The sequence below is a fragment of the Myotis daubentonii genome, chromosome 5 (genome assembly GCF_963259705.1).
Source record: "Myotis daubentonii chromosome 5, mMyoDau2.1, whole genome shotgun sequence".
Taxonomy (NCBI): domain Eukaryota; kingdom Metazoa; phylum Chordata; class Mammalia; order Chiroptera; family Vespertilionidae; genus Myotis; species Myotis daubentonii.
The window spans coordinates 45,687,061-45,759,149 of NC_081844.1; the positions used below are offsets into that span (position 1 = coordinate 45,687,061).

Sequence of the window (72,089 nt, forward strand, 5' to 3'; positions counted from 1 at the left end):
GCCATGTTCTCTCCAGCGAAGCTCTTCCATCTCCAGGTCCCGCATAGGTTCTATCTTCTGAATTCTGTCTGAAGTTCTGAGTCTTTCTGTCTTGTTACAACTGTATTTATACCAGTTGATTCAATCCTATCAATCTCTATTACAAAGGTTAGGGCGTTTCTTATCTCCATTCCAGGGAGAAAAGATTATGTAGTTTAAGCATGATTGTTCGTAGTTAAAGGGATTAATTACCCGCCTGGCACTTAGTTGAGGGGTTTTATTCCCTCCCTAACTTCAGGGGAAAATCCCTACCTGGGGATTCAACCTCGGAGAGGTGACCTTGGTTAAAACACAGCGCCAAGAAGGTGAGCAAACATATTAAGAACTGTATGCCATATATGCCAGGTCCCTTGAAACAGCAAGGATGGACCGGCTCCCGGCACATACTATACTATATGATATTTGCTCTTTGTTTTTCCTCTAATGTATTCTTTTCTGGGATTAACTATAAGGTCTATGATCTTCTGATTAAATTGGAAAAGAAGGTCCTGAAATTTCACTGAGGAATCTTTGAGAACCTGAATGGCACATGTGGTTTTATGCATCACCATGATTATCAGCCATGAATATAAATACCTTTATCCTGTGATTATGATTATTTAGTCTTTATTTAAAGTTTCTGAAATTGTCTAAAAACAAATCTGAACATGGTATGCCATTTCAGACAATATCAGCTTGCTGCCATTCAACCACTGAACTCAATCAAGAATTGATGGTTTTTCATATTTAATTAGAGTTTTAGCTGAGAGTAAATTGTAGTCAATTATTGACTATAGCTTTGTAGAATAATATCAAATTATGCTACTAAAGATTTTCTTCTTTGAAGTAGCTTCAAATTTGAAGTTACAGTATGCCCATACACATAAATTCAAATGCACCTGTTTATGAGAATATCTCTGAGGAAAGCAAACATGCTTTGACTGGATGGTTCAAGTTATCTTGATGCTACTGTACAAAGATTTCCCATGGGACTCCAATATAATTGTTACCTGAACATTTCATGAGGCTTGGATTGATCAGGTTGTTCCAGAACATAATGATTGCTCAAATTATTTTAGTTTTGTTCAATAAATAAATAGTGAATTATCATGTTACTAGAGGCCTGGTGCATGATATCTGTGCACAGGGCGGGGGGTCCCCTCAGCCCAGCCTGCATCCTCTCCAATCCAGGACCCCTTGGGGGATGTCTGACTGCTGGTTTAGGCCCGATCCCTGATCGCTCCCAACTGCAAACCACCCCCCCCCCCGCCAGCCTAGTCACCCCTAACTGCCCCCCCACCAGCCTGGTTGCCCCACGCAGCCTGCTTATTCAGTCGTTTGGTCACTCCTCATTATTCCCCTGCCGGCCTGGTTGTAGGCAACCATATTGTGAGTGCATGAGGGTTAATTTACATATTATCTCTTTATTAAATAGGATTATTGAACATCTTTCATAAATATCTCACTTTATAAGCAATATATCCTATCTAATAAAGAGGGAGTATGCAAATTGACCATCACACTGTTACAAAGATGGCAGCACCCATAGCCACAAGATGGCAGACCCCAGTCCCCTCAGCCCTGCTGGAGTCCCATAGTCCTTTCAGCCAAACTGGGGGGGTGACAGGTGCATGGTGCAGTTGGACCCATCCTCAGCCCCCCAGCAGCCCAGGGTTGGCCTGAGGTGCAGGCAAGCCTTAGATGTCGTCTGCCCAGCCACCCAGGTGGGCCCAAGGTACAGACAAGCCTTGGATGTCAGCTGCCAAGTCGGCTGCCCAGCCGACGCCCAAGGCACAAGCAAGCCTCAGTTGTTGCCTACCCAGCTGCCCAGGATGGGCCTGAGGTGCAGGCACGCCTCAGATGGCAGCTGCCCAGCCACTCAGGGCCTCCCGAGGCTCAGGTAACCAGGGCCAGCCAAGGCTTGCACTGCTGTCAGTGGCAGCAATAGAGGTGTGATGGGGGTGTTGCCTTCCCCTGATCACTGGGTCACCTCCCGCCCCTGAAGGCTCCTGGACTGTGTGAGAGGGCAGGCTGGGCTGAGGGACCACCCACCTCCAGTGCATGAATTTTCATGCACCAGGCCTCTAGTATATATATATTCTCTCTCTCTCTCTAATTAATTAAATGCAAAAAAGTACACTTAATTACCAAAAAGGGAGTAAATTACATTGGAAAACTAATGCAAAGGAAATCACTAATGGCTCTAGCACAAATAAGTCTTTTCTTCAGTGTGGCTGTAGTACAAGAGAGAGAGAGAGAAAGAGGAATGTGCCAGTTTTTAGTTATAACAGTTGATGCTGAATCTCTGAACTGAGGTTCAATATTTCAACAAAATATTATAACCTGGTACAAACAAAAATCATTTTTATTTTTTCCCTTTTTCCTTACTCTCCTATAGGGCCCTGGTAACTTTCCAGATTAAAAAAGAATCAAATCATCCATCATTGGTATTCTATAAATAATTTTTATAATGATTGAAGTAGCAGGAGCCAAATTATATGTGCTTTCTTGCCAAAAATGCAGTTAGCTATGAAAGCAGTGCCTAGAATACATAAGGTAAAGAAGTGTTCTTGTCAGCTTTCAAAGGCAACCATCCATTTAATTACATAAGGGTGACAGACTTCTAGTTGAGTCAACAGGCACACTGCATGAGAACAAACTTCAATTATTTATCCAGAGCTGTGTTTATATTAAATTGGGAAAAGTTGAGCCTTAGGAAAACTGTAGACAAGGAAAGGATTTTTGGTTAAACTTCCTCTTTGGAGAATAGCAAATGTTATTTGTGTTAGTTCTGGCAAATATAACCAAGTTTTGATGTTAGCGCTGATGTGCTCAAGAAAAGATACTATATACCAAAGAATACGCTCTTCACAGCATTGGAAATGGTCACAGAGTGATGATAGTCCCCTCTTTATGTTCATGTGCAATTAAAACATTTCTTCATTTCTGAGTTGCAAGTGATAATTTTTTTTATTTAAGACCCTTTTTCATTAAAAATAAGGAACTGTATTTTGATAGATGAATAGTTTTACTATTACATTAGTTATATAATGTGTGCAAAATCTTAAAAAAGAGAGAAAAAGATACTAGAGAAAATTTGTATTTCAAATACGTAAGAATTATTACAAAGACCCATTTCAAATGATTTCTGTTTTCCTAATTAATTATTTTCCTTGTTTTAGAGACATAAAAAAATCACAATTACAGAACATGTTGGATAGACTCTCATTTCTTCATTTCTCCCCCACCCTCTTGTACTACAGCCACACTGAAGAAAAGACTTATTTGTGCTAGAGCCATTAGTGATTTCCTTTGCATTAGTTTTCCAATGTAATTTACTCCCCTTTTGGTAATTAAGTGTACTTTTTTGCATTTAATTAATTAAAAATTATAAATAATGCCAAAATAAATTCAATTTTATTTTATCAAACTAGAAACTCTAATCTCAGTTTATTATTAAAGTACAGACCTAAGAAAACCCATTAAGTGAAGAACTAAAAATATTCTGTTCCCTTTTTCCTTTTTAAATTAAAAATGCATTTATATATTGCCTGAGATCAGATAAAAGACAAACCCTACCACACCTTCTTTCACTGTTGTTCTCCCCATATATATTTAGGTGACGTTATACTATTCCAACTCCCCATAGAATTGCTCACCTTCAGACCAAGTGTATTGCACTTTGCATGCTTCCTGTAGTAATTTAAAATAAATTTTGCTCATTATTTCTTATCCAGAACATTCAGGTCAGATATCTTAGCTGGAGCAAAGAACTAAAGCCTCTCTACACATAATTCAGGTAATTATATTGAATAATACAGATAGTTTAGGCAAAAATTCATGAGTATCTTTGAAAATGGTCTTAATTCTCAGACTTATTTGGCCTTAACGACATGAGGTAGGAGTTATCATTAAACTGTGTGAAAGAAGTGACTAATTTCTTGCAGTACAGACATACATAATTTGGGGAGGAGTGAAACAGACAAAAATTGCTACTGTTCCAGCAAACATTACAATGAGACATCCCAATAGTATAAAAGGGAGGATAGTCTAAAGCACAGAAGATATTCTTTAGAAATTATCATAAATTTTTGTGCCAAGAGCTCTAAGATAGAAGCATGATTACTAAGAATGGTACAAAATTGAGAACAAATATAAAGTAAATAGACTAATTATAAAATGAATGATGATTAAATAACTCAATAATCAAAAATCTTGCTTTCATATTTTTAAAGATATTTACCAATATACTAAAAAATTGTGTTTTAAATGTGGCTAGCAACGGTGTCTAAACAATAACAATATTGTAATTTTACTACTTCTCAATTCAAAATATTCTATCATATATTGTCTTAATTACAAATTCTGGACTTTGACATTATATCATTTGACTAGGGTAATACTGACACTGGCTATGTAGTCTCAGGTAATTCATCCTGTTGAACCCCAATTATTTTAATAGTAAAATAGAAATAATTTTTAGGACTTTACTCTGCTCTTCATTTTATACATGGACACTTTTCAGTGCTTTATATAGCTTAACCTTTGTACTAAGAGCCAGAGCCAACACCCTGGCTATTAAAGACCATTTTACTACGAGATGAGGCAGGCCTTATCTATCTAGAATATATACAATTAAATGTATTAATATACACAAATAAGCCATATTAATAAGAATTGGGAAAGACACTGGTTAGACCTTTGAATCAAGCATTTTCTTTGAAGAAAACATTGAATTGAGTTAATTAGCTATACTTAAAATTATGGATGAAACTTTTCACATAATCAATATTTTTATTGATATCAGAGAGGAAGGGAGAGAGAGAGATAGAAACATCAGTGATGAGAGAGAATCATTGATTGGCTGCCTCCTGCACTCCCCCTATTGGGGGTTGGGCCCACAACCCAGGCATATGCTCTTGACTGGAATCGAACCTGGGACCCTTCAGTCGGCAGGCTGATGCTCTATCTATACACTGATCCAAATCGGCTAGGGCATATCACAGTAGTATTCACGAGTTGTTTTAAGAATGTGCAGGAGCTGAAGAAAATCAGAAATATCAGCTAGGAGATTTTTATAGTAATTCAGCAGAGTTTTAAACCTAGCTATTTCTATTGAATTTGGAAAAGATGTGAGGAGAAATATTGCAAAGATAAAATTGATGGAGTTTGTTCAGTACTTTTATGTGAATAATGGGTCTTGGGTGATAAATTGGGTGCTCATTTAAATAGTGTCAAATGTTTCTAGAGATTGATGAGTGCACAGATACAAAATAGGTCACTGAGTTTCGTGATTCTAAATCATTAGTGTCTGATGTAAAAGCAGTTTCAGTACAGTGAGTAATGAAGAACAAAATATTGAAAGGGAACTAGGTGAAATGAGTGAGAATAGATTATAAATAAATGAATGTAAAAAGATGCAGCTTGATAGGTCATATTTGAAGGAAAGAAATGATGGGAAGGTTTCTTGGGGCATGGGGTATTTGATTCCTAATTTTGTAAATTTCTTACTAATAAATATTTGTCATCAGGGATTTATAATAATATTCAAAGCTAATATTGTTATAAGACAATGACTGTGATTTTAAAACATATACATAGAACAAATATTTACTTTTTTTTCTTAATATTGTCTCTATATTTTACCAATTTAGTAGATTTTCAGTCAGGTAGAAAATCCCTGCCTTCTTACCCAAAACTATTTGACCATCTGGCGTTTGTTTGCCATTTTGTTAGGGAGACAGGAGGGTGATAACAATGAGGAATAAATATGTAATAAGTTAAACTCTGCATTTAATTTAAAAATTCTGGCATGTGGTTGATCTTTTCATATCAAGTGGAAATGCTAGAAAAATGAGATAGATTTGATATTTATCCTCACCTGTTTTGCGTGACCTTCAGGTAGGTTAATCCTTAAGTGAAGAGCCTTAAAAAAGTTAAGACAGGATTTGAATTTTTGGTTGAGTTTAGGGAAGAGATAAATAATTCTTACATCTTATTTCAGAATATACTCTCAACAGTCACTGTATTTTTTACAAAATTTTTTAAGGTTACATTTTTCTATATACATATAGGTATTTGATAAATTGTTATTCACAAAGAGATGGGATTCAGTTGAGATGTAAGTCCAGAGTGATTTACAAACTGAAAGACTAAGCATTTTGACCCCCACTCTGATCCGGGACGCCCTTCAGGGCAAACCAGCAGGCCCCCGCCCACGCACCAGGCCTCTATCCTATATAATAAAAGGGTAATATGCAAACTGACCCTAACAGCAGACCGACTGGGAATGACTGGTCACTATGACACACACTGACCACCAGGGGGCAGACGCTCAATGCAGGAACTGCCCCTAGTGGTCAGTGCGCTCCCACAGGGGGAGCTCTGCTCAGCCACAAGCCAGGCTGATGGTGCCAGTATAGCAGCGGTGGTGGGAGCCTCTCCCACCTCCTCAGCAGAGCTAAGGATGTCTGACTGCAGCTTAGACCTGCTCCCTGCTGGCAAGTGGACATCCCCCGAGGGCTCCCGGGCTGCCAGAGGGATGTCTGACTGCCAGCTTAGGCCCAATCCCCCGGGGAGCAGGCCTAAGCCAGCAGGTGGTCATCCCCAGAGGGGTCCCAAACTGTGATAGGGCACAGGCCAGGCTGAGGGACCTCCCCACCCAACCCCCCCCCCCAAGTGCACAAATTTTTGTGCACCGGGCCTCTAGTAATAATAATAATATGAAATGATATGAAAAAATAACCAATAAAGTCACAAAACATAATAGAGAACTGAAATGCATAAATATGTCACAATATATATTTATGTACTGTATATGAAACCCCTAGACCATAAGAAATGCACAAAAATTCACTTTTAACTCATTCTCAAATTGCCCCCCTTAAAAACCAAATTGTCCCTGTGTGGCTTGTGCCCACCTTGGGAGCCATTGCTCTAGAGCAGCTGTGGGCAAACTACGGCCCGCGGGCCACATCCAGCCCGTTCGGCTGTTCTATCTGGCCCGCGGAGCCGAAAGAGTGGAGGGTTCTCTTGCTCTCCCCTCCGCTCCTTCACCAGCAGCAGTGTTAACATGTATTAGTTCACACAGACACTCCATCCATGCTTTTGTTCCGGCCCTCCGGTCCAGTTTAAGAACCCATTGTGGCCCTCAAGTCAAAAAGTTTGCCCACCCCTGCAATAATCATACTTTATCTGTCTCATCTCTAAGTTATGTCTTAACAGAGTAAAAAAGGAGAACACCCTGAAAGAAGCAGGTGTTCATACAGTGAGTTTGTCTGATCTTTTATTCTATTTCCTTTAAATTTTAAATAAAACTTTTTCTTTAATGATATATACACTTTTTATCCTATTTTCAATATACAGGCCAAAACCTGTTGACACAATGAAACAAAGCTACTATTAGTACATAGGGTTTAAGAAAATTTAATATGATTTCTCTTTTCATCTATGTAATTTTTATTTCTTAGATATGGACACATAAGTTAAAGTTATGAGTCTCCTAGAAAACAAAAATGGAACCTAAAAATGGTCACTAATAGCAAAAACTACTGATGATGAAAGCTTTCTTTTCCCGAACCATTGACTTAATTATTTCCCATGAGGAAGTGGTTAATAAAAACAGGCAAACAGATCAATTTTTTTGCCACAAATATGTCACTACATCCTTATGTCTCTGTTACCTAAAACAGCACTGTGTTGATTCATTTTCCCCTGGAGTCAGTGTGACCATTTCCTTTAAACATTTTCTAAAATGCTTGTACAAATGGAATTTTGTCCAGCATGGCATTTGGATTTGTATTATTCTTGGCATGATTTACCATGAACTTAACTTCATGTTTATATGTACACCCATCTCTAACTTACAGAAAAACAAAACACAGCCGTGTAACTCCTAGTAAGAAATAGCTGTGCTAGAATTTGAAGATACCCAAATGTTTCATCAAACACCCTCAGTGATAATTTTGGTCAAATGGGAAGATAACAAAAGGAATGGATTTTAAGGAAATAAAGATGGTGTCAATAGAAGTTGGATTATATAATTTCAAATATGAAGGATGTTTCATTGTCAGATTGGTTAGTTTCAATTCGAATCATATTTGTACTAATATGTACTAATTGTACTAATATGTACTGGCATTTCAAAAATCAAAGAAGCATAAAACCCAGTAATGTATGGAGAAATCTAGAAAACATAGGATATTATACGTTTCTCCCCCCCAAAATATCAAGTGCTTTCTGTTCTAGTTATCAAGTTCAAACTGAGCATTCCAAAACCGGCATAAAACTGTGACCCCAGTACATAAACAGTACCAAAAGGACTGCTGTCTCTCCCTATTTCTCCTTGGTGTTAAGGTGACATTCTTCTGAATGTGTCTGTAATGGCAGGATGTTCAGAATGCTACAATTCTAAGCACGTCTTATTTTTTAGAGCAGAAAAAGTATCTCAACTTTAAGTCTGAGCTATAGGTACCTGCAGACACGGGGAATGGAGGGGGCCCAGCACCAAAATCCAATCCCATCCACAAAAGTACAGTTTCACTTTTAGCAGATGATTTTGTGAAACACGATACAAATGCTCTAAAGGTAATAGAGAACAATAAATGCCCCTGAGTTACTATGTCCCTCTTTTAAATAGATCAGAGGGGACATTTGCTGAACTAGGGAACAAAATTTGCTACAGAGATAAGGGAAAGAAATAAAAAATACAATGTGTTTGTGTGGTAGGATATGACCTATAGACTAATAGAAGAGTGGGTTCAGAAACAGATTGGGGTACAAAGAGAAGCTTGACATACAATAAAACCTAACATCTCTAGGGAAAAAAGATAAAATATTAATAGATGGTTTAGAAAATTATGTCACTACATAAAGAAAAATAAATTATGTCCCTATCTTTTTCCTATGCAAGGGTGACCTCCACATGGTTGAAAGATATCGGTAGTACACATAAAACTCTAAATCTAAGGAATGTAATTAAAAGTAGTGAGGAAAATATCTTTGTGACATTGGGAAAGGGGAAAACATTTGATCAAAATAAAAATATGTAAGAAAATTGACCTAATATTAAAAAAGAGCAGCATATATAAAGTATATAGATGAGCAATGAGGAGACAGAAGGCCATGGATTCACACCATTAGATGAATATGGCCTCAATGAGACCACTACAAAGTTTCGCAAATATTGAGTAAAGCTTAAATTCTACTCAGCCCCTTCATTTTCATAGCTATCGAGTATAAATATGCACATATTTAAAGTGGACGATTTGAGCCCTAGCTGGTTTGGCTCAGTGGATAGAGCGTCGGCCTGTGGACTGAAGGGTCCTGGGTTCAGTTCCGGTCAGGGGCACGTACCTTGGTTGCAGGCACATCCCCAGAAGGGGGTGTTCAGGAGGCAGCTGAGCAATGTTTCTCTCTCATCTATGTTTCTAACTTTCTATCCCTCTCCCTTTTTCTCTGTAAAAAATCAATAAAATATATTTTAAAAAGAATAAAGTGTACTATTTGAACCTAGGTAAAATTTAACTGCACTTATTTTTTTCCTTCCCCATTGTAGTAATGAAATGGGGCCCCTCTTGTTTCTAAGACTAAATCTCTTAGTTGTGTTGTGGCTCTCATCCCTTCATGCTTTCTCAGAAATATAGCAACACTCCATTAATTATTGTTTCCCACATTTAATGTGAGACCTCTCTGTCTCTAAATTTATCTGCAGAGAAACTGACTCTCATCACTATACAAATGTAATTTTATTCATTTCCATGATGTCAATACATTATTTTTAAATTTCAAAAAATTTTATTGATTAATTATAGAGTATTTTAATTCTAAAAAGAGGTCTATAAAAGAAACTTCAACTATCATTTTAAAAGACATTCTCATTGACTCTTTCTAATGTGTCAAATATTGTGTCTAAGAAACAATAAACACATTGTTTCTTAAACTAAAATGTTTAAGAAGATTATGAACAAAAAAAACTTGTTTTCAAGAAGATTTAAACTAAGGTATTCTGCAATACCTTAAAGAATCCATTTTCCCCTCAAAACATTTTCCAAGGCCCAGGTCCAGTTCTAGAAAAAATATTTTTGAAATATTCTTTAAAACGTATTTTGAGAAAACTGTGCTAAAGCAACTTGAATATATTTGAAAACAAGCAGAAAATAAAACTATGTGACATATGTTTGTTTGAACAGTTTGCTACCTAAAATTTGATATAATGATATGCTTTATGGGTTACACACTTAGTTTCCTTTATAATAATTTGCTTCTGTTCTTTCTCTTAGTTTATTGTGGAGAAATGCCTTTCTTTTCAAAGTTCAGATGGTTTTAGCTCTATTATTTTTAGACAAAAAATGAGCAAAGCTATTGAAATCGTTCTTTGGCAGTATGATATGGTGCAGATACAACATAAAAACAGCACTTTGGCTGGCTTACTGGCTTCATAGTTTGAAAATTCCTATTAAGTTTAAGTAAAATATTTTGCTAGTAAAGAGGAATGGTTTATCCATCGATGAAGCAGGTATGACACCCTTTCTCTCAGAATCTGAATAAAGCATGTATTCGCTATGAAGTAAACCTAAAGCATTTGGTACTTAGACATTTTTAGTGCATTCTGATTTGATTTATTGATACATTGAACAGAGAAGTAAACAGGGAAGCACAGCTCTTCAGTTAAATATTAAAATGAATCAATTATGTTTACACTAAGGACAAAAGTTTCTGCCTGTTCCTTTAGGTGGGACAAGCAGAGACACTGGGGGGGGGGGGGGGTGTTTGGGGAGAAAGGGATGAGCAGGGCAGCCGTGGCAGTGCTCTTGTTTGTCCCCTTTGTTCTTTGAATATGCTTTGAACACTTGAGAATTTACAATGTGCGTTTCCGTTTACAACCTCCAGGAGAGAATGAACATGTGCTTGATGAGGATCTACTTTGTTTTCCAACAGAAAGATATGAAAGCCACACATAAGAGAGCATGATGATTCCTACTTAAGCCACATTGTGGCTTTCACAAAGGACGTCTGATTGCTCAGTGCAGGAATAAATCATAAAGGGAGGCTCTTTGGCATTCTAATTATCCCAGGAGTAATTACTTTGTGTTAAATTTAGGACAGTTGATCTCCTGCAGCAGAAACGAGGACATGCCCAGCACTCATGGGCAACTGTAGGCACTTTGGCAGAGCACATACATATTTCCTTAAGTCTACACGATGGAATGATATATTCATAGCTACTTAGAATTGAAACGGTTTATGTATTTGTGCTTCAGTGAATGAAATCATTCATCCACTCAACAAATGTTATTGAGATTTTGTATATTTCAAGGAAGAACTCTTTCTGTATTATTTTTATTCACACTAATATAAGTAGATTGTCATGAAACAATGTGGAGTAGTTAGGTAAAGGATATTGGATGTAGAAATTGATGATGGCAAATATAAGATACCTGAAAAAAAATCTAGATTTAAAGATATATTATTGGCACAAAAAACTAAAGTATTATCATTATATTAATAAAATATATTAATAATGCAAATTATATCATAAAAAACTTAAATACTAAGATACTTAAAGCCTGGATACTGTAGAAAAAATCAGCCGGAGCACAGTTAGTTAGACATAAGCATTAGTGCAGAAGGCTGTGGCATGAGAACAGCCCTGAGAGAGTGTTGTAACTTGGGAGAGAGAGGCCAGGGATGTTATGGAGTATTAGCCAAAATAGTTAGCTGAACTTCAGTTGCTTTGGGAATATTTGTTCAAACATGGTTTATTAAAATGCTCAGCAGGCTTAACAACCATTGATTGGCTATTTGGGTTTAGCAAGAAGGACAAGGAGGAACCCTTGGGGGAGATGAGATCATATATGAGCACAGTAGAACATTTTCAGTTATTCAGATTTTCTGTTATTAATAATATTTTATACTATATATGTATGCATTTATATGCCATATCTATAGCCATGTTTATATCAGCTTCTTACCTTCTATTTCCATCTACATTTTTATCTCTACCTTGACCTCAAACTTCATTCTTTCTCTACATCTTCCTCCTCCCCCACATCCGTCCCCTTTCTCACATCCATCTTCAACATCTCAAACTCCCTCTAAATTAGTGAGGATACCAATCCAACTAATATTTGAAGTCAGGATTTGGTACTATGTGAGTGGAGAATGGGATATCACATGAAAAAACCCTCAAATAAGAACCTTCTATTTATAAATGTGCCACATTACTTACTTTGAAAAACATGACAGATTTTGATTTAAAATATGCAGTTTCTTCCAGTTATAAAATAAACAACTCATGGGATGGAATGTGCAGTATAGTGACTATAGTTAATTACACTGTTCTGTGCATTTTAAAGGTACCAGAGAGTAGATCTTAAAAGTTCTCAGCACAAGAAATTTGTAAATATGGGGGGGGGGTGATAAATGTTAATTAGATGCCTTGTGGGGACCATTTCACAATACATACAAATATTGAATCATTATCTTGTGTACCTGAAAGTAACATAATGCTGCATGCCAATTACATCTCAATAAAGAAAGGGAAAAAAATAAGACAAAATATGTAGTTCTTTTCATGAATTCTATGTAATAATTTGTTTTCCTTGACATCTCTGAAGCTCTAAATAAAATGTGTTAACTGTCATAATGAACCCATCACAGAGGACTGGAGCACCAATCTCCTTCCTTCTTATAATTTGCTTTATAGCAGGTTATTTTACAAGTGTAAAACTTAAACCATTTTTTTGGTAAAAAATCTAATGAAACCCATTAGAATTTGGGGTTTGATTAGAATTTTCCAGGTAAGGAAGAAGATAAGGTTCACTCAATTTTTTCAGTTAAATACTAACTAAAAAGTATTCTTCTGGAGGAAGTAACTAAGTAAATCAGTAAATGAGAGAGGTTATTTTGGATATCAGTGAGTATACTTTCCTACCACTGACAAGTGGCGCAAGGAAGATTTGTGTACAATCTCTCTGACTCCCAAGCTCCAGATATGAATTTTGTCCTCCATCTCTCCTCCCAAAGAGTTAACATTTATCTCCCCATGCCTGAGAGATGATTAGTGTTCCTTACACTGGTTTTTACCAGTTTGCTTTGTTTGATTGATTCAGCTGTTTCCAATGGTAAGAAATCATATTCTAACAGTTAAATCTATGTTAAGGTAATGTAGCTTCAGAGGGCTATTCATCTGTTTTTACATCAAATAAATATGTTGGATAAACTCCTAGAGACTTGCAGAAAAGATTGAACCTTCCTGAAGAACCTCCTTAATCATGTATCTGAAGCTTTGGTACTGACTTACCTTGTTCTGCTCTGTCCTCAGTGCATTTTAGTGGTCTATTTGTGTGAAGAAAGCCGACAGTATTTTTACCAACACACCACATGCATGTTAGGTTGCCTAAAATACTTTATACTTGCCTAAACAGGTTGACTCATTCTCTTCAGACTCAGGTCTAGTGTAATATATTTTTAAAAGAAGGACTAAAAGAAAAGAGGTACTTTTTTTTAACGTTTTATAGTATGAAGAAGAGAGCTTCATTTTTAAAAGCATAATTACGTTATGGGCATCATAGATTTGTTTAGGAGAGCAATAGGCTTGCTATTTGCTTCCTATGGAAAATGTATTTTCAAATCATCTTACAAAATGGAATTTTGAGCTACTAAATATGAAACTCTGGATCAAGCATGTTGTCATTACTTTTAAAATTCCTGTGGTTCTCATGGTTAGCCCTTGGCTTCCACAGTTATGGAAACTCTGAAGTCCTTCTAATTTTGGAAAATATGGCTAGGATATTTTAGTCTAGTTGTACTAAGCAAGATTCTTGTCTTTATCAAAGCTTAAGCCCAAAATATGCTTCTGCCATTTTGAAAAAAGTGGCAGAGACAAGAGCTTAGAACCCAGTGGAAGAAATAAATTTAAGTATAAATAGATTTTGCACTATATGTATTAGGGAAGAAACAGTTTACTGGCTGGTATTTTAGCTACTTACATATTTAAATGGAAAACTATGATTAGGGACTAACCCTTTTCCATAGAGCAGTATATGCAATATTCTTCAAGGAATTGAGGTTAGGAAACTTCCCAGGCACATCTCATATTTGATCCAGAGCCCAGCTTAAATGATAATTTGCAGCAAATGCAATTATCATATCCCACCCTGTAATGAGATACATTGAGATTACAGATCCTATTAAGACCTATTGGGATTAGGGCTGGGATATGAGGTAGATTGCAAAAATGACAACCGATCATTCCAATCTTTATAAACCCCACTGGGGTGTGACATTGGCCTTGCTGTCATCAAAAGACAAAGTTTATTACTTTACCCCTTGAATCTGGGCTTGGCCACATGACTTGCTTTAACCAGTGGGATAAGAAAAAAAAATGTAATACAGAGACGTGAAAGGTGATTGCACATTGCAGTTTCCCCACCCACTTACTGCTCTTGGTTACCAGACACCATGTGAATAAACCCATGCTAGCCTGTTGAAAAATAACAAACTGAGTGGAGGAGGACTGAGGCTGATAGATAACTCCCTGCAGACACAGCAGCTTTAAGGTATTCTGCCCCTTGAGAAAGAAGGAACAGACTATGACCCTATAAATAGACTTTGGTTTTTAAAGTCTACATGTTGAAATTGTTTAATTTTCTTCACTTTATATGTGTTAATAAGAAAATCAGAATTTATATAAAATACAGAGAGAGACCTACATGTTGTTATGGAAAACTGGGCTAGACTCATGCATATATGCATTACAAGGTCAAGGAGTGTCTTTCAAGGTGTGCCTGAGGAATAATTGAGTGTTTGCAATAGACAGTCATTTGTCATATGACTATTATTCTTTTTTTAAATAACTCATCATGCTTTTGAAAAAGCTTATTGAATTCCTAAGAACATTGTGCATTCTATTTCTATATTAATTACATATTTCATACAGCCAAGAGAGATTGAACATCCAAATGTTTTATTATTTTGTGAACAGAAAAAAACCAGAAGCTCATAATATATTGATATACAGTCTCTATATAAGTCTGTGCTTTGAAAAATACCAAATGGATGCAATAATTTGTCTCACAATCTACTGTGTTGATTTTTAGGAAATATAATGATATTTAGAGAAATCAATATAAAATAAAGAAGATAGAAGAGTAATATACATATTACAGAAGTTAAAAAATATCTGAGGATTATAATGTATCATATTTCAAAATGTTGAAGTGTTTTGTCATGTATAAAATTATGATGTAGAATAAAATTTTGAGTAAATTGCGATTTTAATCTTTGTATGTATAATTTTACTTTTTTATTATTTAGGATTAATAGTAGAAACGACAATGTTTTAGATGAAGAAAACATGGTTATGAATCTAACTTTTAAGGCTCTTAGTTTTTCTTTTCTTAAATATGAATAACACTACATTTTAATATTAATACATAGAAAAATTTAACTTTTATGCAGTAATTTTAACAAAGGGCCTATAATGTATTCTGAGCACCCAACCTAATTTAATTCACTATGCTTCTTAAATATAAAATGTATCAACCTATAGGGTTGAGTAATAGTTTACATATGATTGATAATGAAAATTTACTTTTTATTTATGAAGTGTAATTGTTAATCAGTGAAATGTACATGGTGAAGAACTAAATATTATTTAGGAACTCTGACCAATTCATTTACAATTGGCCATTTCCCCCCACATTTTTATTTCTATTATAAATCGGGCACTCCAGGAGTCTTACAGAACTCATACAAATTCTTTATGAAGACCTCTATTACACTGTAAAATACATATAGGAAAAACATAACTAGTTCTCACCTTTGAATTTATAAACTACATACATGAAGGGACTTCATGTGTTCAATAATCTCTCATGGAGGAACCCAGTAGTCTGTACAATGCTTCAGCACCCCATTCTCTTTGGAAAATATATCAGCACAAGAATGAGAATGCTATATATCAGAGCAGTTACCTTTAATATACTTTATTTATTTATTTATTTTTAAATTAAATCTTTATTGTTCAGATTATTACATTTGTTCCTCTTTTTCTCTCCCATAGCTCCCCTCCACCCAGTTCCCACCCCACCCTCTGCCCTTACCTCCCTGCACTGTCCTCATCCATAGGTGTACGATTTTTGTCCAGTCTCTTCCTGCACCCCCCACACCCTTTTCCCCCCAAGAATTGTCAGTCCACTCCCTTTCTTTGCCTCTGATTCTATTATATTCACCAGTTTATTCTGTTCATCAGATTTTTTATTCACTTGATTTTTAGATTCACTTGTTGATAGATATGTACTTGTTCATCATTTTTATCTTTACCTTTTTCTTCTTCTTCCTCTTCTTCTTAAAGGATACCTTTCAGCATTTCATATAATATTGGTTTGGTGGTGATGAACTCCTTTAGCTTTTTCTTATCTATGAAGCTCTTTATCTGACTTTCAATTCTGAATGATAGCTTTGCTGGATAAAGTAATCTTGGTTGTAGGTTCTTGCTATTCATCACTTTGAATATCTCTTGCCACTCCTTTCTGGCCTGCATAGTTTCTGTTGAGAAATCAGCTGACAGTCATATGGGTACTCCCTTGTAGGTAACTAACTGTTTTTCTCTTGCTGCTTTTAAGATTCTCTCTTTGTCTTTTGCCCTTGGCATTTTAATTCTGATGTGTCTTGTAGTGGTCCTCTTTGGATTCCTTTTGTTTAGGGTTCTCTGCGCTTCCTGGACTTGTAAGTCTATTTCTTTCATCAGGTAGGGGAAGTTTTCTGTCATTATTTCTTCAAATAGGTTTTCAATATCTTGCTCTCTCTCTTCTTCTGGCACCCCTATAATTCGGATGTTGGTTTGCTTGAAGTTGTCCCAGAGGCTCCTTACACTATCTTCATATTTTTGGATTCTTTTTTCTTTTTCGGTTGGGTATTTTTTGTTTCTTCATATTTCAAATCTTTGACTTGATTCTTGCAATACTCTAGTCTGCTGTTGGATCTCTGTGTAATATTCTTTATTTCAGTCAGTGTATGCTTAATTTCTATTTGTTCCTTTTTCATATCCTCGGGAGTCTCACTAGATTTATTGAGGATCTCACTAAATTTATCGGCGGTTTCTAGGAAATTCTTGAAAAACCTTAAAAGTGTGGTTTTGAACTCTATATTCAGTAGTTTGCTTTCCTCCATTTCTGTAATTTGTGACCTGTTTCTTTGTCTCTGCATTTTGGCTGCTTCCCTGTGTTGATAGGGTGGCTTTCTGTGCTAGCTGTCCTATAGGGCCCAGTAGCTCAGCCTCCCAATTACCTGAGGTGGACACTCTTGGTGCATCCCTTTGTGGGCTGTGTGCACAGACTTGTAGTTAAGCCTTGATTGTAGTTGGTATCACTGGGAGGAATTGACCTCCAGGCCAATTAGCTGTGAGAATCAGCTGTGTCTATGGTGGGAGAACTTCTGTGCTGGAGACACCCTTATGGGGCAAGACTTGCTTCAGTGTGTCTTTGGTGCTCACTGAGTCTGCCCCCTGAGGAGTAGTAATCTGGATGGTCCCACTCTGACCACTGGGTACACTGGCTCTTGGATACTTAAGGAGGTACTAATTTAGCCTCTGCCTGAGGCTACCCAGCAGGAGCTATGGAGAGATCTGCAGATTCTTCTTCCTTTTGGGATTTGGAGGTGCCCAGATGAGGCCCAGCTGTGAAGCAATGCAAGCTGCTGTGGGGCCTTGGGCCTTCTTTTTGATGTCCTGGGTCTCTCTGACCCAGGTGCAGTTTGTTAGGTAATTTTAGTTTGCAAAGGGCCAGTTCATTCATATGCAAAAACCTCTGTGCACAGCTTGGGTGGGGCGGGATCTCAGGGAATAAACAGGATGGAGCAAATAGCTATGGCTGACCCTCAGTCCTGTCCTAAGAGGCCCCGAGTCTCAGTGTCCCATGGTAATCGCTTCAAGCACCTCTGAGAGAAAGCCACCCTCGAGTTCTGCCCGCTGCCAGACAGTCCAGTTTCTCCCCGTATGAGTCTGGGTTCCCAGAGACTCGCTTGGAACTGGAGTTCAGGGCGTGAGTGTGTGTCTCCCTCCCGATTGAAAAAGACAGCCACGTCCTCAGTTGCCAGCCCTTTCCTCATGCGCCTCCGTACCTCTGCACTTTACTTCCACACCTCCTCTGAGTTTCAGTGTGCTTTTCTCTTTCCTTCTAGTTGTAGAATTTGCACTCAGCCAGCCTTCCTGTGGTTCTAGATGATGTCCGTTTTGTCTTTTAGTTGTACTTTTGAAGTGGTTGTGCGAGGCAGCAATTTCAGATGTTTACCTATGCCGCCATCTTGGTTTCTCTACTCTAATTTATTTTTAAATATAAATCTTTTATATACTTAGAGATTTTAATTATTAATGGTGCTAAATTTCTTATTAATGATAGCAAAATTTTTTATAGCAAATGACTTGTAATGTCTTAGGAAAAAGTTGTTGATTTGTGGTACATCACTGTCCTCTCCGTAGATGAAGACCAGCTTCAAAAGGTAATCATGCCAAACATCTCTTTATTTCAGGAAGATGTTAAAACCATCTAATTATAGTTTATGAATTCACAGCACTGCACAGATGGACACATGGCATTGGTCAAGATTGTTCTCTCTACTTCATTCCTTTCTTTCTTCCTCCCTTTTTCCCTCCCCTCCTTACCTCTCTCCATCCCTTCTTCCTTCCTTCATTGTTTTTGCATATTTAATTTTTTTGTATGTTGCCAAAGCAAATTGGTTATTAGGTTAAATAATAACTACAATTGAAAGAAAGAAAGCAATCAACCATTATAGAGAACTGAATTAATATTGTACTCATTGATCACCTCCCCATATATCCTTATTCAAAGCTTGGGTAGGTGGCCAAGGAAAGACTAAATTTTCGTAGGAAGGCCTATTTTGACATTGCAATAAAAGTCATGTAATTATTAAAAATGTACTAATTTTTTACATAATTGTTAAAAGTAGATTAATTATAAGCTGCCATTGTGAGACAGGTTGAGATTGGAAATGACAGAAGCTGGTTAGGATTAAAATCATTGGAGCTAAAGAGAGATGTCAGGGTTAGAGAAATTTAGGATTTGTTGCCTGGTAGGAAAAATTGTGGTCTTTGAATTTCTTGAATGAATACAGCATAAAGGAAAGAAGAAAAATTGAGCATTGAACTTTGGTAATGGGACCATTTTTATTTTAAAAACTGAACAGCAAGTCTATAAGCAAAGGGAAAAATACAAATCAAAAGTTGTACAATTATCTGATATTTTAGTTAATTGGTAGAATTCAATGCAAATGAGAATTCAATGCAAATCTCCATCACCAGAGATTCTTTTGCAGGGAGAAAAAAAAATAGCTTAAATTATCTCGATATTTATTTTATCCCTGCTGTCTTATAGTTGTATCCCTAAAGCTTCAGTAGTCTTTTGATTATTTAAGATAATATGACTCCAGTTTCCTTTGCTAAAGGAAACTTTAGATTTAACGTGCAGATTATTAATTAGAAACTGTAAGTAATTTAAGGTTCCTAGAACATCTGTGAGGGCCCATAGTTGGGCAGGACTGAGTCAAATTCAGGACTGGCACTAGGATTAATGGCCACTCCTTCCGGAATCAGTAGGCTTACACCTAGTACGTGACCAATTTTAATTGGTCCAAATCTATGTTGCTCATATACTTAAGCTACAACTTCTTCTTAAATACCTTTATTTCTGCATAATAATTGCCTAGTTCTTGTGACTGTTTTGGTCTTGGTTTTCTGGTCTGAACTCTTTCCTGAGGCTGCAGATCTGTCTAATTATCCAGCTCCAAAACATCCCTTTCCAGCTCCCTGCTCCTTACAGAACAGTTTCAGGTCCCCAAAGCTTTCAACTGAGTAGAGCTAGACTTATGCAATGATAGATGGTAATGCATTCAAGCTTTCCAAGTGAGTGAGTGAGTGAGTCAGTGAGTGAAAGCACATTAAAGAAAATATTTGGTAAAGTTGTCAGTGATTCTTGACCCAAAACTAAGTATTTTCTAGATCATAAGAGAACAAGTCAGCTTTCATCATTTTGACCCTGCATGCAAAAAAACAGAAATGAAATATTCACAGTGATGCAAGCTGGCTTTGAAATCAGCAAGCCTTGGCTCACACCAGTCACCAAATTGGCACATTCATTGGAAAGGATGTTCAAAGCTGCTCACAGTAGGAATGGGAAAAGCAGCTTTCACTTCTCTGAAAGAGTATACAACCGCATTTCCTTTGGAATGGACATTCATGCTTGCTACTCTAAGCATATAAGTGTACAGAGAGACGAAGGTATCCTACAGTCAAATTTAATTATTTATATTTAGGTAACTAAACTGTCTGTAACAACAGGGGCTAATTGGTCTAACAAATCTACTTACCTCACTTAAAAATAACCCCTGGATTGTCTAACTTCACTCTGTGAAGTTACTCAAAGAAAGTTAAATTAAATACCATGCATTTAATGGTTTAGAGGCATTTTACTAATAAGATGTTGGCTGGTGAAATTGATAGGGGCCCACCAAAGGAGATGAGGTTGGTCTTTGATGCAGGGCCTCCCCCATTTAGTCTTTTACCTTGTCCAACTGTCACTATCCCAGATCTGTAGAGACTCCTGTCACACTCAGCCAGGAAAGAAAAAAAAAATGCTCTCAAACACTATGTGAGAATTACAACAATACAATTTTGGAGATCCTCCTTCAATAGCCACTCATGAAAAAATAAACACTAAATGATGGAAATTTCAAGTTAATGATATGAGGACAAACTTCAGGGGGAAAAACAGAGGAAGTTGAGGGCTTTGTTACTGCTCAAGTAATAAGACCAGCCTGATGCGAGGTGATATTACTAAGTTTCCATCTGTGGTATTTCTTGGGACACATTTGACATTTGGGGAACAAATGTATATCATAGTACAACTGATTCTTTTTCTAGTTTCTAGTATTAATTTTTTTTTTACTTTCTGGTTTCTCTGCTTTCTCAACTTATTTGTTTATAATTTCTCTACATTCCTTATATACCATAGTTAGTGTTCAATGTTGAAAAAAAGTATCACACTATTGTAATCACTGACCTATAATTATTAGAACAATTAAGTAGCAAAGAAACTATGCTTAACTTGGAAACATTCATCATTTAAAACTCTATTATACAAATTCATATTTGGAACACATTGTGATAACAAGCTACTTATCTTGGGCCCTGGTCGGTGTGGTTCAGTTGGTTGGAGAATTGTCCCTTACAGTGAAGGTCGAGGGTTGGATTCCCTGTCAGGACACATACCTTGGTTATGGGTTCAACCCCTGGTCAGGATGCATATGGGAGACAATCAATAGATGTATCTCTCTCACATCAATATTTCTCTTGATCTCTCTCTGGCTCTTCCTCCCTCTCTGAAGTCAATAATTTAAAAAAAAAAATCTATTTCTCTTGGGATCCTTACATTTGACAAAAATGTCATTTACCAGTTAATCTCTTGCATAATATTCATTTTTCCCTGAATATATTTGGTGTATAATTGGTCCATCCTTAAATAGCTATCCGCATATATGTTGTCTTTAACACTATGAAACTGATATGTATTTGAGAATATATTTTTAAATTTGCTTCATTTATTTTTGTATTTTTATAAAATTCCATATAGCCCTTTTCAAAGTTGTTTTTCGTGTTTAATAAATTAAAAATCATTGCCTTTGATCAACTCTTCTTCTGCAGGTTGTAGCATTTTTAAATTGAGTATAATCACTAAAAGGATGTCCAAATGCCCAATAAGCACAGAAGAAATAATTCAAAATGGAGACTATTTTTAAATCTAATTTTTCATATTAAAATGTATAAATATTTCAGCCCATATTTTTTTTGGCCTTCATTCTGAGCACAATTTTTTCCACAAATATTTTTATGAGGCAAAATCCATAAAATATGTTCAAATTTATGATTTTGTTGATTTTTTTGCCAAATATAGATGTTGAAAATCTGAATCCTATTCAGTTTCATTTCATTCCAATGTGGAATATAAACTCAACCAATAAAAATAGGAAATCCATCAAAAGAGTCATCCCACAACATGAGGTATTCCAAATCACAATTACAAAATTTCAAAATTACACTTGTAAACAGTTCAGCCTCTCATAGATTAACTTGTTCATTTCTTTTCTTATTTTTATAGAAATACATTTTAATGACTTCTTTTAGGAAGTTTTGTTTTCAATAATTATAATGGTAAGTAGCCACTGGAAAACCATTGACTGCCATGCCACAGGCATTTTTGTATTAATAATAGCTTCATCACATAATTTTTGTAGTTTATTTACTATAGCTGTGCTTAGATAGAAATGTTTGTAAATTTTAACAACTAGCCTACATTTAAATTGATAGAATATTTTGTTGTATGTGGACAAAATTATGAGTTATGTGTATACTGCCACCAATTCCCAGTACATTTCTATTCCAATGCTTTCCTAATTTAGCAAAAATATTGTGTTATCATTCTATGTTCTCAAGAAATTAGTATTTATTCTTATTATCACTACAAATAAAAATGTAATTTAACACACCATTCAAATTTTTGAAGCTTTTAATTAAAACGCCAAGCAATTTATAAGAATTAACTGGGTTGCCCTGACCGGTTTGGCTCAGTGGATAGAGCATCAGCCTGTGGACTCAAGGGTCCCAGGTTCGATTCCGGTCAATGGCATGTACCTTGGTTGCGGGCATATCCCCAGTGGGGGTTGTGCAGGAGGCAGCTGATCGATGTTTCTCTCTCATCAATGTTTCTGACTCTCTATCCCTTTCCCTTCCTCTCTGTAAAAAATCAATAAAATATATTTTAAAAAAAAGAGAAAAAAAAGAATTAACTGGGTTGTTTTTTTTCTCTAAAGCATTGTGTGATAATAAGGGTACCTTTTATATTTTTTAAGTTCTTCTTTTGTTAATGGAACCAACTCATTGCCCATTATCACTTCACTTTCTATAAATGCATAAAACTTTAAATAAATTATGAACAGAACTTAGAACAGCTGATTTTTTTCAGTGAAACATCATATTTACACAAGGATATGTAAATGCTATGTTTCACCTTCCACCATGGTATTAATAGAACTACTAAATGCTGAAATAAGTGCTAATGTTTTTGCAGCAGGCTTTTATCTTTGGTTTTACATGTGGTCAGTGACTTCACTCTGATGATGGATATTAAATACCAACAAATATTTTTGCAGTTCATATGCTCATCCTCAACTTCCTTGAGAACTGCAAATTCAGTACATAAATTGTTCTTACGCTTGCAAATTTGCTTTTTGAGCTCATTACTGTGAAAGTGCTTATTCTACTGGAATTGATCTATTGGACACACACAATGAGCACGAGATGATGATACATGGAGGATCTGAGACACATTCTAAATAAAGTAAGAAATGAAGATGAAATCCAGTGTCCTCATGATCTTCATATATTTTCATTTTCAAGATTGAAGAAAGAGGGAAAACCAATCCAATATTCATCTCAGATGTTGTTTTGTTTGGGGCCCTAACTTTTTAAACATATCTTTAACAAATAAATCAAAAAAGAAAAGAGAAAAAATCTTCCAAGCAATGTGTCCAGGAAGTGCTGAAAAATGAAGTGAAAGGAGGAAGAGAGGCGTCCTTTATTAGTACTCTGTAATCTCAAAACATGTGCCAAATGCCTATATTTTGGAAAGTAAATGTCTTTTCTTATTAACCCTGATGCTGCTCATTTCATATTGTCTAATATGTGTTGATGCCAAAGCCCGGTATGATTCCTAATCCTACTGGTATAACCTATCGTGTTTTAAAAATTAATGCTTAAATCATAGACATAGTTGAATTAACCCTTTAATGTTTCATGAATTCACTCTATGTCCAGATCTGTGCATACAAGAACTTTGCACTACAAAAACCACTGTACAGCATCCCCAATATCATGAATTTTCCCTAATAATTAAAAATATGCAAAAATGTAGAAGATGACAATTCTTAGAAACTTGGATCCTACATATATCCTGCACTTATTTTTATTACAGCCATACTATTTTTATTATAATTAAATCATATTTCCACTACATTTTCCTTTAAATTGGATAATTGTTTTAGGAGTATGCTATTAATTTCTTATGAACATTGCATATAGGAAGAAATCATTACAAATAGTCTAGTCTATATAAAGCAGTTTTGAATCACTTTCCAGTGAATTACATACTAACTCCTGAGTCAAGCATAATACTTTTTTAACAGTGAATTTCTATTAATCAGAATTGTAAATAGAGATAGTTTTTATAATCCATTCCTAAGTAATCAAAAAATTTTACAGCTTTCCACTAGTTTTCAAAACATATCCAGTACAGAAATTAAAGTATGAGGAAATAAGCCATATTTTCTCAGACTTCAATTTAAAAACAAGTCTAGCTCAATGTATCGAAACCCTGTGAATGGTTATAGTTTTAAGTCTATATTTTATTTTAACCTTTTAAACTTTGGCTAAATTATTCCTGTTTTCAGCTCCCCATTAGTTATAGAGCACATAATATAATGTCCAAAGTATATTTTTAGGCAGTAACATATATAAATCTTTGTAATACTGTTTTTAAAGACCCATATAACTTGCTCAGTCAAAATACAGAAAAGTTGAAGAATTTAGAAGATGGATATATATATATATATATGCAACACATAATCATTTGATATAGGTAGAAATTTCCAGATAATTAGCTCTCCATCTGTGAAATATTTCTTCTATTTTAATTCAATTATTTATTGGTTGATTTATTGTAAAAAACAAACAAACAAACACAGTATTTGTCGAATGCTTTGCCTTAAAAAATTATCACTCAAAATAAATTTTGACATTGCCACAAAAATTAAAGAAACTGAAGTATCACCAAGTATGACTAAGCTTTATGTGCAAAAATTCTCTGAATAGTGAAGTAGATGCTGTTGCTAATAGTTTAGCAAAATATCATCAATTGACTCTGGTTATTGTTGATTTTTCTTTTTACTTTAATGACAAACAATGTATGCATTAACTTTTTCCATAAAATATTTGATATTCTTATTCATACAAATAAGATGAACCTCTACCTCAGTCCTTGGAAACTTATCTTCTCCTTTTACTTTATTCCTAACAGGAAAATTCCTTTTACATAGATATTTTAAAGTTATCTTGTTTTCAGCACCCCCATCTGTGTAAATGAAATGGATGGATATACAGAGTTTAAATAACTTCTAATGCTTGTATACTAGTAAAATGGCATAGTATTTTATGAATACTAGTTTTGTTCATCTTTAACAATGAGAATACTTTTAGAAGATAAAATGTTATTGTCATATGAAGATTATTGACCTCCCTCTTCAAGAGGGCATCTGTGTTTATCCAACTGAGTTGACGCATTTGCAAATATACATCAATACTCTGTATCTTGTTTCTCCTTATGACCAGTGGCATGTGAGAAGGAGTTAACCAGAAAAGTGGGAAGTGAAATATGCAGCAGTGGCAAAGAGCCAACCTAAGCAGCCCACAAAGAGATCAAACCTGTGATCTGGGCCTCATTAGCACCACTCTCAAAGCAAGTGAGCTAATCATTCACAGACTAATTGGCCCAGACCATGTTATTTAACTTGTTCTTAAGCTTCTCCTAACTAAGCACCATATATGGATAAGCAATTAGTAAATGCTTTTCTGTTAGGAAGCATTTAAATGCAATATTCACTACTAAATATTTATATTTTTTGTTGTTCCCAAAGTTGTATGTTTCAAATTTTCCAAATGTCCACAGTTTTAAATTTATTTTACATATTTTAATATAGATATTTTCATTGTTGGGAAACTCCTGGACGTGAACAGCTTAATAAAACTTAGCATTAATTTTATGGAAAGATGTAGGCATAAATGACCATTACTATGGAAAATTGACAAAACAGTGCCACCCATGTTAACCTATTTCCCACTGAAAGTAACATATTTTCAGGACATGAGCTGTCCCAACATGTGGGTAGATAGCAACCCTATAATATTACTAGGTAGACCATCGCATTATTGAATAAGAAAAATGAATATAGCTTATCAGGGAGAGAGTTCATCTTTATGTATTTTTGTAGGTAATTTTAGGAAAATAATTAGAAAATTCACAAGGTGAGAAAGGTACAGCCTGTATGGAAAGAATTGGAATAAGGTTCAAAATTTTAAATGAATGTACAGTAGTTCTTGATAGGAATCGAGGACCTAGCAACTTGGCAGATTATAAAGGGAGGGACAGAAAATATATCTGAGGACTTTTAAAAAATATTTTTATTGATTTCAGAGAGGAAGGGAGAGGAAGAGAGAGAGAGAGAGAGAGAGAGAGAGAGAGAGAGAGAGAGAGAGAGAACATCAAAGATTAGAGACAATCATAATCATTTCCCGGCTGCCTCCTGCATGTCCCACACTGAAAGATAGAGGCCGCAACCTGGGCGTGTGCCTGGAGACCTGGAATGGAACTGTGACCGCCTGGCTCATAGGTCAATGCTCAATCACTGAGCCATGCCAGTCGGGCTGTCTGAGGACTTTTTAAAAGCTGGATAGTATAATATTAAATTTTATATTATTTGTTTTCTGGTGTTATAATGTAAGCTCCAATGCTATAAGCTTAAACTCTGGCAAAGACTGTTTCCAGAGATCCCTTATTGAGGTGTATGTTTTGGGACTATCAATGATATTGATAATGTTGATGATGATAATGATATATATGTTGATATGTCATTTAGATTAAGGTGATACTACTAATAGCAACGTCTATTATTATTAAGTGCTTACTAAAGGTCAAGCCTTGTTTTGAATGTATTGGGCCATTCAATTCTTATATCGCCCTTGAGGTATGTAGAATTATTTTATGTATTTTACAGATGAAGAAACGGAGACATAAAAAGGTTAAATTACATTTATTTTTCCTTTTTTTATTTAGAAGATTCACCATCTTGCGAGGTTTTTTTTAAATAAAGCCTTGGTGCCTCTTTGGAAAGCAAAAAAAATCTCCAAATCCCCATAGGTTTAGGTACTGAAAGGCAACCGAGGTTCTGCAAAGAAACGTTCCAGTCTAAGACTTTGAATCCTCAACAAGCAATGGAAAGACACAGGTACTGGCCACAGCTCCTTCGTGTAGCAGAGCCACCTGTTCACCAGCAGCTCTGATTTCTGCTACTTCACTTCCTTTCTTGGCTCTGGGATCTCAATATTACCCATAGATCCATGGATTCTGTGAACTGAGAGCCACCTAATAAATTAATATTATGTTTTTGTTCTTTGACGAATTCAGCTTTAGTAGATGTAAATGAAAAAATGAAAAGCCACAAAGTGTATATGAAACAGTAACTGTGCAGAAGCAGACAATTGGAGTGGACTCTAAAAAAGTGAGCCTTTGGGAAACTCAGATATCTCAAGAGAACCAGGCCTGATGCACCGCCAATACTCTCTCTATGGTCCTGTTGGCGGTTTGTGGTGAGTGAGCACTGTGATTGGCTCCAGGGCATTGTGATTTTGTAGTGCCTCTGTCGTGCCACTTGTGGGATATTTTAAATATCACTGCTGAGTAGAAATTAGATTTCCTTAGCAGGTGGGATAGAAATCTTAAATGACAGAGTATCGCTAACGGATATACAAATTACCTGCATAAGATCAAAAATTGGAGTCATTCTCATAGAGAACATTCATCTGAGAAGAAACTGATTAAATGGCATTTGTAGTTAAAACGATGAAAATAATGCAATGGTACTGATGAATATGGCACCATGTGAGTGACTGTTAATAATAATCCCAATTCATTTCTTCACCTTTTCAATTACAAATAGCTGTTTTAAGATCTACCTATTTCTGAAGAACTTTGTATACTTCCGTTATTGTCTGATGTGTATTTGGTGTGGGCCAGGCTAGAAGGGTAGGAAGCATTTGCCAAATATTCAGAACTATTTTCGACCACCCTATCCAAATCCTTGAACAATGAGGATGCCAGGCTGCCAGTGGCTGAGAGGAAGCCTCAGAAATGTGAGACAGAGAAATTTTCAGTTTATTCCCTATTTGTTACCAGAGAGTCCCCTTCCAGGCAGAAAGCTGCCCCGGAAACTGGAATTAACTGAGCTTGTCTTCGCTCAGTCACTAGTTCATAACATTCCTTGAGGTTCAGCCGTGGGCAAACTACGGCCCGCGGGCTGGATCCGGCCCGTTCGGCTGTTCTATCCGGCCCGCGGAGCCGAAAGAGCAGAGGGTTCTCTTCCTCTCCCCTCCGCTCCTTCACCAGCAGCAGTGTTAACATGTATTAGTTCACACAGACACTCCATCCACGCTTTTGTTCCGGCCCTCCGGTCCAGTTTAAGAACCCATTGTGGCCCTCGAGTCAAAAAGTTTGCCCACCCCTGGGTTAGATACTGCTTCTCCTTGACACAATTGTTTTATTGACAAGTATTAAAAAATACAATTTTGCCATCGATTTGTCTGCAAACATTGGGTTCCCATAATATCAAACAATTCTGTAAAATGAAAGCATTTTTGTTTAATTTAGAGGTTCTATTTTTTATGCAGAGATCTTTTAATACTCTTTTCACAATGTACCTTCTCTCTTGAAGATATATTTGAGGCCATTTTATGGTAATGAAACACTTTTTTCTTCTTCTTTATGCTGAAATGGGTCTTTGTTCTCTGATGGTACTTGCTGGCTCCCAATGCCTAAGGAAAATCACAGGGAATAAAACAGAGCTCTTCCTTTGATGCCTCTCCAAGAGCATGGAAAAACTATCACTCCTTCACCTAAAATTCCTTTAATTTAGCCTCTTGACTGCTGAGACATGACAATTAGAGCACTCAGGCTCTTAAATGGAACCAAGAGGTATAATAAAAAGCCAAAGGAAGCATTGTGAGAAATATTTTTGAAGATTTCACCATGGCTATAAATGTAAGATTAAGTCTATGTCTCAAAAAGTATATATATAGTTCAATGAAGATCAGACAATTTTTTGATAAGTCAGGCCAAAACACTTTACCTGTTGTATATTTAGTTTTCTTGATAACTAATTACAGTTTTAATTCTGTAACATAAAACTAGGTACCAAGTAAGTTTTAACTGGCTTAAAATATATAAGTTCCATTTCCTTTATTAAGAGAGAACATTTTTGATGTTTCCAAGTTTAGAGTATTTTAACTTACATAATAATTAAAATGACATGATAATTAAACATGTTTTCCTAAACAAAGAGAGATTATATAATCGGTAATGCAATAACTAAAGTGTATCAAATAATCATTATCACCCCCTATATAGCTCACTTTTTTTCTTTTTCTTGCAAGCAATTCTGGTTGGGATAAAAATAATATTTCCAAAATATTACTTAGAGTATTTTACTACTCTCTTGTTGATCATCAAAGTATTAGAGTTGAATACAATAATGTTTCCTTTGAAGCTTTATAGAGAGATCACGTTAAATTTGTAAAATATAGAGAAATTTATTAATCTATTGCATGAAATTATAAAATGTATGTTTGCTGGAAGCCCAACCACTAGTATAGTCTACATTTATACCTCAGATTCTACAACTTTTCAATACAAAATTAGTTCTTTCCATCCAAAGGGTGATTACAAAAAACAAATAAAACAATGAATGGAAACGTTTTGGCTAAGACATAGTACCTATAAATAGTGTTATACTTAATTGATTGCCATACATTTGATTAATAAAATGTAGATTTTATTAAACACAAGTGAATTATAACATTCATATTAAGTAATGTATAAATATTTGTATATATTTTTCTTGTCATCATTGCTAAACTACTCTGGAATCTATATAATTGTTTCGCAACTTGTGTTCCCTAAAACATCCCATCTGAAGCACACACTTCGGGCACATGAACCGCAGATCCAATGATGCTTGAAGCATATGTGGCAGATAGTGAGGTATGGAGGCACTAGCAGGGGAATCATAGTAAAGAATCTGAATATCTTTGAATACTGCTCTGCCATCTTTTACAAATAACTATTTTTATTTTGGTTTCAGGTTTGCTACTGAGCCTTGGCTAAGACCAAACACTTGACTATGAACCACCAAATTACCATGTGACCTTAGTTGCCCTGAAAGAACTGAGCAGTGTCTGATTATATGAAACCATATTCCCCATAGAAAAAAATGGCACTTTATTCTCACTGAGTAGGTATTTATTCTGTGTATGTAATTCCATTCTCTGCACATAATACTTCTGCCAAAATCAACCCCCACTGATTTACAAATGCTTTACACACCATTATGTTATTCTAGACAGCATTAGTTCTAACCAAAGAACTCATTATATAGCAAAGGGAGTGAGGCTTTTATAAAATAAATAATGAAAACTGCAATCAGACCCATATTTATGCAATTATTATAATATTTACAAGATATAAATTCAAAAGAATCTATTTTGGGGCTCCCAGATTAGCTTTAATATTTTAGCATACAAGGATATTTTTACTGGACACTGACTGTATTCCTGCATTCTACCAGGATCTAGAAATAACAGTAGATAAGCCATAAACTTTACCCTAAAGGAACTAATAGAAAAATTTATACAAATTCCAGGAAGTAATAAAAATTATATGCAAAGCACTGAAAATAATGGGCTTCGTGAAATACTTTACAATGTGTACAGTTCCATTATATGAGTATGCCTTCAAGGCCAAACACTATTTCAGGCACTTTACCATTATATTAGCTGGAAGAAAGAACTTTCTGGCAATAAAACAACTTCAGGCTGTCAGGTGAAGCTAATAGTTTCATCTTTCTATCTAATATTATTATTTTATTTATAAACACTTACAGGCACTGACTCAAGTTCCTTTATAAATATTTACATTGATTTTACCTCACATAAATGAATTACTAATTTAAATTACAGCAAATTATCCCGCAGATTCGGCTCACTGCATAACTGAAGGATGCTCGCACTATTAGAGCCTCAGAAGAATGTGCACCAACTTAGGCTTCTGACAGGATCCCTGGTGCATCTCAAAAGCAACCCTTTGGAAGCCATCATGGCTGTGCCCTATTCACCTCATTCCCATCTCAAATCCCCTCTTCTTTCCTGAAAAACACAGACATCAGAGACATATGGTGTTCTTCCATTCTGAGAACTGACACCTGAGATTTCTGAAGACAATACTATATATCAAAATCTACCTTATTGGTTCCCAATAGCATGATTCAACACCATAGAGATAATGCAATTTGAAAATTTACACTTAATACAATTTTTATTTGAATTAATGATCAATACGATCTTTCTGGATGGTAAGACTACACAATAGATGGAATGAGAAAACATTGCCAGAGCAAAATATGTTGAGGATTATAGTTATACTAGAGGCCCGGTCCACAGATTCATGCACAGGTGGGGGTCCCTCAGCCTGGTCTGCACCCTCTCACAATCCAGTATCCCTCAGGCGATGTCGGACTGCCGGGTTTTGGCCTGATCCCCGCAGGCTGGCCTGTGCAGATTGGACCAAAACCTGGCAATCCGACATCCTTCCGAGGGATGTAGCAGGGCTGAAGCGGCAGGTGGCTGGGGAGGAACCCCAGCCAGGGCCAGGCACAGCTCCACTGCCACTCATCCCGGACCCACTGCACCTGCCCGCCAGTAGCACTGTCACAGAGGCAGGAGAGGCTCCCGCCACAGCTGAACTTGCCAGCTATGAGCCTGGTTTCTGGCTGAGCAGCGCTCCCTTTGTGAGTGTGCACTGACCACCAGGAGGCAGCTCCTGCATTGAGCATCTGCCGCCTGGTGGTCAGTGTGCATCATAGCAACCGGTCATTCAGGTCGGTTGTAAAGGTTGCTTAGGATATATGTATGTATGTGTGTGTGTGTGTGTGTGTGTGTGTGTATAAAATGCTCCACTTTTTGGTGGTTTGTCCATCAAGACATAAGTACAGTGTATGTGTGTGTATGCACCTGCATACACATTTAGTTCTGGGCATGCTGTATTCTCCTATGGTTTTTTTTTTTTTTATTATTGCTTAAAGTATTACAAAGGGTATTACATATGTGTCCTTTTTCCCCCGCCCTTGACAGTCCCCTAGCCTCCCCTATCCCCCAGTGTCTTATGTCCATTGGTTATGCTTATATGCATGCATACAAGTCCTTTGGTTGATCTCTTACCCTCCTCCGGGGGGAGGTAAGAGATCTCCTATGGCTTTTGTATGGAAGTTTTTCTAAGTTTTTTTTCCGATTATAGGCCCAACATCTCCTTTGGAACAGGCATTCAAAAGACCCCATGAATATGCAGAACATTTTTTCTTATATGGTGTGTTTTTTTTTTACCTTAAGATTTTATTATTCCAGTGTAAAAATCAGGACACTTATTGACTTTATAGAGAAGTTAAAACTATTATGCTTGATGAATGAATCAATCCTGAATGAGTTAGTGTGGCTGAGGGAACTATGAAATAGACTCAAGTAAATTCTCTTCTTTATTCACCATCTGTTTTACAGCCAGCACCAAACTTAGGGAAAAAATAAAAAAGAAAGTAAAATTGCAATAGTCAAAGAATCTCAAGAATGCTAAACTAAAAATCAAGAGACTAGAAGCCTAAAAGTCTGTTTCTTTATTCTGAAACTTTAAGATTGAGTAAAAACCATATGGCCCATCTGCTGCTCCTCCCCAAGGCAACTTTTCCCTTTTCTTCAGAGGGCATTTCTATATAGTGCCTCCAGGTACCAATAATATTTTGAATTTTCAAAAATTAATTGAGATCTTACTTCTGGCAAATGGCATTGAACATTAAAGAGAGCTTAGTAACAACACATTCCACCATCTGCTTTTTTCTGAATCTGAACGTTTTCATTCCTTACATATGAGCACTGCCCAGGCTCCAGGTAAACCTGGCACAGAGGAACAAACGCGGCTCTCTGCTCCTCCTGCTCCTCAGACAGCTGCTCTTCCTGCGCAGTGCCAGCCACAACCCTGAGACAGGAAGGTGAAGGTCGGAGTGAACGGATTTGGCCGTACTGGGCACTTGATCACCAGTGCTGCTTTTAACTCTGGCAAAGTGGACCTTGTTGCCTTCAATGACCCCTCCATTGACCTCAATGACATGGTCTACATGTTCCAGTAGGATTCCACTACTGGCAAGTTCAAAGGCACAGTCAAGGCTGAGAATGGGAAGCTGGTTATCAATGGAAAGTCCATCTCCATCTTCCAGGAGCAAGTTCCTACCAACATGAAATGGGGTGATGCTGGAGCTGAGTATATTGTGGAGCCCACTGGTGTCTTCACTACCATGGAGAAGGCTGGGGCTCACTTGAAGGGCAGAGCCAAGAGGGTCATCATCTCTGTCCCTCCTGTGGATGCCCCCATGTTCGTGAGGGGTGTGAACCATGACAGGTATGACAACTCCCTCAAGATTGTCAGCAATGCCTCCTGCATCACCAACTGCTTGGCACCCCTGGCCAAGGTCTTCCATGACAACTTTGGCATCATGGAGGGACTCATGACCACACTCTATGCCATCACGGCCACCCAGAAGACCATAGATGGCCCCTCTGGGAAGCTATGGTGTGATGGCCAAGGGGCTGCCCAAATCATCCTCCCTGCTTAGACTGGCACTGCCAAGGCTGTGGGTAAATTCATCCCTGAGCTCTATGGGAAGCTCACTGGCATGGCCTTCTGTGTCCCCACCCCCAGTGTGTGGGTTGTAGATCTGACCTGCCACCTGGAGAAAGCTGCCAAACACAATGACATCAAAAAGGTAGTGACACAAGCATCAAAGGGCCCCCTCAAGGGCATCCTGAGCTACACTGAGGGCCAGGTTGTCTCTTATGACTTTAACAGTGACACCCACTCCTCCACCTTTGATGCTGGTGCTGGCATCGCCCTCAGTGACCACTTTGTCAAGCTCGTTTCCTGGTATGACTATGAATTTGGCTACAGCAACAGGGTGGTGGACCTTATAGTCCACATGGCCTCCAAGGAGTAAGAGCCCCCTGGACCAATGGCCCCAGCAAGAGGAAGAGAGGCCCTCAGCTTAGAGTCCTTACCCCAAATCAACCCCAACACACTGAGAATCTCCTCACCTCCACAGAAGGGGTGGGGCTTAGGGAGCCCTATCTTGTCATATACCATTAATCAAGTTCATTTTATCCAGCCAAACAAACAAACACACAAAACCCCCAAGAGGAACAGATGCCTCAGGTAGGCATGAATTCAATGTAAGCAGGCACAAAACAATTATATTTCCTAAGAAGATGATAATGAAAAAGTAAAACAGTGTAGACATATAGCTAAAGGGATTTTTCAGTAAATTAAACATATATTCACATCATGTTGACCCACATCAGCACTACACAGGCTCTGAAAGTTTACATTTTCAGTCAAGGGACGTTGAAAAAATGATAAATGTCTTTCTGTCTTCAAAGCCTTCTAAATATTGCATTGAGATTCCATAATTGTCTATCAGTTTTTCAATAACACTAATAGTAAGAAGGTAAAAGACCATCCCATAAAAATGACTTGGAAAACTTAAGTTGATTCCATGTAATTGAGCATTCAGAAGACATAATTTTCTAAACAATTTATAATCATTATAGCAGTCTACTGGCTGCTACTCTTCATTTTTTCTCATTCTTAGATTTTGAGTGACTAGAGAAGCTAAACTAAGAAAAGATAAAATGACAATTTAATTGCTTCACACAGGCCCAAGTTTAAAATTTTATTCCAGGTACCAAATTCCCTGGGTTTTGTTCTGAATTGGATTGCTCATTTTTGCCACATTTAGCATTATAAGACAGAAACCCTGAAATCACTTTTCTGCTCTCATCTCCTAACTCTAGACCTTAAGACAAATTATAGGAAATTAATAGAATCCTTGGAACAGGAGAAATGATATGATTTATTTAGTAATAAATAAACATAACTTACAGAAGGATGCCTATATAAGAAGGTTTTTACCGTATAGTTTGAAATAGCAACAAATCTAAAATCTAAATACTCATTGGTGATACAATGAAATAATATACTTTAGGATATCTGTGCAGTGTAATGCTACAGAACACTGAAAATAAACCACAGCCACATGTATCTATGGATACATCTTACAAGTTGTAGCATAGCCTGGCCAGTGTGGTTCAGAGTTTGAGCTTCAACCTATGAACCAGGAGGTGGTAGTTTGATTTCTGATCTGGGCATATGCCCGGCTTAAGGGCTCCATCCCTAGGGGGAGGTGTGCAAGAGGCAACCAATCAATGATTCTCTCTCATCATTGATGTTTCTATCTTTCTCTCCCTCTTCTTTCTTCTATGAAATCAATAAAACATATTTTTAAAAAGTTGTAGTATATCGACAGCATGACAATATTTTTCATAAAATTTAAACCATGAAAATCAAAACAACATGTCTATTAAAAAATAATGCCTATAGACTAAAGTTATTTTAGAGATAATATATCCCAAATTCACAATTTTGGTTACAGGGAAGAAATGCAATGCAACGGGGCAGGAGGTGGGGGGGAGGTATATAATATGCTACAGTTGTAATTGTTATTTTCTTATTAAGTTGGATATATTATTGTTTGTTATATTACCCTACATTTTATATAAAATATTTAATTTTTAAAATAGAAGATATGATCACAATTAGATAAATTTCATGGCTAAGAATTGGCCAGCATATGTTGGGATGTATCATGTAACTTTTGGCTCTTGGCTAATGATGGGGATGGACTAATGAAGGATTCCACTGCACAATAATTGAAAATTAGAATCTCAAGGCCTAGCCAATAGGATATTTCTATCTTGTTAATATCCTTTTAAATGAATTATCATCTGTCTTATTAGCTTATTTTGTGTATTTACTCACTGGTTAGTTTCATCTTCTTATTTCAAAAATTATAAAGTAATATACCATATATTGTGTTTTTCATTGATTTTTAACCAGCTTTTGAAATCACAAAATTGCACTATCCTTAAAACACTGAACTCCAACACCTGAAGAGTGAAGTCCTCCTCTTAATGGTCCAAGATGATGGTTGTAACACAAATAATCACATCCACATTCTAGTCCAGAGAGGGAAGAAGAGGAAATTGTTTAAAGACACTTTCCAGAGTGTGCAAGCAATATTTCCACTTCTTATCTATATGGAACTTTTGCCCCTGGACACATAGACATTCAAGGGAGCCTGGGAATAGAACCCATAAACTGGGCCTACTGGTACAATCTGAGATTCCGATTTTAAAGGAGAGATGAGAATGGCACAGAACGCTGCAGCCTCAGGCACACCCACCATACAGCATTGCTCGTACCCATGTGCTCTGGTTATCTGTTGCTGCATAATAAACTGCCCTAACATTAATTTATCAAAGCAATGATCCTCTCTTCCTGTTTAAGATCTATGGGCCAAGAATTTGGGTCAGGCTCAGCTGAGCGGTTACTCTGTGGTCAGCGAGGGTCACTTGGTATTTGATTGGCAGCTGGGCTGGTCTGGACGACCCAGGAAGGCTTTATTCATGTGGGACATTTTGGTGACGGTGATTTGAAGGCTGGGCTGAGTTGGTTGACTCTCCCTCTCCATGCATCCTAGTGGATGTCTCACCCTGTCTTCCCAATGTGCAGTATTTGTTGTCTTACATGGTAGCTTAGACTTCAAGAGTGAGTGTTCCATGAAAAGGGAAGTGGAAGCTGCCAGGCTCTTAAAAATCTTGAGACTGATGCAACATCCCTGCAAGAGAGGGAATGTGGGACCTAGATGCCACCTCATGATGGAGGCAATGCCAAAGAATGAGGGGCCCCCTTAAGCCTGCCACTCTAGATAATAAACTGTTCAGGGTTTTTTACTTACTCCTATCAAATCTGAACACTTTTCTCCAATTGTTAAAAAACATCAGGCCGGAAGATCTTTCTTAGATACAGATTACTTATAAAGAACTAAGTTATTGTTGTGACCACTGTAGAATCTTTTTTGCAATTTAAATTCTAAGTTCTGGAAGTAATTACCAACTTTGAAAACTATAATGGTTTTTGTTTGTTTGTTTGTTTTTAGTAAAAATAGCTTGCTAGCTTCCTTTTGAGTCAGTCTGAGTAAAATACCTTAGTGTCACACCTTTCATAATGTAGTTGGAATACCAAATAACTCTATGTTTAGGGTGTGTGTGTGTGTTTTATTTTAGTAAGAGATTAGTATAAAGGGACAGATAAGTGGCTCCACATTGGTTTGCTGTTAATTGTTGAGAAATTTAACATTTCTTTTCTTCTAGGATGAAAACAAAAATTTAAACTTCTATTTTGGTGTTAGATGCAGAAAATAAAATAACCTCAAAATAAACACAAATGTCTTACCCAGTATCACCCAGACTATTATAGTTCCATAAACTATATAATCTTCTTAGTTAAATACATGCCAAAGGGTTCATTCCTTGCTGACTGGACATCTATTTTATTACTTTGCAATTACTTTGTATTACTTTGTAAGTAATAAAATAAGAAAGGGACCCTTTCTGAAAGTTTTATTTGGAGATCTTAAATTTATATTTAAACTTCCAAATTTTTAATTGGAGATCACATGTGCTTTTAAAGGCTATCTCACCATTATTCTATTTTTCCTAAAGCTTATTTTAAAATAGTTTCAGACCTACAAAAAGGTTAGAAATATTACAAATAATTTGCATATATCCCTCACCCAGTATCCCCAAACACTAATCTATAATATAAAAGCCTAAGTGACCATTATGACCAAATGACCAGAATGACTGGAACAACCAGTTGCTATGACACTCACTGATCACACAGGAGCTGCCCCCTGGTGGTCATTGTGCTCCCATAGCCAGAGCACTGCTCAGCAGACCAACCCATCCCAGCAGCCCACCAGCCCTGAGGCAGCCACTCACTCTCTCAGTAGTCCTGCAGGTCCAATCTCTGGAGAACAGGCCAGGCACCAACTGACCAGCGCCACCAGCACAATCCCGACAAATGCTGCTGTCCTCCTGGAAGTCGGCCTCAGGCACTGCAGCTGCTTCCCCTCCCTAGAAACTCCGCAAGGAGGAAGGATATAAAAGCTGCTGCCAGGTGGCTCCCAACAACCAGCGAGAATGTCAGTGGGACAGATCTGAATCCCAGGCTGGCATGGGTGTCCCACCATCTACCTGGAGGGCTGATCACGTCCCAGCCTCCCCATGCCCCTGGGGACCCCACCTGTGCACAAATTTGTGCACCGGGGCTTTAGTATCTTATAAAATCACTACAGGCCTGATACACAAAATTTGTGCAACAGTAGGCCTTCCTTCCCCCAGCTGCCAGTACCAGCTTCCCTCTAGCACCCAGGACCTGGGCTTCCCTTGCAGTCCTGGCTTCATCTGGAACGATGTCTGGTCTAATTAGCATATTACAATTTTATTATTATAGATAGTACAGCTAACAAGACCTGGGAGATTCACAGTAATAATGCTGCCAGTGAAAATTGTCATGGAGCCATGAGAGCAGCATTTTAAGAGACTCAAACATGGCAGGATCAGGTTTAGCAGTGAGATTTATCCAAGAGGAAATGGAATGCTGCCCCTAAGTTCCCAATGACTCATCTCCATCCATCCCACCTTTGTCTTTGTTAGACTCATGTTATATTACCTGAGGCTTAAGAAGGACCAGGTGCTCTTTTCAAACTAATCAATCAACTTCTCAAACTTTCTTGGGCTTCTGATCGGTCTACCCTCTAACCAATCTATTTCCTAGGTTTTCTGGGATAAATGTCTTTTATCCAATCTGATCCATTTCCCAGGCTAGACTGACAGATGTCTATCAGGCATCTAGCCCTCTTGTCTTCTACTGTGAATGTGCTTACCTCCTCCTTAATTGTCCTAGCCCTACTCCCAGTAATCTTTAGGAATGATGGTGGTTTCCTGGGAAGTGTGTGAAGCTATAAATTTCTGGTTAAGCAAGCAGGATTCTGCTCCCTAGTTCATTATGGTTAATGTCTGATTCCCTTTGCTAGCTTCCTATATTAATAATTAGCCCCTATGCTAAAAATATGATATTGCTAACTGACCTAGAGACCTTATTCAAATTTTTCCATTTGTCCCGCTGTCCTTTCTCCAGCCCAGGAGTCAATCAGGATCCAACACTGAATTTTGTTATCAGCGTTCCTTAATATCCTCCAAATCCGTGACAGCTCTTAGCCTTCTGGTCTTTCATGATCTTGACATAGTGAAAGAATATTAGCCAGTAATTCTATATATTTTCCTTTGTCTAGGTTTGTCAGATATTTCTTCATGTTTATATTAAGTTGCATTTTTTTGCACAAATACCATGGAAGTGAATGTGTGCTTTCCTCAGTGCTGATATAAAGAAATACATGATATTTATGTGTTTCATTACTGGTGGTGTCAACTGAAAAATTCACTAAGGTGATATTTACCATGTTTCTCCACTATTGAGTTAGTTTTTTTCTTTATAAATTTAAGGTAAATTGTAAAAACATTTTGATAATATGCAAATATCCTATTTCTTGTTATACTTTTGCCTACAAATTTGTAATTCATTGATGGTTCTTTCCTGTAAAAGTTATTGCCATGGTTTGTGCCAAAAAATAATATCATATTTCAATAATTCTTATACATGCGTTAATTAAATACCAATCTATACTAAAAAAAAAAGGGTAATTTGCTAATTAGACTGGGAGACCTTCCGGGAGACCTTCTGGACATCCTTCCAGACAAAGTGTGGTGGCGGGGCCAAAGCAGAGGCAGTTAGGGGCAATCAGGCCAGGAGGAGAGGGCAGTTGGGGTGATCAGGCCAGTGTGGGGGAGGCAGTTGGGGGTGAGCAGGCTGGCCGGAGGGGCAGTTGGGGGCAAGGAGGCTGGCAGGAAGGGCAGTCCCAGATTATGAGAAGGTTGTCTGACTGCCAGTTTAGGCCCGATCCCTGTGGGGTCCCATATTGAAGAGGGTGCAGGCCGGGCTGAGGGACACCCACCCGCCCCATGTACAAAGTTCATGCACTAGGCTACTAGTTTATTAAAATATTTCTGGATTTTCTTTTCCACTCTACTGTGGCCCATTGATAGCAATTCACATTAGTTTGAAAAAGTTACTTTGAGTTTTAGGTTCTGTTTCCACTGAGCCTTGCAGTAGCTATTATGAACATTACATTGATTCATTTGTTATTAAGGCCACTTTGTAAGGAAGTATTAAGGATAGTCATTCCACCTTCTCCCTATCTGTCTGTTCTTCTGCAAAGTTTTTCATTTTAAAAATTATCCTCCCTTTTTATTTTCTATGTATTTCCCCATACTCCATTAATTCCCTCATGCTGAACATGTGCCTTGGATGTTATACCATTTGAAGAAAAATAAGTTAATTAAGAGAAAAGAAGAAAATAGTATTTTATTTTGGCTTTATTTCCTAAACCAGAAATTAGCACATTAGGGAAATGAGAGAAGGCTCTTTGGTAAGGCAAGAACTATCAATAATGTGGTTCTCTTTGCTTCTATAGCCTCTAAAAAGACAGGTTGGAAGCAAAATTCAAATAAACTAGCAGATTGATAGGAAAGGAATTAAGTAAACAATTTCCAAATGGGACAACTGTTCCCTTAAGGGTTTTTAAACCACAATATTTTAACTGGATCTTGAAGTAAATGTTTTTGACATTGTTTGAACAAAACCCTCTGGCCATAGGTAGAATATTCTGGGGAGATTGGAAGGTGTCACTTTGGAATTCCACCAACAAGAACAAAGTGAGGCTGAAAAGATTGGAAAGATGAATGACTGAGATGATTACAGACAATCAAAGGATAGGGGATGTTGAAGAATGATTTCAATTTAAAAGGAAAGAAAGAGAGAAGCCCTGTAAATGAAGTTTATTTTCCTCTGATGGATAGTTAAGGAAGTGTATGATATGATGGTATTGCAAGAGTCAAGCTCATCTCAAGGAAGAAAACGAAGCATTCTAAAGCAGGCCTCTGTGCCATCATTTTACCAGGGGTAGAGGATAGGAGCCATTTATTTTGTAATATCTCTGGTAAAGTTAAATAGCCCAATAACCTGAGTCACAACTAAACCTTGGCCTTAACCTTACAGATCGATAGTCCTTCATCTGCACAATCTAGATAACAAATTATTTGTACACCATCTAGTCTATGATTACAAACTGCTCCAGGTTTCCAGAATAAATCTCATTCCAATTCCAGAGATGATGGCATGCAGAAAGTCACTGCTAATGTCATTCGCTGCTCAAGAGCCAAGTGGACTCTCTCTGTCCCATCCTATGAAAGAAATCATCGAGAATCTTCTTAGTCAGTCATGCACTGGTTTAACAGTAATTCCCACATTGTTCCTTCTTAAACATGTTGAGACATCTTATCCAGAGAGAAAAGTTTTGTGATTAAGAGAGTGCTAGTAAGCCCTAAGCAAACCAATTTAAGCCCCTAAAATATCAGTTTGAGACCTTGGTCATCAAATCTACCAATCATGTTCACTATGTGCAGTTACTTTTCAGAGCTCCTTTTTTCTGTGCAAATTCTCTAATATGTTCCTTTTTAAAAACAAACATAAACAAACAAAACAACACACCTCCATAATAGGCATAATTGAAATTCCATTTTATGGAAAATAAATGTAAGGCACAAAAGTTAAGTAACTTGTCCCTTGTTATATGGTTAACTAGTATGGAAACCAGGGTATGGATCCATAGGTGTAACAATCTAATTACCCAAGTAGATTATTTACAATTTCCTTTTAATGCAAGTTTTTATTTTTAAGTTAGGTATTTTTCTCTACCATTGATGAGGCACACTTATGAGAGGAAAACACATGTGCTCAGTTCAGCTTCTTTGAGCATTTGTCACTTGATCAAACATATTCATAATAAAATACCTTTGTAAAATCCAGCTTAGTGTTTTTTTTTGTTTTTGTTTTTTATATTTTTTGAATGGCAAAAGAAAGATGCTACTTACTAAATAACTAAGCCTAAGCAAATCTGGGAGGGGGCTTGGTCTGAGTGGGGCAGTGGGAGCAAGAGACAGGTGTGGTGGACTGTTGCCCAGAGGCACCACAGTAGTGATGATAAGACAGTTATAGGAAGGAGGGAGTGAATAACTACAATGACAACGAGCTAGATGGATAAACTACTATATTTGCAATGTTAAACACGTAAAACCATGCATAAGCACACATACACAAACTATGTCAATAATCTGATCACATAGACCCAATAGATAGCCAACTTCTAACTATTTTGTCTACCATCACGGCCATTAGATTTATGTACCGGAGCTCCAGAGATAAAATCTGAGGTAAACTTTTGCACTTTGGAATTATTTGTCTATAGTTAATAATTAAAACTACCTAGGGGCAATATAGGTTGGAGGGGGGGAGGCGGGGGCGGGGGCAGCGGGAAGGAGAACTAGGACCAAGCCTTGAGGAATTTCATCTTTTACAGATGAGCAGAGAAAGATGAGTTAGTGAAAGAAAGTGAGAATGAGAAGATTAGAAGAGTGTGGTTTCAAAAATAAACCAAAAGATTCCTGGTTGTACCAACAACAATGTGTGAGACATTGATCAACATATTTAATCTCTCTAATCATTAATGTTCTCATCTATGTCACCTCCACAGACTTGTGAGGACATGAATGATATAATGTTCTAACTCCTTATCACCTACTAGCTCAGGGCTTGCTGTGTCATAAACAATTCCTCAGTGCCAGTTACCATCATCATCATTCTTGTTCCCATCGTCACCACCATTGTCACGCCATCATCTTCACCATCATCGTTGTCACTATTATTTCAAACATGTGATGCAGCACTAGAAATATGGTTCCAGCACTCTCAAATCTCTGCAGCATTTCCTAGGGTAAGAAGTTCTCATTTGCTGCCTGGGCCCCTTGCTCACTGTATGCTTTCTCAGGCAATGGGAATGTCTTGCAGGAGAATGTTTAGTTCTCCTGATTATAGCTCAGCATTAAGTTTGTTTGTTTGTTTGTTTTCTAATTGTATTCAGGTATTTGCATTTAATACAGAATTAACCAGGGAGGATGTGGATGTGGGAGGGAAAGGTGATAAGGACTATATAAAACACACACAAATAATTAAGATATTGAAGTGTCCCTCTGTAAAAAGATAGAAGGTATGATATGAGGGGAAATTTATCAGAACTTTAAGTTCAGAAAGATCTGGGTAAATGTATTTCACTTCTGGAAAATTTTACAGCAAAATAGTCTGAATAATCAATTAAATTTGCACTTATAAATGCCTAAGAATAAGTACTTTGACTACTTAACCTTCTTCTCATTCTTCTGTAGTTAACTAAATTACTGAAAATATTTTTAAAAGATCTTGCTGAGAAAATAATTGCCATTACTCATTTAACATTTGGTTTTCTGTACAAATAAAGCAAAAATGGGGAAAATAAATAAAAGCAAAATTTTATAGTCATATAACAATAAAAGTTATGTTTCTCTTCAACACATTTTTCTATCACTAAGAGATAACCATGATCAATGATATAAAAAATTTAAAAAATGTGATTTGAATATTTAACAAATAGAACGATTCAGTCTTAAGCAGTAAGGCATAGAATATTTTTAAATTTTTTATTTTATTTTTTCCATCACCATTTATCCCCCCTATGCCCTCTCCACCTTACTCCATCCACCTCCACCCCCATGATACATTTACCCAATGGAATATTACTCTGCCATTAAAAGGAAGAAAATTATACCTTTTGTAACAATATGGATGGGCCTGGAGAACATTATACTGAGTGAAATAAGCTATTCAGAGAAAGACAAGTACTATATGATTTCATTCATATGTGGAATTTAATGAACAAACTGAACAACCAAGCCCAATAGAGACAGAATCATAGAGAGCAGGCAGACAGCTCTGGGTGGGGGGCGGGGGGGTAGGTAGGGGACCGTGGAGGCATTGAGCAAAAAAGAAAAAAAGAGAACTCATAGAACAGCATAGAAGGTTTTAACTACTCTTAAAAGCTAACATTTCACATGGTAGGCAAATACTTGATATTGAATTTCTTATTTCTTCTGGCAGTAATTAACTCTAAGTAATTTCAGAAATGTTTCTGGGGATAGTATATGCTTTTTTGTTATATTAATCTGTCAATATTTAATTAAAATGATCCTCTTAAATATTTTATGTGCAGAGAATAGTAAGTTGATTATTTACAAATGCAATGAATTGCTGATTTCTTATCAGATTTTCTAATGAAATACAGGTGAAAGAGGATCTTTTAATGTATATTATTATGCATAGCATTTTGTATCAGACAGTATTTTACAGCTAATAATAGTATTCATATATTGTTAGATTTTATGTATTTATAAGTGATAAAAAGTCAGAGAAAACCTTTTACAGTATGTACAAACTCAAAGCTACTAAAATAGACATCTGCCCAAGTTAAGACTCTGTTTTGTGTACAGTAATATAAAGACCTGAGGTCTACTGCGTATCATTTCTAACCTCATCCTTAGAGAGTAATTCATCATATAAGTTTCTACTCCAAAAATAGTGAGATTTGGGAAACTTCAGCACCAAATAAAAATATTGAGAAGACCAGAGATCTGTCTTTACCCTTCTGCTTTGAAAAGATTAAAGGTAAGCTGCAGAAAGTAATTCATGTCAAATTAGATTTGGATGAAACAACATAAAAACAGAAGGTAAATTTTTTTTTCTTTAACGATCAGGAGATTTTTGCATTCCTATTACTTCATAAGTGTCCTTTATTTCTTCTTTCACTCTAAAATATAAGAAACAAATATCTCAAAACCATACTGATGCAAAGCAGATATGGTTTATACTAAAAAGATGACAGAATAATAAGTAAATACCTTTGGCTCTAAATAAAAAGTGAGGCAAGTTAATGTGCATGTAAACATTTCAAGTTTATATAAAATCTGGAAAACATGGAGATATACATTTTTATGCTTCCCACCTTAACTGGCTTTTAAAACTAACCAATGAATTTTTTAGCTCAAAATTATCAAATAAGATAGTTTATAAAACTCATTGTTGGCAAAATTTAAGTGAAGCAGCATACATCATCACAGAGCATAAATTGTTGAAAGGTTTATAGAAAACAAAGTGAACTTAAAATGCTAATGTTTTGAGCACTTTTATAAATCTCTCATAAGGAAATAATTATTTAAAATTTAGAAAATGGCTTTTACGTAAAAATGTTAAAAACCAATTATGTATATAATTTATAACAAAATTATTATAATAAATGATGGTGGTTGTGGTCACATGCACATACATACTCACAAACATACACAGTGATATATTCACACAATAAAATTTTATGCAGCTGTTGAAATAAACAACATTTAAGGGCATAGAAGCAATGTCTTAAAATAATATTAAGTCAAATATAGTCAATAATATTGTAGATACTATGTGTGGTGTCAGATAGGTACTAGACTTAGGGTGATCATTTCATTTTGTAAGTTGTGTAAATGTCTAATCATTATTGTATGCCTGTGACAAATATAATGTTATGTTTGTTGACTGTAATTAATTTTAAAAACTTAAATGGTAAAATATAAGTTTATATATAAAAAAATCTTATTCCAATAAACATAAGTTGGAGAAACTACATAAAAATGTATTGTTGGATGTCACATATATTTTTTTACTTCTCCTTATAAGCTTTTTGTCCTTTCCAAATTTTATAGATATATTATATTTCAAGTTAGAAAAAAATTAAAATTATTCATAGTAACATTGCCTGAAAAACAGATGTATAACTTTATTTAAATGGATAATTAGATTTTTTTCTATTTTTAAAATTTCCTCATTAGGGCAAAATTTTACATTGAGAAGTTTTGGGCGGAGGCAGATTTTTCAGAAAAATAATCCCTATTCTCTCTAGGACCTTGTCTTTGTAAGCACAGTTATAATATTCTAGAACAGAAAGAATGAATGTAAAAATTTTATTCCAGGAACAAGTAATAAAATTTAAGAACAATGCAAGTAAAATTATGAGGTATTCCAAGACAAATATACTTCTAGTTATGAATTTTTGATCAAGTGATCTCTATGTTCTTTCAGTCCCAACATATTAGGCTTCCAGAATATTTCCAAAAATATGAATGTGTCCTCAAATTTACCTTTGCTCAAATAATCTCTCTTGATTTATTGCTATGGGGGGTGTGTGTGAAATTTTTCTTTCCTTATACATGGTATATGTACTTATATGTCTCAGTTGCATAAATGCTTTCTCTGTGGTCTACAGTCCACTTCCAAATCTCTTGGTCTCAGCTTTCAGAGGCTCTTACTTTTACGGGGAGTGGAATTATTCTTTACAAACCATTTGTTTAAATTTTGAGAAAGTATCCTTTTGACTTCAAGCCACATAATTTGATTCTTACTCTTTTATTTTGTTTTGTTTTCCTTCAGACATTGGAGCATATTCCCCTCTTTTAAATTGCTTTGCATTCCGGTCATTAATTGGTGAATGTTGGGGGCTCAACATGTGTTTCACATAAAGTTTCCAGCTTCCTCGGGTGTTATATGACAGCCTCCTTGAATGCTGAAGACAAGGTGCTTGCACTTTGTCTAAAAAAAGAAAAAAGGACATGATTTGAACTAAGGTAAATTTACAGTAGCCAAGGTTACAACATAATCGAGAACTCGGCAATTCCTGGATGGAGGAACAGTCATAAAGGACAACTTGCAATTGTAAAATATATCAAGGTTGGTAACAGGATGTGAGAGCATGTCATGTACACATCTGGGAAGCTTCAGGAGCAAAGCAGGAAAAGATCAGGAAACAGGAACTGATTAAATATTGCATTGCTCTCAATAGGCAAATCAAATTAAAAACAATCTTGAAGTTTTGAGTGAACTAAATAAAATCACACTCTATAAAGCAAGAAGCGATTCTAAGTTGAGAGAAGCTTCCTGGAGCTGTGTAAGTTTTATGTGAGGTCCCTGAATCCTCTTTAACAAATGTTTCCTTCTGGCCTCTTTTCAAGGTCTATGTTATTTAAGCACATGAACCCCAAAGGATAGGATTCATAGGGAGGATTACGAACAGAAGAGAGTAATAAACATATATACATAAACATATATACTTTGAAAAAAAAGGGCTTTTACCCCCCTTTTTTCTATTCTCTTTAAAAATATGTTCTTACTGTTTTTGAGAGAGAGAGAGGGAGGGAGAGAGAGAGAGAAACATCCATCAAGCCCACAATGTGGGCATGTGCCCTGACCGGGAATTGAACCAGTAATCTTTTGGTGCATGGGATGATGCTCAACCAACTTAGCCATACAGGCCAGGGCTCTTCTATTCTAATAATAATAATAATAATGATGATGATGATGATGATGATGAAAAGTGAAAGTATGGAATAGAGAGAGACTAGATGGGCATGAAGAGATATATCAAAGATGAAAAATTAAAGAAGAAATCAAGAGAGATGAATTATGGCAAAGTGTAAGACGAAAGCTAATGGCTCATCCTGGAAATAATAATTGGTCCCTAACTGTACAGAATAATATTAATGGACTTTTTCTAACAAATCCAATGGAATAATAGCATGAATATTTAAAAACAAAGAACAACTCTCATTGCCTGGTTTTCTCAAGAAGTCTCATCTCCAAATTAGAGGAGATAATTTAAAGTTAGATTATAAGACATTTAAGTCTGCAACCTTGAACTGGCATACCCACACATTAAGTTGTTTCCATAAGTGTCTTTGTGTTTTAGGACAATCAAAGGAAATGACAGTCTCATGTATATATTTTTATATCCCCGAGGGAAGTTAGGGGAAAACTTTTATTTCAGATGAATTTGGAATTTTTTACTATTATATGACACTAGACACTTTAATTTTTGAACTGAGATTCTTGGGAGAACCAAAGACCATAAAAAGTGTCCAGATAATTCATGGAACTTCTATATTTTATTCAAGGATAAAGAATAGATTTGGACAGGTAGTAGGAGATAAGAATTAAATTTCCTGATAACAACCATGGGACATGTTTTGTTCAATGTAACAGTTATACATGAGTACATTTCAAAGCAAATTAATCATATCACATTTTATAAACATAATGCAGTCACACTGGACATTAGCAATAAATAATCAGACATAAATATTGACCTTATCAGAGATTCTCCAATAGAGTTCTGAGCAATTCTAAGGTTAAGGATGAGGCCTACGGGCTTATGATCCAGCATAGACCACATCAGAGAAAGCACATCCTGACTACACTTCTGGAAAGGGTTCCTATGACGGAACGAGGGCTCAGCGGGGAGGGAGAATGCAGGGGGGATAGTGACTCTCCACTCACTGTTGTGAAAAAGGCCTCTTCCAGGTAAAAAGTGAGAATGCTGTTGTGACTGTGTTTTGGTTAGCATATGAAACATATAAAATTATCCCTTTTGGCAAAGATGAGAAGTTGCTGACTACAGATGTGACTGTCTCCATCTTCCTCATAAGGAATGCCCCTGCAACCATTAAATAGTCAAGAGAATATATGGCTAAATTAAAACTCCTTCAATAAAACCTTTATATCAGCATGACAGATTTGGAATGGCAGCCAGAATCAATTTGAACATCCATTATTAGAAAAGCATACACTTCTCACTGTGAGCTCAAAGGATAGAAAAATTATCAGATAGGGGAAAAGATACTTTGTGTTCCTTTGACACAGGAGAAAAATATCTATGGTCAAGAGAGAGAGAAAAAAAGAGAGAGAGCAGGTTCTTTAAAAATTTAATTTATTTTCTCAATTTAAGAGGTGCATATAGCTCTTAGGCTATTATGTAGAGGTGTGAAATTGAAGATTTAGAAAAGACTAGTCCTTTATAAAATAGGAACATAAAGACTGATGAATAAAATTTGCCATGGAAGCAATAAGTAGCTAACTCAATACTGCAATATTAATAAATTAGAAAAAATCTTAAAAGGTTCCAACAGGATATAATTGCACTCTAATAATTAGAGAAGGGTATATTTTTCAAAGGAATATATATCCAAGTGTGGGTATAGGGAAATCCCAGAGGAGAAAGCATCAACCTGGGCTTAGAGGCAGACACAGTCCTACTAAACTTGAAGAGACAGATGAAGCGACTGGCTGTCTTTACTGGGAGGGAGGGAATGGCATAATGGGCACATATGTTTCATTTTCATGCATGAGATTAATGAATTGCTCTGTATTATTTATAGAAAATATTAAAAATCAGACTTTTCCAAAACAAAAAATATTGAAATGCATGTTCCAGGATTATCATTCATTTATGTGATGATAAATTCTTAATGTACCTCATAATGTACTCTTTTAATAGATGAGAAATAAATTGGATAGTATTTCATCTTACTTATGATCTTTAAACTATAATGGTGATACCCTCGTCATCTCACTGGCTTATTTTAATTTTTACTTATAAAGTCATTTGTAGATATAATTTTTACAAGATAGTTTTTTAAAGATAAATTCATTTTATTTTTGACATTTCAATAGACACACTAAAAACAAACTACTTATTATTTCCAATGCTGTCAAATGTAACATAAAAATGTGGTAAATATCAAATTTTATTAGGTATGCTTTTTATAATTAAAGCTACATGCTTTTCAAAAGTAAACAAAATTATGATAGCTAATTTACTTTTTATGCTTTTCTGTTTCTTCCTAACCCCTATTGAAAAGTGTCTTTATTGATTTTAGCTACAGAGGGAGATAGAGAGAGAGAGAGAGAGAGAGAGAGAGAGAGAGAGAGAGAGAGAGATTGATTGTTCAGGTACCTCTGCTACATACCTGGTACATACTAAGGATCAAACAAACAACTTGGGTATGTGCTCTGACTGGAAATCAAACCAGCAACCTTTTGGTGTATGAGATGATGCTCAATCGACTGAGGCAGACAGGCCAAGGCTTTTAAGTTTTCATAAAACCAACTGAAGAGTCATATAGCCCATTGTCATTATAAAAGTTTCTTTCCCCAAATTTGAGAAATAATTTTATGTATAACTTTAGTAGTAGTAGTATTTTAGTATTTTACAGTAATGTTTGCTTTTTAATCCAGGAATAGACCACAAACCTATCTTTGGCAATAGTTCCTAACACTTAAATTTAATTTTGGTATTTGGTGTTTTTTAAAATATATTTTTATTGATTTCAGAGAGAAAGGGAGAGAGAGAGAGAGAGAGAGAGAGAGAGAGAGAGAGAGAGAGAGAGACATCAATGATGGGAAAGAATCATTGATCAGCTGCCTCCTGCACGCCCCACACTGGGGATCAAACCCACAACCTGGGCATGTGCCCTGACTGGGAATTGAACTGTGACCTACTGGTTCATAGGTTGACACTCAACCACTGAGCCATGCGGCCGGGCAGTATGTGGTATTTTATTGCATTTTTCTTCTATAATGGAGAGCTCAATCTAGTGGCTCTATTGGTGGTAGGAGAAATCATTTGCTACTTGGTTCTGTCACCACTACATTTATTTTTCAAGAGCTTTTTCATTCTGCAATGGAAATGGCATTATAAAAGCCTTTTTTTCAGAGTGTCTCAGTCAGTGATGGTAATTATTCTCCATGGCACTAGGGGAAATAGTCATTTTGGTGACAACAAGTATAGAAATAAGTTTGTACTTGGAACGAGAAGCTAGCACCATCAGACTTTGCTTTAGCTCTGCAATTAGGCATGTGCATCTACATCTACAAAATGAAGAATTTCATTTCAAATTAAAACTAAAATCATCAATAAAATGGAAGGCCACTTGTCAACAACAATGTAAACAAATGTGAGTTTAATGTAAAAAATTAAGAAACATCTGGCCCCTCTATCCATTTAAAACACAAAACAAAACCTCCAGCATTCAAAAATGCTAACAGTACCTCTTTAGCTCAGAGGCACTGAGTCTAGTTTCTCAACTATGATCATTGGACATATTCTCAGCTGGAAACAACAGAAGCCCTCTGGTTGCTTTAAGCAAAATAAAGCTTTTAAGAACCTATTAGGTAACTCACAGAATGTTGGGAAAATTTGCTGAGATGGACTTAAGGTTTAGCTTTCAGGAACAACACCCAAACCCTGTCAAGGAGTGATCTGATAAGACTATGGATGCTACCGACTGCTCCATGCCAAGACCCTGGCTTTATTGCAACTGCCAGATCTGTCACCCAAATCCAGATTTATCTGCATCCCCTCTGCCAACAATAAAGAAGTGTCATCAAAGCCATTTCCTGGCATTGTTTATTTCAGAATTCAAATCTTATGGAGACAAAATTGATGGAGTATATATAACTTAAATATACATGAAAAATTGAGTTGTGTGTTCTACATTGAAGAATCTTCATTCACCTAAAGTGTAAATTTTCTAAATCTAGAAAAGCTATTGAAAAGATCATGTACTGCCCTCGCCAGTGTGTCAGGTTAGAGTGTTGGCCCACAGACTGAAGGGTTGCAGGTTCAATCCCTGCTCAGGATGCAACTGATCAATGTCTCTCTCTCACTCCCCCTTCCTTCCCTCCATTCTCTCTAAAAGTCCATACAAAAAATATCCTTGGGTGAGGATTAACAACAACAACAAGAAAAAGATCATATACTGTTACAAATATGATAGTTATCACTACATGGTAGAATCTAAGAACTGGTAAATATTATAGAGGCTTTTTGATTGTCAACTCTCCATTGCATTTATTCTTTTAACAGTTTTGCTATTAGTTCTGTGATTTGGGGAAAGTTATTTAAACTTTGTTTAGGCTCATGTATCTTAAATGTAAAATGGGGAAAAGTGATATTTATGAAATCACAGATAAGTAGTGAGGATTAAATACTGTAATATGTATAAATTTCTTAGGACAAATATAGACCTTGGTAAACACTCAGTAAATTCTATTTGCTATCATTATTAAACTTTATGTTCTAAGTAAAAATATAACTTTAACAGTATCCCAAACTGACAGGTTTGAGAATTTTTAGTGTTATGAGGTTCACATTCCTGTACATCAGCTCATTCTATACTATAGGACTTATTTTTATTTATTTTGCATATATTATCATACTTATGCCATTATAATTTACCGATTTAGAAGCCATCAGCATAAAATAAGTTCCATTTGAAAAACTTACTTGTGTTAAATTTAACAGTTTCTCATAATAGCAATATTTTTAAAGTGTAGTTGGGTTTCCATACCTCCACAAAAATATTTCAAACCATAGTAGTTCATCTACATTACTATGTCACTAAAAATAATGATTACCACAGGGTGTAATACTCAGGTCTAATAACATTGACAGTATCCCATCAGGTAGCAGGGTCATTCATCTACACTGATGTGGAGGTTAGGAGCAGAGGCTCCAGTTCCAGATCATCAGGATTTAAATCCTAATTCTTCTGATTACAAGTTGTGTGACCTTGGGAAGGTTATTCAAGCTTTCTGGGTCATCTGTAAAATTGTTGAGTAATAGCACCTAGCTCATAGCGATTTTGTGAGAATTGACCATATCCTTATATAAAGTGATTAGAACATGGACGTTTCTAAAGTTAATACTGTATGATTATAAGTTATTATTAATGTTTTATATCCGGGTCTATTCAAAGTGCTGAGAATACCAATATAAGAATAAGATAAGATTCATGCTCCTCAACTCTTTCACAGTGAATATGGAAGAAAGACACATAAATTGATCATTATAGTGCACATTCTGAAATAGATGTACATAAGCACCTAACTCAATATGGGGACTAGGTGAAAGTGAGTTTAGAGGAGGTTTCTTAGAGAAGATGATGGGAGGGTTAAGCAACTGATGACTACAGAGCATCTATGCTGATCTGAAGTAGAAATCAACTTGTCTACAGAAATGATAATGAGTAATGAGATTAAGGAGCTTAAACACAATAGTAATAAAATGGTGATTAATTACAAAATTTACCAAATTCAGGGATAAAAAACAAAGCTAAGCAAAAACAACCACTAAGTATGAAGTTCTATCTTTTTGGTCAAATAACACTTCATTGTTTGTGGATTATCTGCAGTCAGAGGTAGGCACTATAAGGAATGTATTTAATTTTTTAAAAAGTAAGTTGATTTATTTTATGGTATTATGTACATATCAGCCATTTTAAAATCTTCTCAAATGTAGACAGGCATATATATATATATATATATATATATATATATATATATATATATATATATATATGAAAGAAAGAGAGAAAGAAAAAAAGAAAGGAAGGAAGGAAGGAAGGAAGGAAGGAAGGAAGGAAGGAAGGAAGGAAGGAAGAGACACATCCAAACCTGTGAGAAATTTCCTTGTATGTTAACTTAGATCTGGTGAACTATGATGAAAATACCGAAATTTTTCCAGTAATAAGAACTATATTTCTCTTTGCTGGACAATCTAATAAGGTCACTCTTGCATTCAGCAAAGTCATTCTAAGATTAATCACTGTATGATATATGCATATTTTACATGAGAGCTGGGAAATATTCAAGGACTTTAAATTTATAGTCAAACTGAAATATGACTCAAAAATATTTTCAAAACTAGATACCTTATTAACATTTCTCAGGAATTTAGTGCAATGAATCTCACAGTTTATTGTTTTAATTTTTAAAAATAAGTAAGGTTTATATTTTACATCTTATTTTAAAATAAGTAAGGTTTATATTTTATATTTTATTGTCCATTTTTAACAAGAACAGAAGTCTCATTTATTGCTTTGGGACAATTATTTTCAGTCCATTATAGGCACACAGGCAACAGTATACCTCAGTTTTGAAAAGTTATATCACTGAATAAAGTGAAATTACATAAGATGCTGCAATGTGTAAAAACAGCAACAGTAAATTAGTATTATTATAATTAGTCCCAAAAGGACCAAGTTAGTTTATCATTGATCACTGATTATGAATACCTCAAAGTGAAAAAGTAGTTCAAAGCTCACACCTGCCAATAGATGACAGTTGTGCCACCATTCTATAACAACAACAATAACTAAACAGTATCATATGCTCTTAGAAGTTCTAAATTTGTACTAAAAATCCTAATCTGAGCAAACACACTAGAAAAAATATAGAAGACATCCACATTGGAGAGGGAAAGATAAAGTTATATCTCTTTACAGATCACATGAGTTTATATGTACAAAATCCTAAAGATTACATACACACACATACACACAACAACAACAACAACAAACCTAAACCTAATAAATAAATTCAGCAAAGTTGCAGGATACAACAAATGCACAGGAAAGATTAAGTACATTTCTACACACTAATAATAAACAACCTGAAAAGGAGATTTTAAAAATATATCAAGTTATGATAATATCAAAAAAGGATAAAATACATAGAAATATACTTAAGCAAGTTCAATCTAAATGGCTAAAATTCTCTCTACAGTCATGCACCTCATAATGAACCGCATATGCAATGGAGGCGTACCATACAGCTTGGGTGTGTAGTAGGCTACGCCATCTAGGTTTGTGTAAGTGCACTTGGTGATGTCCATACAATAATGAAATCACCTAATAACGCATTTCTCAGAATGGATCCCCGTGGTTAAGTGGTGCATGATGCTATCTGGATTATATTTAAGATAATTGGACAAGTACAAATTTGAGTTTGGCAACAGAGAGCTTTTGAGCTAATGGGTCCCAGTTGCTATGAAGAAGTAAACAGCATATGACAATATATAAGGGCCCATCTTTAACCCATCTATATAACAAATATGTTACAAAGCATGCCCAGTTAACAGTAGAGAAAAGAAATATAAATCAATTAAAAGGAATTCAGCATCTTGGGAAAATAATTGTTTCCTCCATGTGTTTTTAAATGAAGTCACATTATCTTCAAAGGAAGAAAATTATGTTATTTAGTCAACTTTTGGAAATGTAATATAAAAAGTACTTGATGTTTAAGATAGTGTGAGTAGTCTATCTTTATGGCCTATGAGTTTGTTTTATTTGCTTGATTGTATTGAAGCCAAGTATGTTTTATCATCATTTTAAGATTACTGAAAAACCTTTAAAAGACAAGTCTAGGCATTCTGGAAAAGATTTAATTTATGATTTATGTTAAAACTTTTACTTTAACTATAAAACTTATACTTGAAGTCTTTAAGGTTTATTCAATAACTGTTTTAGTCTATCATGAAATCAAAACACTTCTGGTTTATAATGTGTGACTTAGTATATATGTAAATTTTTGCTAAAAGTTGAACTCAGTGCACTTTAAAATATACTTTTTTATCTAATGGGTAAATTTCATTAAGTAACATTACTTTTCCCTTTATTTACTCTTGCTTTTCTCTGAACTCAACTCAATTCAATTAATTATAAACTATAAATATCTATTTGTTATAAGACATAAATTTTATTATTGTGATGGTGAAAAATAAGTGTACTAATATGTGCTATATTTATGAATATTTGAGATATTTATTGTATTTGAGAGTTTAATAAGCTGTCATTGTAATAGGGTCTTTTTAAATAATAATGTCAATCCCATCTGGGCTACCCATCAAAATGCAGTAGAAACCATTAGGTTACATTCTGCAACTGCTAATATTATAGTCTCAAATATACAGAAAAAAGAAGCCCTATTGTCTTAACATAATCACAGATATACGTTGCAAACAAATAAGAGGAAAACTTTCAAATATAAATGTAAGGGAATCCCATGTGTTGATATACAGGAAAGAATGATCCTATCTAATAAAATGCCTAGGATCCTTCTCTGGTCATATGTAGCACATCCTGCCATTTCTAATAAGTATTTAGAGCACTGAATCATGGAGACAGCTGAAATTAGAGACTTCTGAAAGCTAAAGCAAAAGCAGTTAACCCCAATCAAGTCTCAATAACTAATATAAGTAGTTGGCAGCTGAGCCTGGATGTCATCATGTATTAGATAGGATGAGGCCGCAGTGAATTATCTTGTAGCTGATGAGATTCTTTTCCCCACGGTAGGTAACATATTTTATACCTTATTTTACCACCAGGTGTGTGGCTTTCACTACAGCAATCGGGCCACAATGGGGATTCATGTAATTAGTACGAGTCTGGAGTAGTTGGAGATTTGAACTCTAGCCATTCCAAAGTGAAATTCCAAAGCTAATCAAGCTCCATAGCTTGTCAGCAGCTCTCATGATCAAGTTTAAACTCCTCTCTTAGCCTAATGGTGCTATCTTTGGTCTGGCTCCTCTCTCTCTCTCCAGGATTAGCCATGTGCCTATCCCCAGCCTCACAGCTTTGCTCATCTCTTGGCAGCCTTCAGTTTTAAACTTAAGACTTCAGGAGGTCATGCTTTCTGTTGCTAGGCTTTTTATTTTGAAAACCTCTTCAAATTGATTGTGCAACTACCTTGGATGCTAGATTATCTGTGGAAAATTTAGTTGACAATGAAGAACTGGATGTGAAGGTTGAAACCCTGACTTTTTCAAATCATTGAAAATGGCTGGCTCTGTTTTTCTCTTTTCAGTATGTACCACCTTCCTACATTTTTCACTTTCACTTTTATATTTTGCACAATGAAAATACGAGAGCTAATTGGGTTAGCCATATAATTTACATGTTCTATTATGGTTTATTTTTAATGATGTTTATTGTTGTTGGTAATTTCATTTTTTTTTCAAAAGTCTCATCAGTACTGAGAAAAAGGCATAGCAGTTGTAAAAATTAAACATTTAACCAATTATGAAAGCAGTCTGGTCATAAAAGCCCTTAGACTGGCACTTGGTCTGCATTCAGTGTGATTAGAAAGAAATATGTTTAATTTTAAAGCAAACACATGAATAACTTTTTCAAGGTCTCTAATATCTAGATAACACGCCCGGTGGTGGATTAAACATTTTTGCTTTAGAGAACAAAAGGGTGAGGTTCTGGTTTTGAATGGACAAGGAACTCAGAATGATTAAGACAGAGCTGACCTGTAGTTTCTTTCAGAGGCATACCACTCCCTCACCCCTTTGACCTCCCCTGTTCCTCCCAACTGTGTCACTCTCATGCCCCCTCATCCTCCACACCACGGCCCAGGCAGCAGCAGAATCAAGATCAGCAGGGCAGGGAAAGTCATACAGACTCACTTCTCTAAGAGGCTGGTTCACCTTGACCTAAGGTAAGCGCTCGGGATTCATGCGGCATAAAAGTAAATATATTTTTTGAATATCCAAAATTTTTAAAATGCAGTGATAGAAAATATGGGACAATAAAGAATGATTTTCAACATAGGGTATTTTCTCCTTTCTCTTTTGATACATTAAAACACATTGAACTCCATATATATTCTTTCTGGAACACACATACAATGGGGATAAAATACATTGACTATATTTGTAATAGGATAAAAACACACACTTTTTGCCCTGCTTTGCTATAATATTGAAGTGTAAGTGTACAGTGAAGCTATAAAAAATTATGTGTTCCTAATTAAAACAATTTGTATTTTAAACATATCAATGTTAAATATAAGAGCATATGGAAACAGCTGAACTCCAATTATTTCAACTCTTTCTTTCAGGATAATTTAGGATAAAGTTAACAAAGCACCTACTCTGCACAGACTGTTGTCTTGAGCCCTGTGCGGACCAGGAAAAGCCAGCAATATGGCTCTTATTCTCAAGGTGTTTCCCTGGAAGATGACAGGCAGAAATTTAAATGACAGGAAATATTTAAGTGAGTTCAAGAATATGTGATATTGCTTGGCATCACAATGACTCACTGACAAATAAGTTTCACAGAGAGTAATTCAATAAATGTTTAGAAAGTCAGAGGTGCACAAGAATTTACAGTGAATGAAGAAACAGGGGAGGCAGGTGTTGACCAGTCTTGTAGGTCAGAAGATGTCTATAGAAAAATAGGAAGGGTAATAGGATAGTAAATGCTACTGATTTAATATCTTATCTCTGGCAGCAGAATGTTTTTGTTCTGCTTTAAACAGAAAATACATTTCAAACGACCCCATCTTCCAAGCCTGAATTTGTAATTATTCATTGATTTCATTACAGAAGGTACCCTGAGGAAAAAAAGAGAGTAATATACATGTTTTAAATCCAAAATAACTCAATGCAGCTTAATGCTAGCCCTATACTAGCCAGAGGACTTGAAAACTCTGATCTTCAGCTTTAACTCTGAAGGTTGAAACCCTGAGTTTGTCAAACCATTGAAAATGGCTGGCTCTATTTTCCCTGTGTCAGTATGTACCACCTTCCTACATGTTTCACTTCCAGTTTCTGTCACTGCAACATTGAGATACTAATGTGACCACCAGAGAGGACTCACAGCTGTGCTGAGCTCCAGTAAGAATTAGGGATGAGCATCCATTTGAGTTGTAAACTCAAAGTACTTGTACAGGGAATATCTCTACCCGCTTGTGCACTGAACTGTTGGTATGTGTCGTGATATACAAAGACTGAGGTATAAATACTGAACTCTTTTCTTTATTCTTACTAACTGTATTCAATCCATTTCCAACAATACATTGATTTTATTTGTAAGTTCTACATACATTGCATTTTATATTGGATTTATTTTTTTGTCCAAAAAGAGAAAGAGAAGAATGACAAGTGAGCATTCTGCTATTGATACGTCCAGCCACAGGGTGTCATTCTAGTAGTACAGATTAGCCTGTCTAGATTCAATACTCTGGTAGCAGGTAGCCAGCACCATATCATCCTCGGTATGTCGCATAAATATTGAAAACTCCCTACTCTTACTTAAATTTAATAATTACCTTAGTCAGTAAAGTACATTAGATAATTTCCTAGATCTACATAGAAATTGAAAACTATTTTATGTTTAGTATAAAATAAAGACCACAAACTAAAATTTCTTCAGTTGACTCAACCTTAGTGAATTGCATTAGTTATTGCTTATCTTGGGGATATAGTGAAAGACATATGCAACAGGCACTGCTCTCTGATATCCAGAGAGTTGGAAGCAAAAGCAAGGAAGTTGAATAAGAACTATATTTATAAAAGCATTTGCCCCCTTAAAATGTGTTTCCATTTATTTCATCAAACTGTAGACTTTGTCACACCAGTATTCACGTAAAACCCACGTATGGTTGATGTAGCTAATTTAGATTGAATTTACAAAACCTTCCAGCTCAGAGATAACACAGACTCCAACTACAGTCTTAAGCAAATCAGTTTCAACTTGGCACCAAGGAGCCCACATTGTTTTCTCTCCTACTTCGTACACACAACTCATTAATCTGAAAGAGGGTAGCTGTAGCCATTTTGGGGAAATAGGATAAAATGACTGAGAGACTCCATGATGATTAAAACAGCGACAGGTTAGGATTTATAGGAGGGTATTATTTGAATCTTCCTTCTCTAGTCACTGGTGATTTGGGGAGGCTTAAGCCTCTATCAGAAACTGGAGATGGGAACTCCCTCATACCTACTTATATTGTTTACCCAGCCATTTACGTGTGTAGGAAACAGATAAATGTTTACTCACTCACTCAGTAAGCTTTTTTGAGATACTCTGCCACAACAGAGAGAAAACCAGACATGATTCTTGCACTCATTCTGTTAGTCCTTTAGTGGGTAAGAGACACATGAATCAAATAACCACACAAGACATAACTTTCCAACGTGGTTGGTGCTAAGAAGAGAAGTACACCACAGTGCTGCAGACGCTCATGCAATTGGGGTTTTGCCCAGTTGCAGAGACAAGAAAAGGGTATCCTGAATAAGCCAGGGCAGAGCAAGGTTGTGATCAATGAGTAATAGATACCAGTCAAAAAGAGGTCAGACCTGAAGCCCTGTTGGGAAGACAGCATGGTAAGCTCCAGGAATTGAAGAAGTTTGGGTGGCTGCACGCTACCAGTGAGAAAATTGGTGGTGCAAGAAGGCTGGGGTGGTCGTCAGTAAATTGTGTCAAGGATTTTGTCTTTCATCCTAACAGCAAGAGGAAGCCAGTGAATGATTCTTAGCACAACAAGAATGGGGGAAGGGAAAGAGGTAAATATTCCAGAATCAGATTTGCCCTTTGAGAAAGATTATTTTGACTTTAGGATGCAAAAGTGGTTCTAGGGAAACTAGTTTGGAGCTGTATGATGGGAGCTAAGATTATGGAAGTAAAAGTTAAATATATTTTTTAAAAAAAGATGGATTTGACACCATTTGGGGATAGGTCTTTGATTTAATTTCCTAATGGCCAGTGAGATTCCTTCCAATACAAGAAATTGGTTCAAGAATAAAAACTCTTCAATTACCACCTCAAGGAGAATGAAAGGAGATTTGCTAATATTATGACCCTGGAGTTATATGACTCATGAATATGTTTAGATATATCACCACATACTTATTCAAAAATTATTGTAATAATTTAGACTTTCACCTAAAATGTATGGGAGACCTAATTTCTCCACATGCTGATCAACTCTGAGCACTATCAATCTCTTTTATCTTTGCTTATAAAACTTGGTGGGAAAAACAAACCTTATTATGTTAATACTAGAGGCCTGGTGCACAAAATTCATGCACAGGGGGATGGGGTGGGGTGGGAGGGGTGTCCCTCAGCCTGGTCTGCACCTTCTCTCAATCCAGGACCCCTCAGGTAGTGTCCTTAGGCCTGGCTGGTGATCAGGGCCTATTGGGGCTTTCCTTCCCCAGGATGCTGGCAGCTAGCCCCACCCACACCACTGCCACTGCTTGCCATCTATGTGGCACTGCCCCCCTTTCCCTGCCACCAGTCACCTCCTTCTATGGGTGACAGGTGTGGGGTGCAATCGCTTGGCTGGCCTGGGCCTCCCTCTGTGGGGTGATCACTGTACGGCCCCTCACACCCGCCACAGTGTCACTGGCCGGTGGCCTGAGCCTTCTTCTGTGGGGCGATCTGGGGCAATGGCAGGACCCCCTGACCAATTGCATCGCACCCACCTTGGCTGGCCTGGCACCAGTGTGTGTGATAGCGTGGTCATCCGGAAGGTCGTCCAGACAGCTATTCTACTGTTTGGTCATTCGGTCGATCTGCGTATTATGTTTTTATTATTATAGATTTCTTTAATTATAAAGACAATTGAACATAATTTCGTAGTTTTACTAGCTGTTTCTATGAATTGCCTATTTGTGTCATTTGTTCATTGCTCCTGTAGTGTTTTTCTCTTTCTGAAGGATTTGTAAGTGCTCTAGCCTTTATGTATACTGCAATTCATCTTCCTGTTTGTCAAATAAGAACAAATTAAGTATCTCTGCTGGCCCTCAAACCGTTCTCTACCTTATAGCTTCTACTTCTTCAAAATTTTCTGTTTCCTTTAACTTTAGCTAGTTCTTGGCCACTTAGGACCCAATATTATATCTCTGTAGGGTTGGTAGATTTAGCAAATAGAACCATAAGGCACCAAATTAAAATTGAATTTCAGATAAGCAACACAAATTTGTAGTACAAGCATGTAAATATTTAGGACATACAATACTAAGAAATAATATAAGATTTACCTGAAATGGAAATTTGATTTAATTTTCTGCATTTTTTCTGGTAAATATACCTATTTTTATTCCACCTGTCATTACAAGCTGCCCTATTCACTCTATACTTGTCCATGCAAGTTCTAAAGAGCAGGAATAATATTATCCTGGACTATCTCAATTTAGACAGAGAACCATTATAAGGTTAGCTTAATAATTGCAGACATTGGAATAGATTGATTGACTTTGGGTGAGTTGCTGTGACAGTTCTCAAGCTGAGGGGAGTAGAGAGGGATCATTTCATCAATGGAATGAAGAGTTTCTCTCAGAAAAGACTAAAAAAGTGACAGGCCTCATAATTATCAAGTTTAAAAATAATGACCCTCCCATTTAGTGTTTTTTTGATAAGTCTATATTAATAGTTTTTAAATATTAATCACATTTATTTTGACCTTTTGAGTTTTAAAATACAGTCATATTATTTGTAAAAGACCTTATATTTTTACATATCTAGGTATTTCAGAAAAATCAAACATAGCTGTGGTAGGCTGAACAATGCCACCTTTAGATTTCTACCACCTAACCCTTAGAAACTGTAAATGAGCTACCATTGGTGGCAAAAGGGACATTCAAGATGTGATTAAGTAAAAGATTTTGAGATGGGAAGATGATCCTGGATTTTCCAGGTGGGCCTAGTATGCTTACATATAAGAGGGAGGCAGCAGAGCTAGAAACAGAGAAGGTAACATCATAATGGAAGTATAGTCAGAGAGATTAGAAGGTGCTATGCTGCTAGCTTTCAAGAGGAAGAATGGGGTTATGAGCCAAAGAATGCAGGCAGCCACTAGAAGCTGGAATAGTCAAGGAAATCCTTCTTCCCTAGGAACCTCCAGAAGGAATGCATCTCTTCTAATATCTTGATTTTAGCCCATAAAGCCCATTTTAGGTTTCTGATCCCCCAACCTGTAAGATTAGTAATGTGTGTTAGCTTGAGGCACTGAATTGTGGTCACTTTCCCAGTAGTGCTAGAAACATAATACAATGGCCATGTTCAGAATATTTTTCTGCAGGTTTTCTTGGATCTCACTGCATTTCATTCAATATAAGCAAAAACAAGATTGGCTAAATTATTCATATTATTCACTTTATAACTTATATTATTTTAAGTATATTTTTGCCTATTTAAAGGTAACCAATATATGAAAATAGAATGCTACAAAATGCTTTTGCTCTCCCACTATATATCAACTGGAATTTGTCAAAATTTCTTTAAAAGAAGCCCCCTTTTTTGGAATTTTCACTATTAATCATTATCCAGAGGGAAATGTTTTCCACCTATTATGAAATTTGGATTGTATTTCCAGAATATGTACTATAAATGAACACACACACACACACACACACACACACACACACACACACACACACCACAAACCTTACATTACTCTTCTAAAGACTGATGCATATAGAGTAAACTTTAATTAGTTTGAATATATATGAGACTTTTTGAAAATCTAGAAGTAAAAAGTTAAAAAAGTTCATTTTGAAAAGAATGTGTTTAGTTTCTGACATACAAAGACACTTGAATATTCTATTTCAGGAAATTGTTGGATCTTGTTTTTTTGTTTTGCATTCACTTACAGTAAAAACAGTTTCAGAGAAAAAAAATTATATGTGACTTAACTATACTGCTGTGCTCCTAATAAAACATAAAAATGTCAGGTTACAAAGAGCCATAATTATAGGGAGTTTCAAAAGATATAGTTAAAAAAAATCCAGTGAATTATTTTTTAAAAAAATCCAGCTGCTGTTGAGTTTGCCTTTAATGTTAGGTGGGATATATTTTCAAATACAACTCATTTGGTTATCAAGTGTATTTGATCCAACGATTACATGTTTATAACATTATATACTCTAGAACTCTGTAATTTTAAAAAAATTATTTTCTTTTTCTTTTTTTAAAATATATTTTATTATTTTTTTACAGAGAGGAAGGGAGAGGGATAGAGAGTTAGAAACACCGATGAGAGAGAAACATCGATCAGCTGCCTCCTGCACACTCCCCACTGGGTATGTCCCCGCAACCAAGGTACATGCCCTTGACCAGAATCGAACCTGGGACCCTTGAGTCCGCAGGCCGACGCTCTATCCACTGAGCCAAACCGGTAAGGGCTAAAAAAATTATTTTCTTAATAGCAATCTTTAGATTGAAATCTATTTTACTATATTTCAAAAACTGCATATGTGGTGTGAATGTTTTTTTTCTTCCCCACTCAAGAAAAAAACTGAGAAATTCCTAAGATAATTACTTGATTAGTTAGTAAACTTTTTTTTAATAATGCTGGTTGATTTCCCTATGTATCAAACACTATGATAACAAACATTAATTCTTGCAGTGACCTTATGGAACACATATTAATTATACACATTAGGAAAATGGTTATGCATATACGCACACAAGTTCTTTGGTTGATCTCTTATTCCCATCCCTCCCCCCACCATCCCCTGCCTTCCTTCTGAGGTTTGACAACAGTCTGTTTGATGATTCTGTGTCTCTGGATCTGTTTTTGTTCATCAGTTTATGTTGTTCTTTATATTACACAAATTAGCGAGGTCATGCAATACTTATCTTTCTCTGACTGGCTTATTTCACTTAGCATAATGCTCTCCAGGTCCATCCATGCTGTTGCCAAAGGTAAAAGTTCTTTCTTTTTTACAGCAGTGTAGTATTCATTGTGTAGATGTACCACCGTTTTTTTAATCCACTCATCTGCAGATAGGCACTTAGGCTGTTTCCAAATCTTAGCTATGGTAAATTGTGCTGCTATGAACATAGGGGTGCATATATCCTTTCTGATAGGTGTTTCTTGTTTCTTGGGATATAGTCCTTGGGATTACTGGGTCAAATGGGAGCTCCATTGTTAATTTTTTGAGGAAACTCCATACTGTTTTCCACAGAGGCTGCACCAATCTGCATTCCCATCAGCAGTGTATGAGTGTTCCCTTTTCTCCACACCCTTGCCAGCATTTGTTTGTTGACTTGTTGTTGATAGCCATTCTGACAGGTGTGAGATGATATCTCATTGTCATTTTGCTTTGCATCTCTCAAATGATTAAACATAAGACTGAAAAACCATAAAAATCTTAGAAGAATACATAAGCAGCAAAATATCAGATATAGCTTGTACCAATCTGTTTACTGACACATCCAGGGCAATGGAAACAAAGGAGAAAATAAACAAATGGAACTATATCAAAATAAAAAGCTTCTGCACAGCAAAAGAAACCATCAACAAAACAAGAAAGCCCACTGCATGGGAGAACATACTTGCCAATGTGCCATCTGATAAGGATTTAATTTCCAACATTTATAGGGTACTCATACAACAAACAACCCAATCAAAAAATGGGCAAAGGTTTTAAGTAGACACTTTTCGAAAGTGGACATACAGAAGGTCAAGAGACATATGAAAACATGCTCAAAGTCACTAACCATCTGAGAGATAAAAGGTGTTTTTTTAAGAATCTACTATCCTTAGAGGTTAATGTTTTTAAAAAATATCAAGGGGAGTAAAATCACTTTGAGCAGGTTCTTGAATAATAAAGTCTTGAATAATTTCTGAAATATACTAAAATATACTTAAGCTTGAAAAGTGATTTCAGACAGGATAATCAGGGCTTCAGGAACATGTCTCATAAAGTTGCTTTTGTCTAAGAAATGTAAGCTTGATAGACTGTGTCTGACCCAGTATAATTCTTCATTCCTATATAATTAGCATTGAGAATGCTGATCTCATTTCTTTTTGTGTTACAACTTTGCGTTTTTTTTATTCTTTAGATGTAAGCTTAATAGAAATCTGTGAACTGTACAATGTGTCATTCACATCCACCAGTCTGTCTTACTCCCACGTACATACACATGAGAGCCAAACAGTTTCAAAAAGAATTCAGGAATTGAAAGTTTTAACTCTAGCACTTCCACAGATTTAGGATATCAGTCACTGTTTCTTTGTTGTTTTGATCCTTTCTCTTTGTCTAGTAATTGAAAGAGTTCATTTAAAATGCAAATTAAAACAAAGATGGTGTGTAGTATTGACTGTGTGCCATTATTGCTTTTCTGCAGTCATTTTATTCACCATTAGGTAAGGAAACTTGCATTTTAACTCAGAAAGGAAATCTGCATCAAAACAGAATTACTAGGTAGAGAGAAAGCATATTGTAGTCTTTATTGAAGTACATATGTATAAAATTAATAAGAAATATTAAAACCCATTAGTTTCCCCTTCTTGGCTTAAATTCTTTTAATGTATATAAACTGTATTTTGTCAATTTGTCAAAAATATGTTAATGTTGGTATAATAAAATATGTAATGTGAATGCCTTTAATATTGTATTTGATCTTCAAAGATTAATGTCTATTCATTCAAAATCTTTTGTTGGCATGCCAAAGTAGCTGATTGAATAACCAGTTACTTCCAGTTTTTTTAAAACTGCAATAAGACCTTAAGATTTTTTAAAAAATATAAGTATATAAATTTTATATATATTTCCCCAATCTTCTCTGGTTGTCTTGTCCTTATCGAATTCATGAGCCATGAGTTGTTGTTTGTTGTTTTGTTTTTCTTTTGTTTGTTTTTTTCTTTTTTAAGCAATTAGACTGTACATAGTTAAGCAAAATTCTTTAGATACCAAACTCTTACTACTGTATGCCTTTATTATGTAACAAAATATAATTCAATATTATCCTTATTAGGATATATTTTTTAGCCCTGACTGGGTAGTTCAGTTGGTTAGAGCATCGTCCAGACACAACAAGGTTACGGGTTCAATGCTCCATCAGGGCACATATAAAAATCAACCAATAAATATATAAATAACTGGAACAACAAATTAATGTTTCTCTCTCCCATTCTCTCTCTCTCTCTCTCTCTCTCTCTCTCTCTCTCTCTCTCTCTCTCTCAATAAATATAAATTTTAAAAATTTTAAAACTGTATTTAGTTTTTATGATTTTCAGGTCATAAGTATATAAGTAACTGGGTCTACTCCCTTACTGTTCCTTTATCTGAAATGTTTCTCCTGGTCTCAGCTGAGAAGTACTAGCTTCAGACAGAGCTTTCTTTGCCTACTCTGTCTAAAATAGCTCCCACACAACCATCTATCCCTTTTCCTGATTTATTGTTCCTCATTGCACTTAACACCACTTGACATGTTCTATTTTTATTTGTAATTTTCTATGTTTATCCTCCCACGCTAGAATCAAAGCTCTATGAGTACTGGTTTTATGGCTTTCTTCAGTCCACTACTATATCCTGATGTCTATAAAAAATCCCTGATTCACAGCAGGTGACAAAAATATCTGTCATCTCCATCATCCCTTTACCTTGTACCCTGTAGACAACTATTTCTCGTGTTTTCTTTAATCAATGGAAATTTTTAGAATTGAGGCCCTCAAGTTCCTAGTGTTTAGACTGTAATAACTTTTTTTTTCTTTCAACATATCCATCTTTTGCTTTTAAACCTTGGCAAGGCTATTTTCTATGGATGTATTTTGAAAGCTACTCAGAAACTCTTGTTTCATCTGCCCAACAACTAGGTCAATGAATGTCACTTTTAATGGATTCGCAAGCCTCTGAGACAATGGCCTTGGAGAAGGGTAGGGAATCTTCACAGGTTTCAGAATTTCATCCAAGTACATGAACTACACTCAAACTGACTGCCGGGGTCCAACCCCAGCAGGTCCAGGGGTCCCCAAAGGTGTGGACGGAGTCGGCGAAGAAGGAAGGACACGGAGACAGCGTTCAGTTGATCAGCAACCTAGCCAAGATCTCTAGCCAGGATCTCCAGCCAAGTTCTGGTCTGGATTTCCAGAGAGGTTCTGCTTTGGATTTCCAGCGAGGTTCTGTAGCCATGTTCCCTCGCTAGGTTCTCCAGCCAGGTTCTGTCCAGGCTCTCCAGTCAGGTTCAGTGTCCAGGTTCCAGTCAGGTTCTCCTGCCAATCTCTGTAGTCAGGTTCAGTCCAGGATCCCTTGCCATGTTCTCCCGCTAGGCTCTGTCTCTAGGCTCCGAGGCCAGTCCCTCTCCAGGATCCTCCGGCATGCTCTCTCCAGCGAAGTTCTTCTGTCTCTAGGCTCTGTGTAGGTTCTGTCTTCTTGATTCTGTTCTAAGTTCTGAGTCCTGAGTTCTGTGTTCTAAGTTCTGAGTTCTGTCTGTTTCTGTCTTGTTACAACTGTATTTATACCAGTTGATTCAATCCTATCAATCTCTATTACAAAGGTTAGGGCGTTTCTTATCTCCATTCCAGGGAGAAAAGATTATGTAGTTTAAGCATGATTGTTCGTAGTTAAAGGGATTAATTACCCGCCTGGCACTTAGTTGAGGGGTTTTATTCCCTCCCTAACTTCAGGGGAAAATCCCTACCTGGGGATTCAACCTTTCTCGGAGAGGTGACCTTGGTTAAAACACAGCGCCAAGAAGGTGAGCAAACATATTAAGAACCGTATGCCATATATGCCAGGTCCCTTGAAACAGCAAGGATGGACCGGCTCCCGGCAACTGACACACACAACACATACATATATACACACAATACATACATATGTACATAGAGTTGTTCTTGTTTTTTTCATGATTAAAAAGGAAGGGGGGAAAGGGAAGGAAAGAAAAATGCCACCATGCCTAGAATTCCCTTTGCCTAACAATTTTTTAACATGAGAATAAATCTAAGATGATAATATATTATGTTTTAATTTATAATATTGTAAAGTAAACACTATCATCAGGACAACTAAGAAAAGCTCTCCTGAAATGAGGGCTCTGAATTGGTAGGATGAAAGAAATATTTATTTTGAAACATAAAACACTACCACCAAAAATAGACATGTCAAGGAAGAGATGGAGAAATATGGTTATATATTCAGAGGTCATTGAAGAATGGCAATTAGTTTACTTCAATAAATCCTTAGCTATTAGATATCTCTTAGGACATCAGGAATATAAGGAAGAAAAACAATTCTAATACACTTGCCTCTCAAAACAGACATTTCTAATTTCAATTGAAAAGCAAACCACAAATACTTTTTTTGTATCCCAAATATAAAGCCATATTAATATTATTTTTTTCCTTTTCTTATGTTTCTATAAAATTCTCTTTTGTTTGCCTGCTTAGTAGAACTATGATAATAGTACATAGTACATAATAGTACATATGCAATAATAAATATTGCAGGTTTTGTTTACTTAATATTATAACACTAGTGGCCCGGTGCACGAAATTCGTGCACGGGGGAGAGTGTGTTCCTCAGCCTGGCCTGCACCCAATCCAATTTGGGACCCCTAAAAAATGTCCTGCCAGTTTACAGGGATCGGGCCCAAACCAGCAGTCGGACACCCCTCTCGTAATCTGGGACTGCTGGCTCTTAACCGCTCACCTGCCTGCCTGCCTGCCTGGCTGATTGCCTCTAACCACTCTCCCTGCTGGCCTGCTCGCCCCCAAATGCCCCCCCTGCTGCCAGCCTGCTTGCCCCCAAATGTCCCCCTGCCAGCCTGATCACCCCAAACTGCCCCCCCCCCCCCCCCCGCTGGCCTGCTCGCCCCTACCTTCTCTCCCCACTGGCTTGCTCATCCCCAACTGTCCCCCTGCTGGCCTGCTCACTCAAAACTGCCCCCCCCCCCCGCTGCCCTGATCACCTCCAACTGACCCCCACTGTTGGCCTGCTTGCTCCCAACTGGCCCCACTGCTGGTCTGCTTACCCCCAATGGCCCCACCCCCCACCAGCCTGATCACCCACAACTGCCCTCCCCTCTTGGCCTCTAACCGCCTCTACCTCGGCCCCGCCACCATGGCTTTGTCCAGAAGAACATCTGGAAGGTCTCCTGGAAGGTCTCCCAGTCTAATTAGCATATTACTCTTTTAATAGTATAGATATATTTGTCTGTAAATATGATTATGATTGCAGATATGAGTAGGACTAGGTAAAATTTTATAGAATGGGCCTTTTATTACAGATGGTTTGCCATGTATGCATTTTTTCTAAAGAAGTAAAAATTACTTTAAAAAATGTTTCAGGAAGACTTTGGGAAATTTACAGTATTGCTTTTCTTCCAAGAAAGTTGTCACTTTTATGCCAGAGTGAGAATTATTTGTATGCTTTGTATGTCAGCATTGGGCCACTGTGACTGGGGGGCACTTAGCTTAACTTGAGAGTAATTATCTTGCTCACTGGCTGGGAGGGAGGATGTGTGGTAGAGGAGATAAATACTGGTTTCTGGATTATTCATAGATTGCTGACTTCCTGGATTGATTGTGCAAGCCCCTCCTTTTATTAATGTCCACCTTCTGTTGACAGACATCTACCCTGGGAGAGAAATGAGATGAAACTCTCTTTCTTGTCATTGTAAAAAGCATTTGAATTCCTAAGGTGTGATAAGGCCACCCACCCATCCACAGTCAAGGTACACATTTTCATGGAGGATGTTCCCACTCTTTAATAAATTAAAACAATTTTTTTCTTTTAATTTAAAGTTTCTTATATAACTATTTTCTTGTTACTTAAAAGCTAGTTTTTGTGGGGTTTTTTTTAAAACTGCTTCCAAAGCTTTTCAAGCTGTATATGTCCTTGGAATGAATTTATAAATAAGAATTGAGCCCGGCTGTTGTGACTCAGTGGTTTAGCATCGACCTATGAACCAGGAAGTCACAGTTTGATTCCAGGTCAGGCCACATGCCCAGGTTTTGGCCTGATCCCCAGTACAAGGTGTATAGGAGGCACCCGATCAATGATTCTCTCTCATCATTGATGTTTCTATCTCTCGCCCTCTCCGTTCCTCTCTGAATCAGTAAGAATATATTTTAAAGAGAGAGAGAGAGAAATAGAGAGAGAGAGAGAAGAGTGTATAAGTTTGTAAATATGAAAACATGTATTTGATGCTCTTAGAAAGTCTTATTTTCTTTCATTAAAACTTGTGCAGTATAGGGAACTCCATAGATTCTCTTAATTTGAAAAGTTAGAGGGAAAGGTACTAATTCAGAGTTCCTTGGGAAAATGTGTCACTTATATATTTTTTATGTTTATTTTTTTTAAATCAAAAACTGAAATATTTTCTATTCAGAAAATATATTTGGATCTAAATATCTTCTATAATTTTAACCCTAAAATATCAATTTAAATATTTTAAAAATGGTTGGGATGTTTTTTGTTTTTTTTAAAATAAGTTAGGTTACTGGAGTTCTACATATTCCTGGATCACCTGGGGTAATTTTCTGATTAGAAAATTAAGAATTATAGTCAGAGGGAAGGACATTAGAATTTTAAAAGAACATATTCAATTTACTTTAGAAGCCAAACCTCTCTTATCATGTGACTTGTTTTGTATGTTTGTTAAACTATATTATCATAAAAACATTGCTGCTATTGGGACATACAGTGACAGTTAATTCAGGTCATTTGAATGTCCACTGTCTGTTTTAATTTGTATGTTCATTTTGACTCTGTCATATGCTCAATCTTCAGTGGAAGTCATGAGAACCTATTATTTTTGCCTGCTCCCTCCTTTACATTGGAAATATTCCTTTTTACCCAGAGGGACCTTAACTTTGATGTAAGGGATTGTTTCCGTTGCCAACTTTTTTCTCCCTTGACAAGTAAGAGAGTTGTGAACTCTTTAGTGATGCCTTCCCCAGGATATTTGCAGATGTGATTGGGAAAAGTCATTTCATCCCCTACCTTTGCATGTCAGGTGCTGGGGTGCCCGGGTGCTGCTTGGCCTGCGCCCCAGCTCTCTCTCCCTCCGATCGCCATGGGGATAATGGGGCCGCAGGCCACCCAGAAACCCCGCCCCCCGGGGGTCCGGGGTTGCCACCTGGCCTGCACCCGGCTCTCTCTCCTTCCAATCACCATGGCGATCACAGGCCACAGGCAGCCGGCACCCCCTCTTAGGGGGTGTCGCCTGGCCTGCTGCCCAGCTTTCTGATGGCAATCACCTGCTGGGGGGTGGGCAAAGGCGGCCTTTGCCCGCCCACCAGCTCTTGCCTGCCACCTGGGTTTCCCATCACCGTTCTTCCATCTTTCCCCTTTTGCCTCCCATCATTGTGAGTATGCAAATTAACCATCATCTTTCTTGGCAGTTAATTTGCATATCACCCTGATTAGCCAATGGGAAGTGTAGCGGAGGTACGGTTAATTACCCTTTTGGTCTTTTATTAGATAGGATAAGCTTACATATTAATATCAGCTCTTCATTACCATGTATTTACCGCATAATATTTAAGATTGAAAATCATGGCAAGACTAAGTCACAGGGATTTTTGATATATGTATTTTGGTGATATTTGCATGAGATTTCTTTCTCAAACTTTTTATACCTTTCTTTAGAAATCTCAGAAAACAGTCTTACTAGGACACACAACTTAGAGTCTGAACTTTAAAAGGTTCTAAAGCATTAAGATCTGACACTAAAACTATTTAAATCGCACTTAGGATAGTAGAAGACCTCAATAATTGGATAGATATGCATGCTTTTAAATTCCTCAGGTAATTCTTTATGTCTGTATCCATTCAGCTTCCCAAAAGGACAGACCAACCATTTCTTTTAAATCCTTGCCAACTTCCTTTAAAATAAATTAAGCCATAATATACTACTACCATCTGTGAGAAACAAAGCAACTTAAAAAACAACCATTTCCTAGTTAATTATT

The 72,089-nt window shown here is 36.4% G+C and overlaps 1 pseudogene; it reads left to right on the forward strand.

Annotated features, from left to right (window-relative positions):
* Positions 1–33,105: 33,105 nt before the first annotated feature.
* Positions 33,106–34,002, forward strand: LOC132234260 (glyceraldehyde-3-phosphate dehydrogenase-like; annotated as a pseudogene).
* Positions 34,003–72,089: the final 38,087 nt, after the last annotated feature.